The sequence below is a fragment of the Urocitellus parryii genome, chromosome 9 (assembly GCF_045843805.1).
Source record: "Urocitellus parryii isolate mUroPar1 chromosome 9, mUroPar1.hap1, whole genome shotgun sequence".
NCBI lineage: Eukaryota > Metazoa > Chordata > Mammalia > Rodentia > Sciuridae > Urocitellus > Urocitellus parryii.
In genome coordinates this window covers 88647765-88719853 of record NC_135539.1, presented here as the reverse complement: position 1 = coordinate 88719853, position 72089 = coordinate 88647765, and the positions used below count along the sequence as shown (strand labels likewise).

At 37.3% G+C, this 72089-nt stretch overlaps 1 protein-coding gene and 1 non-coding gene across 3 annotated transcripts; both read right to left on the bottom strand.

Annotated features, from left to right (window-relative positions):
* Positions 1-40898: 40898 nt before the first annotated feature.
* On the bottom strand, positions 40899-69685 carry Exo1 (exonuclease 1). Of its 2 annotated transcripts, none has more exons than XM_026390767.1 (14): positions 69525-69685; positions 66391-66510; positions 65806-65929; positions 63961-64098; positions 62719-62931; positions 59928-60115; positions 59167-59263; positions 54312-54537; positions 51047-51293; positions 48262-48456; positions 47775-48174; positions 44930-45031; positions 43634-43827; positions 40899-41034 (listed from the first exon to the last, which is right to left on the bottom strand). In XM_026390767.1, exons 1-14 carry the CDS (start codon positions 69683-69685, stop codon positions 40899-40901), a joined length of 2541 nt encoding a protein of 846 aa, XP_026246552.1. The 2 variants fall into 2 exon arrangements, with proteins under 2 accessions (XP_026246552.1, XP_026246553.1); XM_026390768.1 differs by having other exon boundaries at positions 51047-51290.
* LOC113184168 (small nucleolar RNA SNORA36 family) lies at positions 49838-49967 on the bottom strand. Its single transcript, XR_003300956.1, has one exon. It is a non-coding gene; the product is annotated as a small nucleolar RNA SNORA36 family (small nucleolar RNA).
* Positions 69686-72089: the final 2404 nt, after the last annotated feature.

Here is a 72089-nt window from a genome sequence, read left to right as displayed (position 1 = left end):
AGAGAGGGTTAAAGGAATTATCTACAATAGTACACAGGCAAAAACACAGGAAATACAGTAGCAAAGATGAGAGATAGGGGCTGGGGATGTGGCTCAAGCGGTAGCGCGCTCCCCTGGCGTGCGTGCAGCCCAGGTTGGATCCTCAGCACCACATACAAACAAAGATGTTGTGTCCGCCGATAAAATAAAAAAAAATAAATAAATATTAAAATTCTCTCTCTCTCCTCTCTCTCTCTCCCTCTCTCACTCTCTCTTTAAAAAAAAAAAGATGAGAGATGTAAATGATAAAATAGAATGGTCTAACATGCATGTAATCAAAGTCCCAGCTGTAAAGAAGAAAGAGGCCAGAAGAAAGATATGAAGAAATAATGGCCATAAGTTCTTCAGAGCTACTGAGAGATTCAAGAGGCTTAATCCATAGATTCAAGAGGCTTAATAAACCCCTACTTGAATAAATTTTTAAGAGCTAACTGGGTGTGGTGGTGTATGCCTGTCATTCCAAGAGTCTGGGAGGCAAAAGGCAGGAGGATTACAAATTCAAGGCCGGTCTCAGCAGTTTAGCAAGGCTCTAAGCAACTTAGTGAGAACTTGTCTCAAAAAAAAAAAGGTTTGGAGATGTGACTCAGTGGCTAAGTGCCTCTAAGTTCAATCCACAAAATAAAATAAAATAAAATAATAAATTGCTGTAATTTTCAAGAATGAGAGCATGTCAGTTGTGGTGACTCATGCCTGTGATCCCAGCAAGTAAATAGGCTGAGGCAGAAAGGTTGCAAGTTTGAGGACAGCCTCAGCAATTTAACCAGACCATATCTCAAAATAAAGGAGGGGTAGGGAGACAGAGAGAACAATAAAGCAAAATATATTTTCAGAACAAATTAAAACTAAAAGAATTCTAAAGTAAGTAATCATATATATATATATGATTCAATGATGGATACTTTTTTATTTTTACTTAAACTATTAGAATTGTTTTAAACAGCTTTTTTTCACAACTGTCACACACACACACACACACACACACACACACACATATATATATATATATATATATATGATTCAATGATGGATACTTTTTTATTTTTACTTAAACTATTAGAATTGTTTTAAACAGCTTTTTTTCACAACTGTCACACACACACACACACACACACACACACATATATATATATATATATATATATATATATATATATATATATATGATATCTGAACATTTTAATGTCTTCAGACAAAAAAAAAAGAATGACACATGGAATTTTAAATAAAAGGCTTAAACTAAAATACATGAAATGAAAAAATAATGAAGGTGATAAATGCAGTTAAAGTACTCTTAAATTTCTTGTATTATCCAAAGTGAGGGTAAATAAATAAGTTTAGACATTGATAATTAAGATGATGTGTTGTAATTTCTAGAATACCACAGAAGAACAGAAATGGAATACATAACTTTTAAATTAGAAAAGTGAGGAATAGGAATTTGACAAAATACAGAAACAAAAGAAGCTTTTTATTACAAATCATTTATACTAAGTGTAAATGGACTATAACTCAAGGATAACTTATTGAAATTTCCATTTTTATCAAATAGTAAGAAACATTAGGCTGAGAATTAACTATAAGATGTCATATGAATATCAACCTCCCTCATATCCATGTTGCTATATTAATATCTAATGAAATTGGCCTGAAGGCAAGCAGTATTAAAAGACGCAAAGGAAGATACACCATTTTGATAAAATAGTCCAAACCACTAGGAGATGGAGCAACATCAGTCTATGAACAAAAGCAAGGCAGAGTGTACAATAATGAACCCTTCCCCACACTCCTTATGAAAACTAATTGCCTTCTCAGTGTCCACCAGGAGCACATCTGTAGTTAAAGTTGGATTTATTAACTCCTTCTGAGAAACTGATGTGACTCCATTTTTGAGAAACCAGCTTCTACCTCAAGGCCTGTCCTAAGAAGGGGGCGTGACCCTTGTCCTGGGAAAAACCCACAGAGAGCTCCTAATTGCCTCGACCCCTTGCCAGCAAAGGAAACACGACACAGGATTCTTCCTTCAGCAGTTTATTCAGGCCTTTGTTTTGACATGTCTTTTAGCTTGTTTCTCCCTCTCCTCCCGTGTGCCCCAGCCTTAATAAAGCAGATAAAGCCCCAATGCACAACTGCCACCTGGACTTTTCTCATAGGGTGCCAAGTCACAGCGTGCCAACTCATTCTGATAAGGAGTTGTTTGTCACAGACTACAGCGGAAACCAGCGCCATCTTGTAATGGCGGCCACAGTACACAGAAACGGCTCACCACACCTAATCACATACCCACCCTGCTGAGTTGTTTGTCTGTAAATAACAGGAGAGGGGACTGGGGTTGTGGCTCAGTGGTAGAGCCCTTGCCTAGCATGTGCATGAGGCCCTGGGTTTGATCCTTAGCACCACATATAAATAGAGGTATTGTGTGCAACTACAACTAAAAATAAATATATATTAAAAAAAAAAAAAAAAAAAACCAGGAGAGATCTGAAGCACCAGGTGTCCCTGACTCAGTCAGGCTAGGTGAGGACCCATAGCAACCCCCTAGCAACCACCAATCAGCATGAGACAGGGAAAATACCTGGAAAGCCAGATGACCCCCCAGTAGTTTATCGTGGTGGATAACATGTTGGGAAACCATGTAGTTCAGCAGTACACCCCTCGTGGCCTAAACCAATCAGTTCAAATGAATCCCCCTATTGTACTAACCAATTACCCCTACCCAACTTGTTCCCGCCAGTGAAAGGGCTAATCAATGTTAAGAGTTGTTGTTTGATTTTCCTGCGGTATGGAATGATTTGCTGTGTGATGCTGTGATGCATAGAGTATCCCCCCAAAACCTATAAAATCTCACTGAACAAAGGACCGGGACTCAATCGCTGGGATTGAGCTGAGTTGGGAATGGTTGTGAGTCCAGGCTGGAGCTTGCAATAAAGACTCTTGTGCGATTGCATCGAATTAGGCTCCTGGAGGTCTACTGGGGTCCCACAAATCCGGAATTACACTTCCAGCACCTATGCCAATGGGGAACTGTGGGGTGGCCCAGTAAGAGGGGTTAGAAAAGACTGATAGGATCTGAAGAGGATTTAAACAATAGGGTTTTGCCCTGGATTGGCTGCTGTCAGGAAATAGGGAGTGATTCTATGATGGATAACTTTTTATTTTTACTTAAACTATTAGAACTATTTTAGTCAACTTTTTTCACAGCTGTGACCTATGGGTTACCTTATCATCATGATTCTTAGAATACCAAAAGAACAGATTGTAGCTAACTCTATAACTAGTCAAAAGCAGCAGCCACCCATTATCCAGGATAAGAAGATATTTGATCTTTTCTGTGGTTTTGGTGGTATTCTTGCTGTTGTGTGTCCTCAAACATGCTTACACAGTGGTCTTGATTTGTCTTGATGGTCTCTGGTCACAGTATCGTTTCTTTTTTCTTTTTTGGTATTCAGGATGGAACTCAGGGCGCTTTACCACTGACCTACATTCCCAGCTCTTTTTTTTTTTTTTTAAATTTGAAACAAGGTCTCACTAAATTGTGGAGCCTGGCCTTGAACTTGCAATCTTCCTGCCTCAGTCTCCTGAGTTGCTGGGATGACAGGCATATGCCACTTTGCCTGGTGGGTCTCAGAGAGGTCTTGACTGATGTCCATGTTCAATGGATCTGTTGATGTTCGACAGGAGAACACAGCCTGGCTGCAGGTCAGCCTCTGGCTCACTGGAGTTGTTTTTCTCACCCTCAGGCCAGAAGCTCTCAAGGACAGTGGTTTGCCTTTGAGGAAACAGACAGAGTTGTTGTCGGGAAAGCAATTTGAGTTATTTGTGGGTTTTCCATGGAACCACGGGACTTCAGCAGCAGGGTGTTTGTGACATGCCTGCTCTACTTGTTCCTGTTTTTGTCCCTCTAGTTAAGCCAGGTCTGCACCATCCCTTAGTAAAACTCCTTAGTTTTACTTCTTTGGTTTTGCTCAACCATGTACTTTTTGAGAGATAATTTTCCTTTTACCTTATTTTTTTTTATGAGGTTAGAAACAAGTTTGGTAAAATAGGTGGTTTGATTCTGGGGTCTCCAATGAGTGTGCAATTATTTAGTCTGAGGGCCAATTCCCAGCAAATGTCTTTATTCATACATTCCATGTTCCCCATCAGCATGAATCACTGACGTGACAGCCATTAAATGAAGGCAACAAGGTGCTTGGTGTGAGCGAAGTGTTTTAATATCCTTTGATGAAAGACATATGCAAGAACGAAATAAATTTAGTGTCTTTTCCCTTCTTTTTAAGCCAAAAGGTCTGTTCAGAATTTTGTGGCTGTAACTTAACAGCTGTGACTAATTTTATTCTGTTACCAGACATTCCCTCCTTTTCTCTGCCCTGATTTCCATTTCCCTCCTGGTAGTTTGAGTCCTCTCACTCCTGGTCCCTGCTCCCCATAGTTCACCTGGGCCACTCGCCACCTTTTGGGTGACCTCATGTGGTCCTTCAGTTGCCATGGCAACACAGGAGTTTGGAGGACTGGGCTTCCTTTCTGCTGTTTTGCTCCTTCCAAGGTCTTGACAACCCTTTCCTCTAAAGTGATTGATTCAGGAACCTTTGGGTTAGTCTTGCATCAAAGAGGCTCATTAACTTTTCCTTGCTATATCCCCCCTACTTCTATACTTACCCCGCCCCATTTTTATGCAAACTTTTCAGAGAATTCAGATACATTAATTAAGAGATTTATAATTGGGCTGAAGATGTATCTCAGTGATAGAGCACTTGCCTAGTGCAAAGCCCTGGTTTTATCCCAGAACCACCAAAAAAAAAAAAAAAAATGCTCAAAATTGTTAGGCCTCAAATGTTTATTGGCTAACAATCTATCACTGATCCATTACTAGACCTTCAAAGGCTAGATTGGCGCCACCTGGTGGTAGTGATTCACTCTGGTTTACTGTACAGAGAAAAGTCTGGGTTCCTGTCTGAATCTTTCCTACTAGTTGCAACTTCAAAAAGAATGCATCTGGAAAACTCTGAGGCCTCTGGGGGCCACCTGCATCTTATTCCTAAGACTGGATGCCTATTCTTTTCCCAATCTGCCATCCCTGTATGTTCTCCTACAGCATGACTGAGATAAGAATTTTTTTTTCTATTTTTTTTTTGCAGTGTAGGAGATGAACCCAGGGCCTCATACATAGTAGGCAACTCTACCACTGAGTTACACCAATGTCTTCTTCCATTTCTTGGATTCTTTTTTTTTTTTTTTTTTTTTGTTCCAGGGTTATAACCCAGGGCACTTAACTACTAAGCCACATTCCCAGTCTTTCTTTCTTTCTTTCTTTCTTTCTTTCTTTCTTTCTTTCTTTCTTTCTTTCTTTCTTTCTTTCTTTCTTTCTTTTTTTTTTAAGACAGGATCTTGCTAAATTGCTCAGGGGCTCCCTAAATTACTGAGGCTGGCTTTGAACTTGAAATCCTCCTGCCTCAGCCTCTCAAACTGCTTCGATTACAGGTATGCGCCACTGCACCTGGCTAATTTCTTGGATTTTTATGCTAGCATTTGGCTACCATCCCCATTTGTCCCTGAATTCCAAAAATAACTTAGGCCACACTGTGGCCTGTTTGGGAGGGAGTTACGTGCTTGGGAAGTGTGGAGAGGATGCCTCAAGAGGCAGCCTCAGTGCATAAGGCAATTGAGTTCCGTGGTTGATTGCAGTGTGTGTATTTGGGTGATGGTGGAGGTGAAGTGAAGGCTCAGTTTCTGGAGGAAGATGCTTCTTCCAAGACTAAATGGAATGAAGAGTTCTCCCTGAGTTCCTCACTCTTAAATCCAGCTGCTTATGCGGCAGGCCCACTTGGATATTACACAGACATTTTATTTTGTTTTGTTTCTTTACTTTTTTGGTGTTGGGGATGGAGCCCAGGGCCTCGTGCATGCTAAGCAAATGCTCTACCCCTGAGTTATACCCCCAGCCCTGAACTGACATTTTAAACATAGGAAATCCAAAAAAAGAAACTGTTCCCTTTGAAATTCAGTCTTCGCACCATCTGCCCCTGCAGGTCTTTCTGGCTAAGAAAATGGCAGCCAGCATCATCACACATCAGCAGGTGTGTGAGCCTGACAATAGGCTTCACCTTGGCTTTCTCTATTCTTCAAATTTATATCTAGTCCCCAGCCAGCCCTGACAGCTTCACCTCCAAATTGAACCCTGACTCACTCTCTCTCTCTCTCTCTCTCTCTCTCTCTCTCTCTCTCTCTCTCTCTCTCTCTCTCCCCTGCCACTTACCCAAGACACTCACCTCCCTATCTAGCTGGACTTCCTCCTTCCCCTCCTGCCTTCAGTTCTATTGCTGTGCAGTCACACAGTCACAGCAGTGCCTTTAAAGTACCAACTAGATCATTGCACCCCAAGGCTTGCAACTCTAATGGATTGTTGCATTTAGAACAAAATCTGAGCACCATAAAGGCCCTGCCTGACCTCTCCCATTTGTTTCTCACCCACTTTACCTTCCTTCCACGTGCTTTAACCTCCTGGACTTCATGTCATTTCTCTGAACAAGGGCAGCAAATTCAAATATCTGCAGAGTTTGGCAGGGAGGATAATGAGGGGACAGGGAATGTCTCCCTCCCGCAAACCATTGCCATATAAGACAGTGAAATGACAGGTTTTATCACATTTTATAACTCTTAAGGAAGATTTAAGAGAAGTAATTGCAATGTTTCAGTTGCTAAGACAAATTCAAAAATCCTATTCATCTTCCTTTAAAATGGCCTCGTAAAGCAGAACCAAATTGTAAAATGTTAATGTGATTACATTAGCTCTCATAAAAGCAGAAAAGGAAGAAGAAAATTCTGGGTAATTTTGGAGATAATGGGTCAGAGAAATCAAATCTAATCCAGGAAAAGTGGAAGTTAAGACCTGAATCAGTCAGATAATCCTGTCAACTCTTGGAGACCCTTTCAGCTACCCATAAAATCCTGCAAAACTTGTATATAATTCTCTGGTTTCCATGACTGTATTCTTTTTTCTCAGAGTGCATTATAATCCCATTGTGGAAGTGCTAGAACTGGAAAAAAATACGTGGGTTAGTATGGACGACTACTTTTTCCTCTTAGTTTCTTTAAAATACATATGGGCCTTTAAGGCAGAGACTTACAGCTCTGTTTTATAGGGAACAGGATATGTGCCGATATATATGTATTACAACCATATAATAAAGGAGGGGGTGGGAAATAGTCCTATACAGTTGCAATTTTGTATTTTATATGAAATCTAAGTTGACTGTGGAAAGTTGTATAGTTGGGTACCTTTGGCAACTGCTAAATAATAATAATAATAATAATAATAATAATAAATAGATGCAAAAGAAATAGCTAAAATAAAAAAATCAAAAAGTAAGTTAAAATGGAATTCTCACTGGTGTTAAGAAAGGATAAATGGGAGAATAAAAAAATCAACCATCTCTAAGAGGGCAGAAGCCTTTGAAGTACAAGAAAGGCAGGGTGAATTCCACCTGGTACACTATCAGCCCCTAGTGTTCTCAAGGTCCCTTGTGGTGCTTTGCAGGTGGTCCTTTATCTCATCACCCATCACTCATTGATGAACTTTTGCCTTTGGAGCTCAAAACTGGCCAATGTCAAAACCCCAACATAACATCACATATGAATTGTAGGCAAGCAATCATCAAGTGTGATCTGAACATTCTCTCCCTACATTTATACATGGAAAAACTCTTACCAAAACTTTACTTGCAAATTATGTAATTAGCACACTTGAGTGACACTCTGGAGAGATCCAGAGCACTTCCTTTACTCTCTGAAATCCTGTGAATAACACTGGAAATCCACTGACCTGTTGCATTCTCCTTTCCCTTTTGGGACCACTATCTGGCTTTCTACCCACCCCCTACCGTGACCACACCTAACACTTGGTTGTGTATCCCCAGATTTTTCCAAATGGATCTACAAAAAGACATGTACACATTTCTAGACTTGTTTATTATAGAAATGGGAATATTAATGAACTCCTACACAATCTTACCTCCACTTATTGTATGAGGCGTACATCCCAGTATGTACATGTAGATCTCACTTTTTTTGTACCTCCCTAGTATTCCAGGGTACAGGTGGTAACAAGAAAGGGCTCCTGTTCCTTTGTTAATGTTTTTGTTTGTTTCTCTGTCCTTCTTGCTATAGGGCTTCTTTTCACATTTGTTGTCCAGAGGACCCTCCATATGTGGGAGCATTTTCCTCCTTTGGGTCTCTGCTGCAGCACGGCTATAACATCCGTCTTTATCATCTTTTAATTTAATTCATTAATTCTAAATCCATCTCTACGTTATCATCCTTCACTCAAGAGCTGATTTTGTCTTTATATTACAGGAATGTACTGTGTAACAGCATTTGGGCCAGCAGTGGACCATGTACCCAACAGTTGTTCCATAGATTATAATGGAGCTGAAATGTTCCTGTTGCCATGTGACATCAGAGCCATTGTGATGTAATAGCTCAATGCATGACTCAGGTTTGTGACAATGCTGAGGTAAATAAACCCTGTGTGCTTATACCATTGTATACTGTATATGATATTTGAGAGTAATAATAAATAACTTATCAGTTTATGTATTTATTATACTTTTGTTTTACTTCCTTTTTTTGGTACTGAGGATTAAAGCCAGGGGTGTTTTACCACTAAGCTACATCCCCAGCCATTTTTTAAATTTTTATTTATTTATTTATTCGCTTAGTAGTTAAGTGAACCCTGGGCACTTAACTACTAAGCCACATCCCCATCCTTTTTTTTTTCACATTTTATTTTGAGACAAGGTCTCACTAAATTGCTTAGGGGCTTGCTAAATTCCTGAGGCTGGCTTTAAACTTGCAATCCTCCTGTCTCAGCCTCCAGAGTTACTGGGTTTATAGGTGTGTGCCATTGTGCCCAGCTACTTATTCTTTTGTTTTTGAAACAGGATCTTCCTGAATTCCTGAGGCTGGCCTCAAACTTGTAATCCTCCTGCCCCAGCTTCCTAAATTGCCTGGATCAGACTGAACTTTTTATAAATAGAAATAGTACAGCCTAAAATAATAATTAAAGGAATAACAAATACAAACCAGGTGTGGGGAGTCACACACATATAATCCCAGCAACTTGGGAGACTGAGGCAGGATCACAAATTCAAGGCCAGCCTAGGGAATTTAGGGTGTCCCTGTCTCAATATAAAAAATAAATAAATGAAGGACTGAGGATATATCTCAGTGGTAGTGAAAGGTTAATAAAATAGGTACTTGTCACTCTGTTTTTCTATATGCTTAACAAAACACTGATGAAATCTTGTTCCCAGGATGTGTTGTCCCCAACTGTGAACTGTTTGCTAATCTTGTTCCCAGAATGTGCTGTCCCAAACTACCAAACTGCAGGATACACTCCCTCACTCGGTTGCAGGCAAACTGCTCACTCGCCCTGACCTGTCAATGAACTTCCCTCCCTGCCCTCTCCAAGAAAAGTATATAAGCTCTGCTCAAGCTGTTCTCAGGGCTCCATCTCTCTTTGCTATAGAGAGCTCTGGGCCCCAGCATGCTGGTCTCCAAATAAACCCACCCTTCTGCTTTTGCATAAGATAGTCTCTTGTGGTCTCTTACTCCGACGTTTCGCCGGACCCTTACAGTAGAGGGACCCTAGGTTCAATACCCAGTACTAAAAAAAAAAAAAAAAAAAAAAAGAAGAAGAGTTTCAAGATAACAATAAAAGATCATTAGATAAGTGCCGGGCCAGGTATGCCTGCCCAGGTCACATGTTATGAAGCCAGACTTAGACTTTGAGCATTGGGACATGACCCACATTTCTGAAAGATAAATCAATACAGAGAGGTTAACTCCACCAAGGGCATCGAGATGTGTCTTTAAATTCACATCTGTCTGGTGATAAAGTGTGGGTGGGTTCTTTGCAAAACACTACACCATTTCTCACTGTGCTCAATTCATACTTCTGGAATTGATTTTAATTTGCACCGCAAGCAGGATTGAAAGGAGTGAGGTATACATAGGATACTTTCCCAGGAGATTGGAAAAGCAACAGAGTAACTCAACTGCCCAGAACTCTGGATACCAGACCTGACGTAACTTGGGCCCATCTTCTGTGAGAAAGACTTGGACCCTCCGACTCTGGGGGTTTTTTTTGGGGGGGGGAATTACTAAGAAACAGGCACCTTGTTTTTGTGGAAGAATGTAGGGCACACACTTAGAAACAACATTCCCAACTTAGAGGCCAGTCAGGGAGAGGAGGCAGGGACAGGCTTGAGAAAGGTGAAAGGTTAAGGAGCCCTATGACTGGGAAAAACCAGGTCAGTGTACCTGGAAACTCCCTCAGTTGGGCACTTGGCAACAGGCTATGAACACTTTTCCTTTCATTTCTTATAAGACAATATCAAGTCTTAATGATTAGGATTCTCCCCACGCCAATTCCTGCAAAGTATCTTTTATTTACTTATTGATTTTTCTTCCCATTTTTTATTAGTGCATTACAGTAATACACATTGATTCCTGCAAAATATCTTGTGATTGGCTCATATGAGTTCAACATTCAATGAGACAACGCTACTGGGGAAACTTAGTTTAGCTGTGACGAAACCACTGTCTTTGGTTATCCACATGTTGGGACTTAGGATACAGAAGGAAGGGATGACAAATGTAAGGAAGGGAACTCAGAGAAAAGCTGATTTCCCTCCATGATGTAGTTACCATAAAAACCCCCAGACTCCTACCCAGCATAGCCGTGTTCTCTTGCTGTGAGTTGCAAGCAATCTCTCAATCTATCATCTTGTCCAGTTAGGTGCCCAGCATGCTGCCCAAAGAAAAATAAAACCTCTGTCTCACCCTTGAAGAGGTCAGTGTTGCCATGGAGCTGGGATGCCTGCATACAGCAACCAGAGCAGGTTCTAGTCAAGTTGCAGCAGGGATCAAAGATGAATTCTTTAATACATAGCTTTGGAAACATGGTTGCTTAAGCATTTGGAAGCTGCAGCCTTTCCTCCCTTATAATACTAAAATAAATACTAGGTACATCAAAGATTTAAACGTAAAATAAACAAGATCATAACAGATTTAGCAAACAACAAAACTTTAGTGGATAACATTTTATAATCAAGTTGTGGAACTTTTTTAAAACAGGACATGAATCCCAGAAACACCATAGGAAAAAAAACTGAAAAACTTGATCTCATAAAAATTTTAAAACTTCTGTAAGAAAAGAAAAAGCTAATCATAAACAAGAAAATATAAATTTGCAGCACTCAGAGCAGGCAATTTTCTCTAATAAACAAAGACTCTTGCAAATCAATAGAAAATCAATGAATGTCCTCCCACCTGGAAAGAAGCAGAATTGACTAAAGACAAAAGTGAAAATTGTCAATAAACACTGGATCAGACTCTGGAAAACAAAAAGCATAGAGAATAAAATGGTATTAGACAAGTTTCCACCTTGTAAATATTTTTTTTAAAGAGAGAGAGAGAATTTTTTTAATATTTATTTTTTAGTTTTCGGCGGACACAACAGCTTTGTTTGTATGTGGTGCTGAGGATCGAACCTGGGCCGCACGCATGCCAGGAGAGCACGCTACCGCTTGAGCCACATCCCCAGCCCTTGTAAATATTTTTAAAGGTTTCTTTTTCCAGGGTAGATGATGAAGTGGAGGGATGACACTTTTAGAGTGAGCATAATCTAGAACAATTTGTAGAGAGGAAGTCAGTAATATTTATCATACTTTAATAAAATGTTCATACCCTTTACCCAGCAATTCCACTTTAGAAAATTATTCCACAGCAGTACCAACACAAATACATAAAGACAGAGGCACAAAGATGGCATTCATATTAAACATTGCTCTTGTGAGTTGAGGTCTACTACATGCCAGGTTCTATTTACATTCTTTATCATAATTGATATCTCTCACAACCACTAAATCAATGTACTGGTGTTAATGACCAGCATACAAGTGATTAAAAACAAGACTCAGGGGGGAAAAATGCTTAAGGTGATGAGAAAATCCAGATGAGTGCTTTCTTCAAAGCATGTGCTGGTGACCTGTCCCACACGTCATTGCAATTGTCCTTCAGTATACCTGGGATATTGGTGCCAGAACCATCTAAGGACAATAAAACGTGCACGTGTTAGTCAGCTTTGCATCACACTGGCCAAAATATGTGGTAAGAACAGCTTAGAGGAGAGAAAGTTTATTTGGGGCTCACGGTTTCTAAAGGTTCAGTCCATGATCAGCCAAATCCATTGCTTTGGACCCAAGGTGAGGCAGAACCTGGTGGCACAAGGGCAGGTCAGAGGGAAAATGCTCATCTCATGGCAGTCAGGAAGAAGAGAGAGAGAGAAAGGAAGGGGGCAGAGAAGACGCCTCCTTCCAGGGCGTGCCCCCAGTGACCCACATCCTCCTGCCTGCCATACCCCACTGTCTTCAGTTACACCTGGTTAGTCCTTCTAAACTAGAATGGACTGATTAGCTCTCAATTCAGTAATTTTTCCTCTGAATATTCCTACATTAAAACAGGAGCTTTTGGGGGAGACCTCATATACAAACCTTAACAGTACCGATGCTCAAGTCTCTTATATAAATGACTCAGCATTTGCTTATAGCCTATGTACATCCTCCCAGGTATGAAAAATATTTAAATTATTTATAATACCTAATGTAATATATCAATATGATGTAAATAATTATATACCATATTATTTAGGGAATACTGACAAGAAAAAAATGTCAGTACATATTCAGTACAGACAACTTGTTTTCAAATATGTTTAGTCTTTGGTTGAATAAGCAGAAGGAGCCTATAGATACAACTATTTTCTGTTTTCACTAGCAGAAACTTATAGACAGATCCAAGTTCATTAATAAGAGGTAGATGAAGTAAATTATGGTAATCTGGGCAAAGCAATGTTATTCAGCTGTGGAATAGAATGAGATCGATTTGTATCAATTGGAAGAACCAATAAGACGCATAAAGCAAAAAAAAAGTGAGATTTTTCAAAATATTAAAGTTACTTAAGAATAATAATAGTAACCTGATGAATGTGACTACCTCTGGATGTCTCATTTATTTCCCATTATTAGGAAATAAAACTTTCAAAAAAGTGGCAAGAGATAAAGTCATTCTTGGTCCTGTCTCCGTGGCTCTATTTTATTTTATTTTTTATCTTATATTTTTGGGATACCAGGATTGAACCTGGAGAGTTTAACCAATGAGCCACATCCCCAGTCCTTTTAATTTTTTTATTTTGAGACAGGGTTCACTAAGTCGCCCGGGCCCTCACTAAGTTATTAAGGTTTGCTTCAAACTTGCAATCCTCCTACTTCAGCCTCCTGAGTTGCTAGGATTACACTCATGAACCACTATGCCCAGCCCCAGGTCTCTAAACTAGCACCTTTCTCTACCTTCTCACTAGTCCCAGAGGAGGAAGTGTCTTTCTGTCTGTTCAGGAATAATCCCTTATCTTTTCTTCTTCTTTCCTGGATCAGGTGATTGAACCCAGGGTCACTTGCATGCTGAGCACACACTCTACCACTGAGCTACACCCCCAGCTTCCTTACTTTTCATCTAATTCAGACGCCCTCTTTGTCCTCTGGCTCCATCATTAGTCATGCCTATTTGATCCATACCCCACCTCTGCTGTTATTGAACCTTCCTGCTCCTACATTAACTCCTTTCGTTCAAAGTCAACAGTTTTCAGGCTCTTCACTACTTCAAAAACTTACCTTCTAGTTACATCCTTCCACTAGATTCTTAAAACTGACCTCTACTGTCACTGGCTACATATTCCCACTCCCTACCTGGAGCTCTGATTACTGCTGGGCTTCTTCTCCATCGTTTGGTGAAAATTCTTTGACAAGATTCACCTTGATCTTCCAATTGCCAGTGTCTTCTTCTCTTGAACTTTCATAGCTACCCCAGTGTTAGAGCAATTGTTTTGACAGACTCTTTCCTTTCCCAGACCTTCCGGAGCCTGGTCCTGTTGTCTAAGCTCCCCGAAGACTAACTAACTCTGGCAGGTACCCGCTCACTTCCCATCCTGAGGTCCTCAGTGGCCTTTTCTCCCAGTTCATCCTCTGTACTGCTTCTACTGTGCATTTTATTTTTTTATAATCCAATTTTGCAAGATCTTTTCCCATAGCCAAATCTCTTGCTTTGTTTTAATTTGCAATCAAAAACCTGCTTTGTAATAATGAAGAAGAAAACCTGGAAAACATAAGTTTCATAGTTTAGGAATTTTACAGGAAATGTGGCTATTATTTTTGGTGTGGCACAATAACTTCCTAAAATGTGTTTCAATCTAAACAGAAATATGTTGGGGGAAGGGGTGGCTGGGATTGTGGCTCAGTGGTAGAGAATTTGCCTAACATGTGTGAGGCACTGGGTTTGATTCTCAGCACTGCATATAAAAATGAATAAAATAAGGATAAGTCTAACTTAAAGCCCTTTTCCACCATCTTTATCACTCTCTGCTCTCTGTACTGCCACCACACAAGTGGAGTCCTACCCTAGCTAACCCACTCTTCTCTTTACAGTTCACACTGCCCCTTTATGCGCCATTTGTTCTCTCTACCAAGAATTCATTTCTAGACCCTTCAACATCTTCAGTTATCTCCTCACCTTGGAAGATTCTGCTCACGCATCATGTTCTACATGAAAACTCAACTGCCTCTCTACCCAACTCCAAGCCCAGGTCACACTGGCTGCTTTTTTCTTGGAGTCCCCCTCCCAGTCCCCTATCATCCTACCTAGAACACTACTGCAGTGAGCTGATGCCATGCTTGTTTTCTCCACCAAATACAGGAACCCAGCACAGATACTTAGGCTGTTTTCTGCTACCGTAGCCTATAGTAAGTGCTTAAAAAATGGATCTTTCGGCAAATGAATCAATGAGCATCATTCAGCCAGTAATCTAATAATAGCACCTTTTGTGTGCTTCCTTGCATATCAGCTAGCCTGCCTTCCCAATGCTGATCCACCTCCTCCTGGCTGTCAGCCCCTTTGTCTGTTGACTTCTAGTTAAGTCAGAAGCTCCAGAGGAGGATCAGAGACTGGCTGTGGGGCTGCCATCCTCCTTCTTCTGCCCAATATATAAACTACTGGATTTCCCCATTCCATTCCCCAACTCTCCCCAATACAGTAGTGACTCTCTTCCAGAATAAATTTAGGTCTGTGAGCCTTCACTCAGTTTGGCAGAGGACAAAGTTCACAGATTCTGTTAGTTAACCAAAGCCAGGAGGATGTACATTGTGGGCTTAGTCTATAAACAATAAGAGACTTCAGGCAAAAGTCCTCACACCCATCACACACAGTTCTGTAAGTGGTGTGTGTCCCTGGTGACTAGCTGGATCCAACTGTCCCACTCTGCCTGTGCCAGCATACATATTTTCTCAGGTGCCCATGCTATGATTCTCATCCAGTGTACACTCATGAAAATAAAAACCAGACTTGGCTGGATCTCTGAGTGTGACAAGGCCCTGGTCTGAGGTAAGAGTCCCAGAATCACTTCATTTGCAGGAGTTATCAGGTAAGACCTGGGTGTGCCTGGTCCCCATTGCCATCCTGCTGTAGGAAGACCGCCAAGGACTCCCAAGGCTGCTTGAGAGCTGGAAAGGCCATGGGACATTTTATTCAAGAAAACATCACATTTTACTTGAATTATATAGAATCCAAAGAAAATGCCTGTTAAAGATTTCATAGAAGATGCATGTTAAAGGTGAAGAGCAGAAAAGTGAGAGGTTTTCGTTGTAGGAAGATGAAGTTGACTTTATCTCCAAAGGCTGATTCTTCCTGGGCTAATCTCTCTCTGACCCTCTGCTCTTTCTAAAACTCAAATGACTTCTTCGGAATGTGCTTTTGGAGTGTGATGTGGGGAGATGAACATATAAGAGAGTTAAACCTGCAGTGTTCACAACAGAATGAGGCAGAGACTGCAAAGCTGCTTGGCAGCTCTAATGGGACTCAGCCTCTTGAGTCATTGCCATAAAGGAACATGGAAGTTCAAGATTGGTTACATCATTATAAATTTTAAAATTCATTGTAAAATGGTTGAATTTTGCTATAAAATATCCCACTGTATAACTCAATGGGATTTTGACTCTGGATTTTGTGGGCTCTGATCACAATGACTTATTTGTCTTTGTCCAGCAAAATTATCTTCGAGAATACAAATTTACTTTGATCTCAGAATGTTAACTGTGTTCATGTGTGCTTTTAGAACTCTTTCAAATAATACAGGTGATAGATAAGGGGTACCTCTGGTGTGTGTGAGCCCTAGCAAATATTTTGGGAGGACTCCTATATATGTAAACAATGTTATGAAAAAAAATTCAGAACATAGATAGGTAAGAACCAGTGCGCAAGGTTCATGGGGACTCAATGTAAGGCCCAGGAGTCAAGTCCTGAACTTACCCTTTGCCCTGTGTCCAATTCGAGATTTACCCCAAACCAGGCATTAGCAGCTTCTGGTGATCTAATGTTGCACAATTTCACAAAAGCAATGATGCACCAGGCAATGGGAATCCTTTGTTTGCAAGTTACTCTTTTGGAACCAGGGCCCAGGCCAGTGTAACCTCAAAGACACAAATCATGGAACTTCTGTGCCACCCCTTGAGGAGGAAGTTTGCAGAAGACTGAAGAATATCTTGAGATCTAGTCTGTATCTAAGACATCTTGCAACAATGGTACTGCTAGCTCTGGCTGGTTCCAGCTAACAGAAGGGTCTTAGTCTGCTTTTGCAGAATGGAGGATTAAACCTAGGTGTGTTCTACCACTGAGTTACATCTCCAGCCTTTTTCTTTTTCTATTTTGAGACAGGAACTAATTTGTTAAGGATGGTGCACACCAATCTCAAACCTGAGATCCTCCTGCCTCAGCCTCTCTAATTGCTGGGGTTACAGGTATGAGCCAATGCATCTGGTGGTCTTAGAAAGATTCCAGAAAGCCTGGGGCTTCCTGAAATGCAAAGCCAATCTGGGGCAGAGGCTTTACTTGCTGGATCTAAGGGGTCTATTGCATCTGAATCTTTTCCTTCCACTTAAAAATTGTATTTCTGATTATAAAAATTTATAGCAGTACATGAAAGAATATTTTTTAAATTACAAAATAATTTCTTGATTCTGTTTCAGATGTTGTACTGGAGGCTGTGGGCAAAACTGCATATGAGATAGACACAATGCCTTACCTCTAAGAAGCTTATGTTCAAGCAGTTTTGTAATATTATTATTACTTATATTTATTTATGTATTTATTTTGGTACTGGAAGTTGAACCCAGAGCGCTTTACCACTGGGCTGCATTTCAAATCCTGTTTACTGTTTATTTTGGGACAGGGTTTTGCTAAGTTACTGAGGGTGTCATTAAATTGCTGAGGCTGGCCTCGAACTTGCGATTTTTCTGCCTCAGCCTCCTGAGTTGATGGGATACATTTTTTTTCATTTTTTTTAAATTATAAATTTTACTTACATGGTTCAAATTTAAGAAGTACAAAAGAGTACATAATGCAAATATTCCCTGTTCCCACCCATTTTCTCATCTTACGACAAGCACATTTATATATATGCTAAAACACATAGAAAGCATGCATATTCATTCACCCCTCTTATTTAAAGCAAATAGCCTAGAAAATGCAATTTAATCCATATCCATCTGTTTTTCCATTTGAATTTTGGAGATTATTCCATGAGTTTCTGAGAGGGAGAGAGAGAGAGAGAGATCCTCTTTTTGCTTGTATTTGGTCAATTATTTAAAAAGTTCCTACTGACAGATGTTTTATTTTCAAACTTTTTCATACTGTACTGTATTAGTAAGTTTGCATGTATATTGTCTTTAAAATGTGTGAGCATGTCAAAAAATATGAAATGGTTTCACTGCCTCAAAGGATGTGAATTTATAATTTGGATAGGGTATTGCCAAATTGTTTAATGATGTTTGTATCAAATGATGCCTCAGTCAGCAATACATGAGAGTCCTGATGGTTGGTGGCACTGATGTATTCCCTTCCAGCCTTATTTTCCTTTAATAGTCTTAGGATCATGTGCTATCTGTTATTTTATTTTGTTCTTTTATATAACCATTTTATTCTCCAAGTAGAAAAAAAGTGATCATCTCTTTCCATAGATGTTGAAACCTGTATTAAAACCACCCCAGGTTATAAAAAGCTAAGCTGTGTTAAAGCTTCCTTTTATATTCCATTTTCATGCATTGGCACTACTGAGTCCAAATATTTAGTAACCAGGACTTCACCAGCTAACCAATCACATTCACACTCATAGCCTTCAGACCATGGCTCCAGCCCTGGCCATTTATCTCTGCATTAGACCAAAGGAAAGAGCAGATGTCAGCAGCAGGTCAACAGTGAGAGTGAGAGAGTGTCTGTGCTGTCCTGGACACATCATTTACTGTCATTAGAACGATCCAGGATGGAAACTTGGAAAGAAGGAAGATTTTGTGTGAACTACAGAGACAAGTACCTTACCTAACTTTGCTCAGATTTATACATACAGACTTCTACAGCCCCCGGAAAAGGATGCTGCCTTCATTTTTGTTTTGTCATCTAAATTAAAAATGTTCAGGAACATCATTGCTCCATAAATACTTTCCTGAATTCCTTATATTGCATATTTTAAAAAAATACATTAGTATAAATTACTAATTAGTACAAATTAGTACAAGCTGGGGACACCTGTTATGTGTGTATGTGTGTGTGTGTGTGTGTGTGTGTGTGTGTGTGTGTGTTGCTAGGGATTATACCCAGGGCTCCAAGCATGCTAGGCAAGTACCTTGCTATACCACCCACCCAAGAATATATGCTTTTAGAGCAGTGCCAGGTTCACGAGAAAATTGAGTGGAAGGTACAAAGTTTCCACATACCCTCTAACCTTACATAGAATCAGCCTGTGATCAGCATCTTCCTCCCGAATGGTACATTTGTTACAATTGATAAGATGACATTGACACTTCATTATCACGCTGTCCATAGATTACGTCAGGATTCACTCTTGGTGATGTACATTTGATGGGTTTGAGGAAATGTACCATTGCATGTATAGCACACAAACTATTTAATAACTTACTTTTTTCTCATTTAATGCATCAAAATCATATTACCATGTCATTAAATAGTATCCATCATCATTTTTAGTGGCTGAAATTTATTCCATTGGATGGTTAACACATAACTTATTTAAGCAATCCATCATTGTTTTGGAGGGCTTTTAAATTTTTTTTTTTTTTTTTTTTTAGTAACTGTGACAGTAGTGTATTACCTAGGAATAAAAGGTAATTTTTCACATCCCCCATAATAATCACATGTGAAAATAAGTTTAGGTTTCTTATTATTTTCAAGGGTCAGTTCTATGTACAATATGGAAAGCAAAGCTAAATTATCCATAAAATAATTTATATTATCTTTACAAATATGGGGTATTTATAAATTTCAAGAACTGATTGACACACAAAGCACTGAATGATTGACTCAAGAAGAGACAGGATTCTGGGAGAGATTGCTGTGCCTCACTGTGTCATGAAAGTCTTTTTTTTTCTTTTCATTGTGAAATTCCGTATGAACCGAGATTCTCAACTCTGCTGCTTGGAAGGATGGAGAGTCTGAACCTCATCCCCCAGAGATCCTGATTAAATGGTTATGGGCAAGGATCACACATCTACATGTTTGTAGTCATCATGAGGGCCCCTTATGTAGATGTACCTGCATAAGTCGTGAAGGATATGTAGATTCATTAAAAAAAAAGTTGGATATGTGAATAGCAGAATATAATGTGAAAACTCACATAAATGTTGGTCAGAGATGAAAAATATTCATGCCAAAATAGAGACTTTGGGAATTTTAGAAGTGGAAGAAACAAACACAGACTAATTTCTCAGCTCACATCTCTTCTCTAGGTGATATCTGATAAGTTTATGGAAACTTTTACCTACAATATCTATGACTTATACACTGACAATGAAGGATACTAGAAATGATTAACTCTGTATTAGAGTTGAGTAAACCCAAATGTTTTCTTGGCCTTTGACCAGCACTGAATTGTGCTGACACTTGATAGAAATTAGGGGGAAAAAAGTAGAAATATAATAAGGGGGACTTCCAGTTTTCTTGATTTTCTTTTCTTTTTTAAAATCCCTTTTGGGGAGACTGGGGTTGTGGCTCAGTGGTTAAGTGTTCGTCTAGCTTGTGCGAGGCCGTAAGTTTGATTCTCAATACCACTATATATATAAAAAATAAATAAAATAATGGTATTGTGTCCAACAACTAAAAAATAAATGGATATTTGTAAAAAGAAATCCTTTTTGGGACTTCCATTTCTGATGATAGCAGGTTTTATTATTTGAACCACATTCCTATTGAAGACAACTTCAAACAACAGAATGTGGAAAATGTCTTAAAAGTCTCTCACAAAGACAGTTCAAAATTTGAAAGTTGTGTTGGTCAGCTTTTAGTTATCATAAAAGAAAAAATAAACCCTGAGATGATCAACTTAATAAAAGAAAAGGTTTATTTTGGCTCATGATTTCAGAGGTTTCAGTCTGTGGTTGGTTGACCACGTTGCTTTGGGGCCTGTGGAGAAGCAGCATGTCATGGCAGGAGGGAGAAGTAGAGCAAAGCTCTCACATCGTGGCTGGGAAGGAAAAGAGAGGAAGAGGAAGGAGTTGAGGTCCCAACCTTTCCAGTAGGTCCCACCTCTTAAAGCTTCAACCACCTTCCAATAGTGCTATGAATTGGGACCATGGGCCTTTGGGAGATATTCCAAATTCAAACTACAGAAGAAGTCAAGAAATAAGAGGATACTGGCACACCACAGCCCACTCTTTCCCCAAGGTATTTGCAAATCTGTCCGGAGACAGGTGGGAAACTCAACTGAGGCTTAAGGGTGGGCTGGACCAGAAGGGCATCACCCCGCTTTTCCTGTTCTCTTTGAGTGGGAAGAGTTTGGAGTCTAGTGATGAAAGAGATGTTTCCTTGTAGTCATCATGAGGACCCCTTGAAAAGCTAATGCTGATCCTGGTGAGCACTTGCCCTTCAAATTCAGTGTCAGGTACAAGAGATGGTTAAAAATCTAAATGGTTAGATTTCTAGTGTTCAGGTGCTTGGCAGCTTCAAATGCAAAATCTCTCTGAATGAAGGCACTTTCATTCCAGGCCTCTGGAAAATCTCACAAGTACATTCTTAAAAGCAAAAAGTCACATGAAATCAAAGTCAAATTAGTACAAGCTGGGCACACCTGTAATTGCAGCTACTTGGGATGCTGAGGCAGAAGAATTGCAAGTTCGAGGCCAAATGGTATTTCAAGTTTTGACTCTTATATTCTGTGATAGAGAGGAGTGTCCAGGCATTCTAAAAGGGTCACTGTGTTCTCCTCATACAGAGATTGATTCAGGTCTTTTTGGACTGGGAAGATGTAGAAGATGTCCCCAGTGACCTGAAGCCTCCCCGAAAGAAATATCTTCCATCAGGTTAGAACTGTCAGGTCATTCTGTAGGCAGTATCCCAAACTTTGAGAAGAGGCCACAGAGACCCCATCCTATAGCCATTTATCACTTTGTCTTCCTCTTGAACTTCACCTGAGCTTCATAGGACAATGGAACAATGAATGTGTCCTGCATGTTATCAGTGTCCAGTTTCTCATTGACTTGTCCAGTTTTAGAGTGGGGCTAGCTAAAGCTCTTTTGCTCAAGGAAGCTCCCAGAGGACACAGAGCTCCTGATGCCTAGATTTTCATCTCTATCCCAAACCTGCTCCAGCTGCTAATGTTCTGTTAAGCTTCTTTTAGAACATTTAAACTCCAGAATACACATTTAATTTTTTTTTTCTGTCTTCCTTATGACCTTTCAAAGACACATTGGAAATAACATCCTTGGTAACTTGCAGACAGTGGGCTTTCTAAAAAGGAAATTGAAACTTCCAATGGCTTCCTTTCTTATGTGGAGTGAGCTTTCTAAAATGGAAACTGGACCACTGGTAGCACTCCCAGTCCCAGAAGCATAGCCATCCTGTTCAGTCTTCTCAGGATGGAGTTCGCTCTTCTCGATCAAAACCTTGGCGTCCTCTCCAGCCTCATCTCATAGTTCTTACTTGCTCCACTCACTTCTCAAATTCCAGCCACACCAAAATTTTAGTTCTTCCAATATTCCATCTTGTTTTCTTTGCCTGGAATGCTTTTCCTTGTCTTGGTCTGGCTAATTCTTCTCATTATATATTTGCTTAGATGTTACTTCCTTCAGGAATTATTCCTAGAATCCAAATCTGAGCTTGATGCTGTAGGTGCTACCAAGAACACTGCCTCCCCTTACCACATCTTCTTTGTAATATAAGCATATAATAATCATTATATGCCCATTTGTGAGCATATAATAAAAATGTATTAAATAAATAAAATAAAGTTTGAAATGTATATATTTACTATGAGACTATGTTATGACACTTTCTAAAACCTACTTGAATTGGTAGAGGAGAGAGAGAGAGAGAGAGAGAGAGAGAGAGAGAGAATATGACTATGTAGTTAGGCACTATATTGGAGTATACGAATAGGCACTATATTGGAGTATATGAAGATATTCCAAAGCAGAACCCATCTCAGTTTTGGTATTTGAGGATGTTGGGGTGGATCACAAAGGTAAGGGCTAAACCTCCGTGTACTTCATAAGAAAGAATATAATTAGTTCTTTCTAAACAGGCATACTCACCAAGAAAGCACAATCAGGGTGGTAATCACAGGGCATTCTCCCTAGAATCCATCAGGAGTCAGTGAAGTTGGGAGGCTGGCGCTTCAAGTTACTAAGGATGTTATTTGAAAATATGGGAAAAAAATCATGGGAAGGTCTTAAAGAATGTAGTGACAAAATTAGATGTGTATTCTGAAATTATGATGTTCTAGAAGAACCCACCCCTTGAATCTGGCCTTGACCAAAGAATGTGGCAGAAATTATACTGTGCAATTCCCAGGGTCAAAGTAATAGGAGAACTTGCATCCTTCACTTTTTTCCCCTTAGAATGAAGCCCTGAAACTACCGTGTAAGGAGCTAGTGTTGCCTACTGAGTGACGGCCATGTACAGGACTCCTGACTACACTTGGTGAAATCAAAACCCTCAAACGCCTTCCCATGTACCCTGCAAGAGACACTTAAAAGATATTTCCAGCTCATCACACAATTTGTATTAGTTGTAGTAGTTCCATTATTGTGACAAAACATCTGAGATAATCAAATTAATAGGAGGAAAGATTAATTTGGCTCCTGGTTTCAGAGGTTTCAGTCCACGGTCAGTTGGCTTCACTGCTTTTGGGCCTATGGTGAGGCAGACAGCATCATGGAGGGGAGAGTGTGGTAGAACAAAGCTACTCTCCTCATAGTGGCAGAGGAGCAAAGAAAGAGAGAAGGGGCCAGGGTCCCAATATCCCCTCAAGGGCATGCCTGCAATGACCTAACTTCCTTCTAGGACCCACTTTCCACCACCTCCTGGCAACCAAGCCTTCCACACATGGTCTTTGGGGAACATTTAAAATTAAAGCTATAACACCATTTCTTATGCAAAGCACAATTATGCCCTATAAAATTTCCAAGAACAGTTTAAACCCAAAGAAAGAACATGAGAGGGGAAACTGAACAAGAAATGATCTATGACTTCAGTGCCATTTCATAAGGCTGTCCATCCAAGCCATCTTTGCTACCTCGGAACCCCTCAAAAAGTTTCACTGAAGAGCCGTCTATTCTGCTAGTTTCTTGCATAGGTCAAATTACAGGTTTTTCTGGACATGGGCTTGTGAGGATTGAAGATATGTTCCCCAGGCTGCTCCCATTACGGGATCACTAAGGTCTGCTGACCCTAAGGAACCAAATGTCTCCTGGGAGGCGTAGGCTATGTACGCGAAGCAATCCTCATCCTTGTAGTCCCTGTAGATCTCTGCCATGGTCACATTCATGCTGACCAGGCTCTTGTTGTTCACCAGCAGGTAAAAGACTTCAGTGGCCCTCAGGACCATGCAGCTGAGGAGGGTGGTATTGGAGAGGAGGGTGGAGAGGAGGGAACAAGGATAAGGCTCTGGACCACAGCTTTACCTTTGTTTGGCCAATAAAAAATATATTTTCCCATTAGATGAGATGTCCCATGTTCCCAACCCTAAAGACTCAGTTTTTCAGACTTCATGGTGCAGTCAGATTTCCCAAAAAAGGAATTATTGAAAATACAAATTTCTAGATGTTACCTCTCAGTGTTTGAGTTAATGGATCCAAGGGAAGCAACCTGGTAATCTACATGATTGTGAAGCAATCATGAACATTGCTTTAGAAGCACCGGCAGCCTGGTTTCCACTTGTTTTTATTCAAAAGTCTCATTTAAATCTATTTGGCTACCTACACCAGTTACTGGGGAAGTAGTAATTTTTTTCATTTTTTTTTTCTGAGCTGGAGCTCAAACTAAGGGCCTCATATATACTAACCAAGTACTCTACATCCCCAGCCTAGAATTAACAATTTATATCTGACCACTAATTAACTTTCTATACAAAACCATAGCCCATATGTTCCCTACTGACAGTTAAACCAAGGCACAGAGTTAAAGGATCTGGTGGAAACAACCCAAGTATCCATGGACAAATGAATGGATCAACAGTATGTGGCATATCCATACAATGAAATATTATTCAGACTTAAAAAGGAAGGAAAATCTGATACATGCTAGACCATGGTTGAGCCTTGACGACATAATGCTGCATGAAATAAACTCCTGACCACACTCTGTGGGGAGGCAGATGAAAGCGAGCTATCCAGTGAAATTCACAGGCACAGAAACTAGAATAGAAGTTTCCAGGTGTTGAAAGAAAGGAGGAATGGGGAGTTGTCATTTAATGAGTACAGTTTCACTTTGGAAAGGTTAAAATGTTCTGGAGATGGATGGTGGTGATGGTTGCACAACAGTATAAATGCACTTAGTGCCACCCAACTGCACGCTTGAAACTGATTAATGTGCTAAATTTTATGTTAGTGCTATTTTATCATAATTAAAATAATAAAAATAAAAGATGTTAAAAGACCCAAGTGGCTCTTTGCAGTATCCCTGTGGCAATGATGTAGAAACAGACTATATGATTCCAAACACCTTCCTAAAGATTTAAAATGCTCGAGGATTCTCAGCTGGGTTCAAAGTACAAGCCTTCCTATCATTAACTAGAAAATGTACTCATAGCTCAAAAATGCTAAGCAAATATGTTTGTTTGCTATTAATTAAAAGTTAAGAATTCCCTACATGATGCAAAAGGAATGCATAATGTCCTATGGTCTAACACATTGCTTAAAGAGCTTGGGAGTCTAAAATCCTTCCCCATGGGTTACAATACCACTGCAGCAACTGCAATTGGCTGGACATTGTAGAGATTCTGGATCATTTTAATAGCATGGCAAATCAAATCCCTTAGTAACAGCTGATCCTCAACTGTAGCACCTTCCACCTGAACAACCAATACCCCTCAAGCTGTCAGTGTCAGGAGCATGTCCTGGTTCTCTGCTTAATTCCAATGCCAGCCTCCAGGGACTGGAGGGGTTAAGTTTACATGGTGGGTAGGAGAAGCAATCATTTTAGAATCATTAACTAACTCTAGATAATCCAAAGATCAAGCCCTGACCCTTGCTCTGTTTTTGTGTTTAAGCCAATGCTAGTTCCACATTGGAAAGTTGGGGCTGAAGATAGACTGCTTCATAATTGGCTCTTGTGTCCAGAAAATCCACCTCTGTTTGCTCTCCTCTTCTACCAGGATCTCCTTGTATCAAGGCTGTTGAGACCCCCCCAATACTGAAAACTGTATGTTGGATGCTATCTATGTGCACAGCCTAGCATGTCTGGTAGCATGTAAATATTTATATGGGTACTTAATATAAACATGTCTAAATATATTAATGTAGAAATGTATATTGCAAGGATGTCAGAATGGGAGGTGCATGAAATCTGGATGCATATGATATGGAAAAAAGGAGGAAATTGTGTCAAAATTCACTTTTTGGTGAAGCCACTGGAACCCTCACATTATCCTGGAGCCTGATAGAAATTGAAATGTAAGTGTAATTTTGGTTTCTTTTAGTTGGTCCTACTTCCCACTGGATTAACCTAACTTAGATGATCTGAAGAGAATGCAGAGTGTTCTAGAAGAGCTCATTAAAAAACCCTAATGAATGCTCTGAAGAAGCTGTCTGCATCCGCCAAAAACCTTCAAGAGGTTGCTTCCAGCTCAGGGAGACTTACCAGCCACCTGCACTTACTGAGTCCTATCAGTTATTTTTAGTTTCATAATATTTTTTATTGAGTCCAGCTGGCAGGTGACAGTCTTAATCCCTTAAGCTTTATTTGTAAATAGTCAGCAGCATTTGCTTAGCTTTGCGTGGCCTTGTCTTGAGTGGTTACAGGGACGGCCTGGTTCCTCTGCTTAGGGATTTCAGGAGGTCAACTGAGCATTTCCCTTTCCACCCTGCTATCAGGAGGTAAAAGAAATAGTAGGAGAAAAATGCTCTTACTGGACTTTAAAAATACCTGAAATTAGAGGGCTCTTTGGGATTGTTACCAAATATTCCTTTGGAAACTTCTTAGAGAAGTTCAATAAATTAAAATACCAGTCAAATGTTGAAATTAAATAGAAAACTGTTGTTAGGTCAATATTGGGAGCTCTCATGTTTTTTTAGGGGTGCTAGCAAGGTACTTCCCACCTTTTCAAAACAGGCTCTTTGAAGGGTTGGGGATGTAGCTCAGTGGTAGAGTATTTGCCTAGCCATTGGTGAGGCCCTGGGTTCAAACACCAGCATCAGGCCCAGCCCCCCACAGTTATTCATCTTTTTTAAAGGTGCATTTGAAGAGAAATGATAGAATGTAAATTATTCCTGTTATCCCTCTGCCAAACATGCACATGCATTACCACCTACTGAATGAGGCTGAGGAACTGGGTCATGGTCAGCTGCTATGGGACCAGTAATTTGGTTTTGTCCATCAAGGACAGGACTTGTTCTCTGCTCCTCGAATCACCTGTCAAGAGTTTCAGTCCTGGGGCTGGGATGTGGCTCAGCGGTAGAACACTCGCCTAGCACGTGCGGGGCCCTAGGTTCAATACTCAGCACCACAATAGGTTGCTTATAGCCTCACTACTTTGTGGAGCCTGGCTTCGAACATGGGATCCTCTTGCCTCAGCCGATTACAGTTGTGTACCACTGTGCCCAGCTATGTCTATCTTTTAAAATAATAATATAATAAAAAAAATCCCACACTGGACCTGACTCACTCCTCCACCTACTTCCAAATTGCCTACAGGGCACATGCATGGATTAGGGCTTTGCCCCTTTTCTGTAAGTCTCTTGGGAAATATTTCTAAAAACAAACAAACAAAAAATTGCCTGCAGGAGCCTAAAGGAGGACATTATGTAGGGCTGAGTGACATCAGGCTCTCCTCAGTTTCCCTTCTCCCCCCTCAAGCCTCCTGGGCAGCAAGAGGTCAGTTCTGAGGATGGAAATGAAATAGTTACCTGATCACTGGTCAAAGAAAGTCATTTTGTTCATGACCAGTCCAAGACATTTCTTTGCTAAAGATCTTCACTATCACAAAGTCCCAGGCCCTAGATAAGGAACTATGAATAGAAGTAGCCCCAGGTGAGAATATTTTTAATACCACAGTAATGAAGCAGATACAGGATTGAGTCACGTGAACCTGAACTATGTTGCTATTTTCCACAGTAAGAAATAGAAAGGTTGAGTAATTTGCCCAGATAAAAAGAAGTGAAACTGGGGTTAAAATCCAGGCATGTATTAAAATGGTCTTATGCTCTGAAGTTTTCCAAGAAATTTTGTTATATTTATATATGTACAGGAATGAGGGTAGAACAGTTATTATTAACACCAAGACTTTGCATTTAATAGATGATGAAACTGCAATCTATACAAAGTAATTCACCTGCCCAGGGTCCTATGGAAGGTTAGTCATTCACAGTTCTTATTCCAAGACCAGGGTGTTCCATCCTTTGATTCAGTACCTAGAAAATAATATTGTGATTGATGCTGACCACTCTCTTACCTCAGACCCAGGAGCACAGTGGCCCCTGATGGTTTTTTGGTGGGGCATGGGAGACTGGGTACCAGGGATTGAACTCAGGGGCACTCAAGCACTGAGCCACATCCCCACCTCTATTTTGTATTTTATTTAGAGACAGAGTCTCACTGAGTTACTTAGCGTCTCATTTTTTCTGAGGCTGACTTCAAACTCACAATCCTCCTGTCTCAGCCTCCCAGCCGCCAGGATTACAGGCATGCACCACCGCACCCAGCCTTGGCACCTCTTTATGATACAGACTCATCCAGTCCTGAGAATATCAGCACCATTAGTGTCTCCTGCATTGTTAATGGAGTTCTCTTGATTTCTGGGGCCTTCCCTGGTACTATTCCATGCCAAATCATTTGATGGTTTATTGAGGGATAGAAGGAAAAGTAGTAGGCCCTTGCCTTTGACTGATTTAAAATATCTTCCACTTAAAAAAAAAATTGCCTTTCTTTCTGCCTGAGAAGCTGGGACAATGGTTTCTGAGACCATTCTGGGAACTTGGGAAGAAAACTTGACCTCAGGAGGTCAAGTTTTATAGTGGGCCTCCATCTTCCCAGCCTTCACCATGGACAGTGTCTTACCTGGCTCTGACTGGGCCCAGTGGTGAGTCAGGGCAGTGACTATTTTAATAAAGCTCTACACCAGGTCGAGATAGCCTGTCTGGATGCTGAAGTCTAGGAAGAAGCCTGGTATATCGTCCACAAAGACAAGATTGCTTAGGGGACCCTTTTCTCTTTCTTTCTTTTTTCTCCTGGCTCCTTTCTCCGCCAAGTATCATTTAACCAATTCCTTGAGCCCTGGGGCTCTCCAAATGTTCTTTTAGTGGCCCAAGAAGAAAAAATTCTACATTTTAAATATTAACTTCACAACATTTTCCTTCCATGGTTATCTGTATCATCTCCTTCTCCTCCTCCTCCTCCTCCTCCTTCTCCTCCTCTTCCAGTTATCTGTGGTCTATTTTATTTGAGAAAAATAATAATAATGGTTTTTACCATGTAATAATTCAGTCAGGATAGGCTGTGCTACAATATCCAATACACCACACAATTCAACAGTGAAACATATTCTCACCCACACTGTGGTTCAATGCATGTTGGAAGGCTCTCTGATTTGGCTGTTTGTGACAAGAAATTCAGATCCACAAGTTGATTCCAACTTGCAATTTCATCATTTCTGAGTCATTTGTTTCTAGAATTTCAGAAGAGAAAATTGATGGAAATAATGTGCTCTTGACTGCCTCAGACTTCAAGTGCTTAAAGTGGCACCCGATGAGACCCACTCACCTTCCACTGATAAACAGGAATCATACCACCCTACCTACGATTGATTATTGGTGAGTACAGTTATTCTCCACTACAATGATTATTTTCCAGACACCACCTCCCCCCCTCACCAAAAAAAAGAGTCTGGGATCTGGGGTTGGAGCACTTGAGTTTGAACTCCAGTTCTCTCACCTACTAGCTGTATGACCTTGGGCTAATTGATACACTCCATGTCAGTTATCTCGTGGGTAAAATAATAATAATATCTACCTTGTAGGGCCATGAACATCAAATAAGTTAGTTACTGCATGTAAAAAAAAAAGACTTAAAACAGTGCCTGACACATGCTACTCAGTAATTATTATTTTTACCATGTTGAGCCTGAAAATCAGAGACGTTCCCCAGAGTCTATGAACAAGACAAGGTCGGACCAGACAACCTGGCCCATTCCCAGCCTCATCATCATCACTGTTATCTTTCACAGGAATAAAGAATAGGCATACTTTTTGTTTGATACTATGCTAATAACTACATACATTTTCTCAATTATTTCTTCTGAAAACTAGAATTAAAACTCGGAGAAGCAAAATATTATGCTCTGGACTGTACAGCTGGTGAGATTTGACCATGCACATTCCATTTTGAAAGAATGTGTTCTGCTGAATTTTAAATAAAGAACTTGCTAGTAGAAAACCTTATGGTCTGAAGGAAAATATTTCCAGAGACATCCCTCTAAACAGTCTCTTACCCCTGCAATTCTTAAATAATCAGACCCCCTGTTCCCTCCCCTGTGTGGGTCTTCAAAGTTCAGATCAAAATGGAGAATGCCCCTCTATCCCTCCAAATATGGAGACTGCTTCTTCCCAGTTTCATAAATGCCATCACACAGATGGTCTATTTAGACATTAGACCATGTGGGAGCGGAGGAGCACACACTGCCTCCAGTTCCTTTGGGATGTCAGGGGAAAAGATTCAAGGCCCTTTCCCAGTTTCCGCAATCCACTGTCATAATCTCTCATCTCTGTCATAAGTCAATTTTGGTAGTATTTGTGCCCTATCCTTCGGGATGACAAAAGATGTTCTGACACACAGGCATTCCCAAGATGCAGGAAAGTAGGAAGGAAAAACATGGGTCTGAAAAATAATTTGGAAACTGGGGTGGTTCCACAAAGGGAGTTTTAACCCCATTTTTCTAAGATCCTGAGCAAATTTTTTCTTTCTGAATCTCTTGCATTTATTATCATGTGCTCTGTTGTACATGATAACATTGGCCTATGGCCTCCTAATAAATCTCCTCTTTAAGTGTTCAAGGCTGGGAGGAGGATGCAGCACCTGTCAGCTTCAGGACCTGAAGGTCTAGTACCTTGGGTATTTTCCCAGTGTGACCCCAGCTATGTGGCATTATCCAGAGATGTTTATATCTTAGTTCAGGATGTTTAGGACCTATATTAGTTATCTCGTGGGTAAAATAATGATAATATCTACCTTGTAGGGCCGTGGGCATCAAATAAGTTAGTTATGCTGCATAACAAATCATCCCACAACTTAGTAACTTAAAACAATAATAAATTTACTATCTCACATAGCTCATGTGGGTCCAGGTAGCAGCTTAGCTGAGTGGTTCTGAGTAGAATTTCTTGTAAGGTTGCAGTGAATATATTATCTGGAACTGTAATCATCTAAATAATTGACTGGGGCTGGAGGATCTGCTTCCAAGATGGCTCACTCACATGGCCAGGAAGTCAGGGCTAGCTGTTGGTAGGAGACCTCCATTCTTTGCCTCTTGAACATCTTTATAAAGGCCGTTTCAAATGTCCTCATGACATGGCAGCTGGGTGCCTCTAGAGCAACTGATCCTAGAAAGAAAGAACAAGTTGGAAGACACAAAGTCTTTCATAACCTAGCCTCAGAAATCACACGGTAGTTACTATTATATCCCATGGTTTAGACAAATGAGCCCTAGTCAATGTAGAAAAGCACTATGTAAAGGGTTAAATACCAGTGGGAGGGATCATTGGGGACCATCTTGAAGTCTAACTACAATGGCAGTTATTTTCTCTGAACTTCTGTTTATTCTTCTGTAAAAATGAAAAGCACTATTTTGACTTCACAGCAATGCCTTTTTCATCATTCATTCAATCACTCTCAAAAAATATCAAAGATTTATTAAATACCTCTACTATAACAGGCACTGTGGTGGATGGTGAGGATTCAATGAAAAGCAAGAACCAGTACATTGTAGCTATTGTCTTTCTGTCCTCAGGGGCATTATAGCTTACTGAGTAGAAAGGCAATGATAAAATGAACATACAAGCAAAAGTAAGATTGAAGGGCTGGGGGAATAGTTCAGTAATAGAGCACTTGCCTAACATGCACAAAACCTTGGGTTCCATCCCCAGTGTGTGCACGCACATGCGTGCGTGCATACACACGTGCACACACACACACACACACAAAGATTAAAATTGCAACTATGTTCTAGCTATTAATTATTGGTCATACCCATCCCTACTGTTTTCTACTCACTTACATACAATAAAAGCTCAATGAAACTTCAAATTTTCAAAATTAAGACTGGCGATAGGAAGACAAATTAATCACTCAAAAACCTTTACTGACTCTCTCCATTCCAGAAGTGGAGTTGCACTCCATGGAAGACCTTTCAGTCTGATATATATCCTACCTGAATTTCTAACCCTTTTCTTACTCTCCATGAAGAAGTTCTCTGATTGGGCTCAGTCAGTCTCCTCAGTTGCTGCAAACATATTTTGTGCATCCCCTTTTCTAAGCTTAGAAAGCAGCCCTCCTCCTTGCCTTCTATCAATCTCAAATTCATGCATCCCATCAAGCTTGGTCAAGTTTCAAATACTAAAGGGTCCCTTTCAGGACTTCTCCTTTTCTTCAGGAACATTTGACACAAGTACAGCTAATTTTACATTAGGATTGTCAGACACAATTCGATTTAACTTTTCTTATATGCATGAGATAGGAGTGGCTCTGGCTCATTCCCAGAAAATATTTCCTTAACACTGTGGTGGGTGCAAAGGTAACATCGCAGCCCCCACCTCCCTGGATCATTTCTTGTTTCTGCTCTCTTCATTACCTGCACCATTTGTTGCTTTGGTTCTAATCTGGTCTAAATGTACCTGGTAAATTGCCTTAACAGGAAGGGCATCCTGGCATGATTTACATCATGGAGTGAATTAAACCTAAATGAGTCCAAGGAAAGCTGCCAAGTATTTCCTCTTCTTCTAGTCTCTCTTCTGTAAATTGACTTTATGTATTTTTTGGCCTGTAAAATTATTAAGACATTTTTACTTTTAAGTTTATTACTTTGGAATGTAATGAATTAGCTTTAAAATAGTAATTATTATGAAATCTTGTGAGACTTCACATTTTTTTCAGAATGCAGTATTGAAATACTCAATACAGCACTGAGTACTAAGAAAAATAAAAATAAATCTTATTTTATTTTAGCTTTTTTCATTTTTAATTAATTAATTAGATACCGAGGATTAAAACCAGGGCACTTAATCAACTAGGCCACATCCTCAATCCCTTCTATTTTATTTTTTATTTTGAGACAGGGTCTTGCTAAATTGTGTAGGGTCTTGCCAAGTTGCTGAGGCTGGCTTTGAACTTGCTATCCTCTTGCCTCATCCTCCCAAGTTGCTGGGATTACAGGTGTGTGCCCCTGTGCCCAGCTTATTTTAAAATAATTAAATAAATTATGACATGCATTTTAATTAGAGAAATTAAAACAAATTAATCTGTTTATTAAAAGAAAAATATTTAAATCATATATGTATTTTAAAAACTCATTGCAGAAGTGATGTTTCTAAAAAGTCACAGATAACAAAACTTCATGAAACATAAAATTCTAACCAACCTCATAATAGGGAATGGGATGAGGATTAAAGATATTGATCAAAAGAATGAAAATTGATTTATAATGTTGGAATTTTTATACATGGGAATGTGTTGTAACTTACCTAAATAAGTAAAAGAAATAAACCAGTATTGCTGGGCATGGTGACTCACACTTGTAATTCTATGACTCAGGAATCTGAGACAGAACGATTAGAAGTTCAAAGCTAGTCTAGACAATTTAGAGAGATCCAGTCTCAAATGAAAAATAAAAATTGCTGGGGATGTAGCTCAGTGGTAGAGCACCCCTGACAGCAAAAACTGAACTTAAAAAAAAAAAAGAAAAGAAAAGAAAAGAAAGAAAGAAAGAAAGAAAGAAAGAAAGAAGAAAGAAAGAAAGAAAGAAAGAAAGAAAGAAAGAAAGAAAGAAAGAAAGAAAGAAAGGAACCAATATTGTATAAAAAGGTGATTTCATAATAAACTTGAAGGTACTCAGAATTGCTCTTCAGACATTGAACAGTGTGAAGGAGCTGCCCTCTTGTGGAGATTTTGGAATAGTCTTTAAATGGTTATAAATCAAAGAACTTTTTGAACGTGGAGTGACAATTTCAGAGTTAGAGGTCAATACCTAACATTTGTCCTGTGAGTAAAAAGAAGGAAACAAATGCTCAGCTTGCAGTCCCTGAGAATAATCAGCAAGTCATAATTACAGACCATGTCTTCTGGTTCCTATGAAGAATCCTTTCACTTCCTTTTTAAATTTTTTATTGTAGTTGTAGATGGACAGAGTTCCTTTATTTTTGTATTTTTAAATTTATTTATTTATTTATTTTTAGGTGGTGCTGAGGATAAAACCAGTGCCTCATACGTGCTAGGCTAGCAGCTCTACCACTGAGCTACAGCCCCAGCCCATCCCCTTCATTTCTTCTGTCTCCCCAAACCATGAATCAGCAAGTGTTGAGCAAGCACAGAAATGTGTTTAGAAAGACTTGAGGTGCTATTCAATATACAGAACTTGGTAGCTAGTAGTCACTGAAAAGGAAAAATGTGAAATGCTGACAATGTCTGCAGGATCTTGTTGGAAATTTGAGAAACAAAGAAAGATAATGTTTCTATCATTGATTATAATGTTTAATTTAATCAGCATATTTAATGATGGTACCCTCAAGGCAATTAAGCAATATCTTAACATAAAATGTTGGGTATTGGTGGGAAATAGGTAATGGCTAACATATTAGTATTAGTTATTAAGTGCTAAGATATTAGTGCTAAGATATTATTAGATTAGGAAGTGACTAGGATTTGTTTCAGCCACAAGTAACTCATTTACCAGTTCCAAATATGTGATTAGGAGGTGCCAGCATGTCAACTATTTTGCCCTACAAAACAAAAGCCTTAAACAGTGGTGGCAAGAGCAGCAAACCATGTTGTGCCAGGGCACAGATGAAGCCCAATTGCAGCTGAGAAAAAGAAAAAGAAAATAAATAAATAAATAAATCTGTCCCTGGTAAGGGGCAGGGAATTGTTAAGCGTATTTCATTATAACTCTACCACTACAAAAGGAACAGAATCATTAAAAACCTACCACTGGGATCCAGAGACCTAGGAAGAAACAACAGAGAAATAATGCTCAAGGCAACAACAAAACCTAAACCCAATTAAACTCCTTACTAGACTTTCCAGTGCCTGCTCTACCTGCCTAGTAGTGGAAGAAGCATGCCTGCTTCCAGGGGTACATATTATTTATCTTAGTCACTGCTATCCTACATCAAAGTATGGAATTCAATCAAAACTCTATGACACAAAAAAGCAAGGACAAAGAAAACACTGTCAAGACACAAATTATAGAACCAGATTCAGAGATGATTCAGATGTTGGAAATATCAGGGAAGGAACTTAAAATAACCATGGTTAATATGTTAAAAGGTATGATGGAAAATATGAACACCATATAGAAGCAGATGGGGGAATGTCTGCAAGGGAGATGAAAATGATAGGGAACAGTCAAATAGAAATGCTAGAAATAGGGGCTGGGGATGTGGCTCGGTGGTAGAGCACCGTGAGGCCTTGGGTTCGATCCTCAGCACCACATAAAAATAAAGATATTGTGTCCAACTACAACTAAAAAAAAATATTTAAAAAAAAGAAATGCTAGAAATAAAGAACACAACAGAAATGAAAAATGCTTTTGACAACTTATCACTAGACTCATTATAAATAATGAATCACTAAACTTGAAGATGAGTCAATAGAAACACAAACTGAAAAACAGAAGAGCAGAAAGCAAACATAAAGGCATCTAAGAGCTGCAGGACAAATTTGAACAGTAACATTCGTGTAATTGGAATCCCAGAAAGTGAAAAGAGCTATGTGAGGGAACAGGCCTGGGAATCATACTGTTCAGTATTTTGTCATTTTCTCCACTCTTTTCAGGATAGTCCCTTACATTCATGTGGTTGTGTTTTATGGTTTTTTTTTTTTTTTTTTAAGATTAGAGACAATCTGCTACTAGTTATGAATGGAAAACTTCAAGTCTCTGTTGGGGGAAAAGGTTGAGGCTTCTGTGCATGAGGGACAGAAACTGTGGTTGTAATTGCTGCATTTTCTCTATTCTAGGGTAGATATTTTAATATTTTTGAAAACAGCATCTGTATTAAAGTAAGAGTACCTTTAATTTGGCTCTTAAATCTTTTTTTTTTTTTTACAATACCTTTATTTATTTATTTTTATGTGGTGCTGAGGATCGAACCCAGTGCCTCATATATGCAAGGCAAGTGCTCTGCCACTGAGCCACAATCCCAGCCCTGCTCTTAAATCTTTTTGAAATTACCTTATTGCCTTTGATGATGTCCTTTTGTTGTTGTTGTTGTTGTTTTAGGTGCTGGGGATCAAACTTGGAGCTACATGTATGGGTAGACAAGCACTCTACCACTGAGCCATGTCCCTAGTTCCAATGTCTGTCTGTCTTAATAGGATACCCCAGGCTTATCTTTTATATTTCTTGACAGAGACTATTTGCCCCAAGAAGTCTTTGTTTCTGTTGGCAAATATTCTAGAGATCATAGTAGTTAAGAACTTAAATTGGACATAGTGGTAGAAATTTATGAATATGTGTACATGCACAGAAAAATCAATATATATTCATAAATTTATATCAGTATGTTAATTCAAATTCATAACTACCAAAAATTTTTAAAAATTCACCTAGTCATCTCATATTGTTTTCTTTCCCCCATGCTAAGAACCCTGGTTCTCAAAAAAAAAAAAATAGGAGAAATTAAAATACAGGCATACCTTTTTTTTTTTTTTTTTTTGGTTCTGGGGATTGAAACCAGAGACAATTTACCACTAAGTCACATCCCCAGGCCTTTTTCAATTTTTCATTTTGAGATAGGGTCTCACTAAGTCTTGTTAAATTGCTGAGGCTGGCCTCTGACTTGGAATTCTCCTGCCTCGGCCTCCTAGGTTGCTGAGACTGCAGGTATGCATCACTACCACACCTTGTTATTTCAGGCTTATATCACTTTGCAATAAGCATTTTGTCCAGACTGAAGGTTTGTGGCAACCCTGCATCAAACAGATCTACCAGCACCATTTATCTAACAGTATATGTGTCTGCGCCACATTTTGGTAATTCTCACATTTCAAACTGTTTCATTTTGTTAAGTCTGCTGTGGTGATCTGCGATCAGTGATCTTTGATGTTATCGTTCTAATTGTCTTGGGACATCACAAACAATACCTGTATAAAATATCAAACTTTATCAGTGAATGTTGTGTGTATTCTGACTGCTTCACCAACCAGCTGCTGCCATGTCTCTCTACTGGGGCTTCCCTACTCAAGACACCACAATACCAAAATTAACCTACTAAAATGGCTTCTCAGTGTTCAAATGAAAGGAGAACTTGTAGTTTCTCACTTTAAATCAAAAGCTAGCGAGGTGAAGCAGCAAGTGATGGGGTAGAAGCTGCAACAACTTACCCAGAAGATAGAGCAAAGGTAAAAGATGAATATGACTAAACTAATCAATGGGTTTCAATGTAAATGAAAATGCCATCTAAAACTCTTGTAACTAGATTTAGATTGGGGGATTGGGTTTTCTGGAGATTGAACTCAGGGACACTTTATCACTGAGCCACATCCTAGCCCTTTGTATTTATTCATTTTAAAAATTATGAGACAGGGGCTTTTTAAGTTGTGGAGGCTAGCCTCAAACTTGTGATCCTCTTGACTCAGACTCCCAAGTTGCTGTGATTACAGGGATTTTCATAGCTAGAGAGAAGTCAATATTTAGCTTCAAAGCTTCAAAGGACAGGCTAACTCTTATTGAGAGCGTCTGAAGCTGGTAAATTGAAGTTGAATCCACTGTTCTTTTACTATTCTGAAAATCCCAGGGCCCTAAAAAATTATATTAAATCTACTCTGCCTGTGCTCTGTAAGTAGAATAACTAAAATTGATTTATAGCACATCTGTTTATAGCATGGTTTACTGAATAGTTTAAACTCACTGTTCAGAAAAACTATTCCTTTCAAAACACTCTTGCTCATTAACAATGCACCTTGATGACCCCAGAACTCAGGTGGAGATGTATAAGGTTAATGTTTTCAGGCCTGCCAACACAACATTCATCCTGCAGGCAGAGATCAAGGAATGATTTTGACTTTTAAGTCTTAATATTTAAGAAATATATTTTGTGGCAAGCATGGTGGCACATGTCTTTAATTCCAGCAGCTGGGGAGGCTGAGGCAGGAAGATTGCAAGTTCGAAGCCAGCCTCAGCAATATAGCAAGGTGCTAAGCCACTCATTGAGGCTCTGTCTCTAAATAATACAAAACAGGCTGGGGATGTGACTCAGTGGTCCAGTGCCCCTGAGTTCAAGCCATGGTACCAAAAAATATATATATATAAAATAACTGCTATAGGAAATAATTCTTCTGATGAATTCAGGCGAAGTAAATAGAAAATCCTCTGGAAAGGAGTCACCATACTAGATGCCACTAAAAACATTCTTGATTCACAAAAGGAGGCCAAAACATTTACATTAATGGCAGTTTGGAGGAAGTTGATTCCAACCCTCATAGGTGTCCTTGAGTGGTTCAGGACTTTAGTAGAGGAAGTAACTACAGATGTGATGGACATAGCAAGAGAACTAGAATTGGAAGTGGAGTTTTCAGATGTTACTGAATTGCTGCAATCTCAGGATAAAACTTGAATGAATGAGGAACTGCTTCCTATGAATAAGGGTGAATAAGTTTTTTGGGATGGAATCTATCCCTGGTGAAGATGCTGTGCACATTGTTAAAATGACAACAAAGAATTTAAAATATTACAAAAACTTAATTGATAAAGCAGAGGCAGGATTTGAGAGACTTAATTACAATTTTGAAAGAAGTTCTACTGTGTAGATAAAGTGCCATTAAATAGCACTGCATGCTACAGAGAAATCTTTCATGAAAGGAAGAGTCACTCAAGGCACCAAATCACGGGTATTTTAAGAAATTTCCACAGCCACCCCAACCTTCAGCAACCAACACCCTAATCAGTCTGTAGCCATCAACATGAGGCAAGCCCTTACGTGGCAAAAATTATAACTTGCTGAAGACTCAGATAAATATTAGATTCTTTTAGCAATATTTTTAGTTCATATATTCATTTTTTAGATATGCTCTTGCAAGATTATAGTAGCATAAACATAAATTTTATATACACTGGGAAGCCAACAATTTTATGACTTGTTTTGTTGCAATATTTGCTTTATCCAAGTGGTCTGGAAGGGAACTTTTCTACCTTTAAGCGTTCAAAACTAGGGTATCCTGTTTTGATTTTCTGGTTGGCTGCTATTCTCCTTGTATACTTAACTTTTCCATATTTTGCTCAGTTTGACTTCCGAGGTACCCTAGCCTGGAAGAGTCATGACAAACCTGGTGGAGGAGTCTCCATCTGTCATGGCTCACAGGGACTGGTTGGCTTCAGTCTTGACTGCAGGTATCTTGCATTAATTCACCATTGATTTAGACAGGGCCCCTTCCCATTTCAAATGCTGTCCTCACTTTGGCCTGCTGTGCACTTGGATGGTCATTCAGAATTTTCAGTTCATTATGTATCTTCTCCCCACACCTATTTCACCTGAATAAATGCCAATACCATCTAGTGCTACTGTAGCTTTTGGTGGCTTATCTTCACACACTTATACTTTGGGACGTAGTATGCCATGTCACCCAAATTTATTGTAAATGTTTATGAGCTTTTGATTTGCTTTCCAATCACTGTTAAATGAGAGTTTGGACATTGAAAACTATGGGACTGCTGCCATCTTCCCTTTTCCCATGCTATTTTTTCCCCCACATTAAAAAAATTGGTGCATTACAGGTGTATATACTGATTTTCCATGCTGTTTTTAAAGGTTTTCAAAACCCATCCTGTTTTCAGTCTTACTTTGAACCTTTGGCTTCATAGGAACCGCATGTCACTCCTTACGGAGCCCACCTAGAATTTTACCTCTTGTTGGCCTTTGGAACCAGAAAAAAAAAAAAAAAAAACAATCATTTCTTTGTAAATCATTTACCCCTACCCCCCAATCCAGTTTCCATACCTGATGTCTCTTCTTCCATTCTGTTAACCCTTGTGGATTTATAGTATATTATTCATTTTCTACCATTTAAGTTATCATTATGAATGAGATGTTTGTAGAAAATGTGATTCACATTTTAATTTGTTCTACAACAGGAAACATTCACAGGGAATTAAAATATTTTGCTCTTTGGATTAGGTCTTTTCCAGACTGGGTCTCTTTAATATTATTTTTTATTTAAAAATTAAAATACTCTGGATCCCTCTCTTTTATGCTCTATATCAAAAACACTTTAGTGATGTCTCTACTTCCTGTCATTGCAGATCTTCACTTGTGTAGGTGATTCTTTTTCTAGGCATCTGCCTATTTCTTTGCAGAATGTACCTTTCACAGATTTGCAGCTTTTGTATCTTATGTAGCATTTCAGGAACTAATTTTAAATAAGTGTTTTTGAGTCTACACTTAAAAAAAAGATATGTGAAAGAAAACAAGCTATTTTTAAGTTTAAGAATATTAACAATGTAAGTAGTTTCTTTTACATGAGGCTGAAAATAATTTTCTTCCACTGTCAACCCATAACTCAACCAAATTTCAGGGATAATAGAACATCCTTCCATCTGTGTAATGACCGTTAACCCTTCCAACTACCCCTCCCATCCCAGTAACTTTATTTACAATTCAATGCTGAGGATAGACAAGAAAGGCAACTGGAAATATTTAAAGGCTTAAGAAAGTGATTTCTTCTATAACAAAAAGATTATATAGAATTGTGGCTTTCCATTTACTATCTTATACTGGACATTACAAAAGTCTGTAGATTTTTAGAAACTACAGTGGATTTTCCCAGTTAACATAAAAGCTTCAAAAAAAAAAAAAACCTGTCAAAGACTAAATTACTCTTCTATTTAGCTTCTTACGAAAATATAAAAAGCTGAGCAATAGAAACAATTACGTAGTTAATATACAAAATGTATTGTATTTAAAAAGGGGCATTTAAGAACCAATCTTTCAGGCTGGTAACTCCCTCATCTTCAAATAGGGAGCTCAAATTGATCAGATTTTCCCAGTAGTCTGAATTTACTGAAATATTGCTCTCTGAACATGTGAACATTCAGCTTTGTTGTATATATCATCTTCTGTTTCTGGAGTTAGTTGGATATTATCTCTGACTGGAGACAGGGGCTTCTTACAAGAAGGAAGCTTTTCAGAATCTCTGCAAAATACAATAAAATAAATTAGGTATTTTTATGGTAATGATTATTAGACAATAAAATACTTGGAAAAAATAGAGGTTTATGGAAAGGATAAAACCCTTTACTCGATAATCTCTCACTCATTGTGGATCACATTCAGATTCTCCTCTAAGTATTTTCAATAAATTTTGAGTTTTTCTTCTTAAAGTCCCTTCCTGCCTTTCAATATAGGTTCGAGGCCATTACTAGATATATAGTAGCTAAGGCAGAAAGATTCCAATAGAGAAATTTTAATTCATTTCTCTGTAGGACTCTTCTCAAGTCTGGCTAAGAATCAGTATAGGTGAAGCATAACAAATGATTAAACCCAATTTTTTATCCCCTTTCTTGCTTTTAATGAAAGACAGCTATATGTCCTCATAAATTAATCTTTTATGAAGATTACATATTTCTATTTCCTGTTAACAAAATTAAACACCAGTAAGTCTTATTTTCTAAAGGCATGTAATACTATTGTACCCTTCATTTCTCTCCAACAGCAGTTCTCCAAATATGTTCCATGGGCCATGGAGATTCAAGACACTTTCCGGGAGTTTGTAAGATTGAAATTATTTTATAATAATTTTTAGACCTTATCTGTTTTTCCACTGTGCTGACATTTGCACTAATGCTAAAGCGGAATTGGGTAAAGTGGCCAGCAACTTGGCATGAGTCAAAGTAGTGATATGAAATTTCTTAAGTAATGCTAGTGCTCTTGTATTTTCCATTACTGTGCACTTGCAGTTAAAACAAACAAACAAACAAACAAACAAAAAAACCCAGAAAAAGTTTCAAGAATATACTTGATGAAGCAGTAAAAATCACTAATTTTTAAAAATCTCAATCCTTTGGTATACTTAATATTTTGTGACAAAATAGAAAGCATGTGTAAACCAATCACTGGTACCAAAAACCAACAAAAACACCCAACAATTTTTAGGTGTTTGGCAAAGGAACAAAGAGAGCATCATCATGAAGGAAATAAGTAACAATACTTATTGCCCAGATAAATTTCAAACTTTTAAGTAAAAATTAAAATTCTGAAAAACTTGTGTCCTCTGCTGGAAAGCTTCCAAATGTTTAAGACTGCTAATTGTGATTTTGTTCCTTATATCATAAAATGAAATTAGTCAGTATTTGTAAGAAAAGTACAATTCAATGAACCAGTATTTCCCAAACAATCAATGGGTAAAGATGCATTAAAAAAGTGGGTTATAATGTTCCAGACAACACAAATAATCAGTGGATATTGAACCCACAGTCTGTTGTAAGTAACCTTAAAAAAACTACTGTTTATTGAAATTTGATGGAATGGCAAAGAAAGAAGCTTACAATTATCTAATAAACACATTCCTGGGACTGGGGTTGTGGCTCAGTGGTGGAGTGCCCACCTAGCATGTGTGAGGTACTGGGTTCAATCCTCAGCCCACATAAAAGAATGAATAAAATAAAAATTTATCATGTCCATCTACAACAACAACAACAACAAAAATCTTTTAAAAAGTAAAATAAAATAAACACTTTCCAAATGCAAATATGTGTTGGGTTATATTTTTTCATATACTTTTCAACCAAAACATCTGCAAATGTAAAACAATGCCACTCTTGGGCTGGGTTGTGGCTCACTAGTAGTGCACTCCCCTAGCATGTGCGAGACACTGGGTTCAATCAACAGCACCACATAAAAATAAGTAAATAAAATACAGGTATTGTGTCTAACTACTAAAAAAAAAAAAAAAAAAAAAAAAATTACATATTTTTTTAAAAAAACAATGCCACTCTTTTTAAATTTTTTTGTTTGTTTTGAAAAATATAGCATTTTTTTTCATAAAAAATACGGCATGTTCACATGGCTTATTATTGTTATTTAAAAATTGAGTATTTTGTTAAATGTCTTTCCTCTTTTCTAGGATAGTTAAGTGCTCCTGTATAAAGGTTTCCTGAAAATAAAGTTTGAGAATTGTTGCTGAGTTTAATATTAGACTTTACATACATATACACAAAATAAGAAACAATTGTCTAATACTTGAAAAGTATTTCTACTCATACCAGTTCATCTGACTGTAACAATACTTCTATCAGGTAAAGTTTAATTCTATCATCCCCATGTTTGCTCCCCCGCTACACATATTTATTAAGCTTATTAACACATTTGCTTTATTGAGAAAGTATAAGAAAATAATTATAAATTAATGCTATGTTGTGGCTTTATTCTGAAGTCTAACAGAAGGAAGAATATGTAGCAATTTTAAAGATCATTTATTTTAAAATAATGCTTACCACATACATTAGAAGTCTGGCAAATTCATCAAGTAAACTCTGTGATTCTCCCCATTTTAGATATGATAATTTAGGGAATTATAACACAGCACTCTCACCCTCTCTTTAAAAGTTTCTTCTCATTAAAATTCTAAGAAATAATAGGTGAAACAGAGACTCCAGAAGCCACACTGAAAACTGATGGTGTGAGAAACAGAAATTGATTCACATGAAAGTAGAGAGAGTTGGGAGACAGGGATTGGAATTGTGGAAAACAACAATAGCTCATCTTATTTCAGAACAAGGAACAAGACAACTCACTTTTTAAATCCAAAATTTTTCCAGAGCTCGCTTATTTTTATCTGTAATCCTGGCTTGTTCTCAGCATTATGATGATTTCTCTTTTGGATGCTTGATGACTTCTTGCTTAGTCCACTGACTCTAGCAGGTACTAGAGGTTTGATCTTTGTTGTGGAAAGTGAGTCCACAGAACTGGATTTATACAGCCCAGGAACCTAAAGATTAAATGCTCATGTTATCATTACTCTATTAGGCAACTACCTTTAATTAATTTAAAAGTATTGTTTATTCATCAGTACCAAAAAATAATGCATAAACAAAGTATAAAAATGTGTTATTTACAGATGACTACTATAGAGATAATCATAATATTTTAATGGGTAATACCTGCACCTAGCATAAAATTTTAGAGTCATAAATGAACAGAGAGGAATGTGTCTCATTCATTTCTACTTTACCTCTAGAGAGGCAACTGCTGTTACCAGTTTTCTGTGCATCCACTAAATTATTTGCACACATGAGCATGCACACAAAACTGACAGAAGACTGCACAATAATTACTTTGCTTTCTTTGATTCCACTTAATGAATGATATATGTTAGAGATTTTTCTTTTTCACATGTAGAACTGACTTTTATTTTGAATAAGTTGCCTGTTCTTCCATTGCACAAATGTGGCATTATGTACTTAAATTTCTATCAACATTTTTATTTCCATCGAAGAGTTAATTTTCATTCTGTGGACAATATGGAGCCATTGATGTTTTGTTGTTGATTCTCAGTATAGTTAAGAGGTATATAAAATAGAAGGTATATAATCTGGCAAAGAGTGTATAAAGAATGGAAAAGTTACAAAAAAAAAAAAAAAAAAAAAAAACCTGGCTTATCCTGGGTCCACAGATTTTAGAAGCATTTTATAATACATGTCAAAGCATTAAAACATGCATGCATTGGGACCAATAATACCACTCCATGGAATTTATCCCTACAGATAATCAGGGTATGTACTCAACTATTTACCGAGAAGATCTTGGTTGTAATATTGTTTAACTATAGCAAAAAAATTTTAAGGGTAAATGACTACTATAATAGTACTTGGAAAAAGATCTCTACTACCTGTAAAAGAAGTTTCAACTTAACACCTTAAATACCTATCTTTAAGCACAGATACTATTCTAGGAAGTAAGAAAGTAAGAAAGTCGACTTTTTAAAATAAATCACAATTTAAGTATTTTAATTTATAAGTTTTGCTTATATTTTTCATTTTCTTGTTATAAGCATGTATAGTTTCTGAAATTAAAAATAAATAAAATTTTACCTTGTTCCTTAGAAGTGTGTCTTTCTTTGAGAAACGAGATAAACACTGCTTATAGTTCTGATTACCTTGATTATCAAGTGACTCCATATTACAATCAAATTCCTATATCCCCAGATCAGAAAGAAAATAAATTAGATTTTTACTAGTGGTATTTTCATGACAACTAACCAATACTCAACAGGAAGAAAAATAAGATGAGAAAATCAGTAATAATTTCACAGAAAAAGACTAAAAACATGGCATGGAATTAATAAAATAAAATAAATTTAATATGGAAAGGATGATAGTTGCCAGTTTCATTGAAGAAACTAGGCAATGTTTCACCTAGAGAAGTAAATTGTATAAAACATATATTTAAAATTTTGAAGGCTTTTCCTTTTCTGAAACATTTGAGTAGCTTGTCAAAATTCTGACTCAGATAAAACTAGAATCTTTTACTATAATACTATAGCTTTACCCATGCTAGACTAATGGTTTTCATAAATTATTAGCTATAAAAAGCTGAACCAATGTAGCTCCACATCTCTTCTTTAAATTGTAACATGTTCAACATTATAAAATAAAAAAGGATGAGTAAACACTCAAAAAGCTTTATTTCTTCATTTTTCAAGATTTAAAAAAAAATATTGGAACTCTATGCTGTATTATACTCAAACAACCACCACAATCATAGTGAATAAGACTCCACTGACTTGTACCTTACAGAAACTCTAATATTTCTTCCTCATAGCTAACAGTAGCGGTGACTCTGGGCCAAATAATTTCTTTTTTATTTTTGTGACTGGGGATTGAACCCAAGGGTACTTTACACTGAACTACATCCCCATTTTTTAAATTTTTATTTCTACTTATTGAGACAAGGTCTTGCTAAGTTGCTGAAGCTGGCCTCAAATTTGTGATCCTTCTCCCTTAGCCTCCCAAGCACTGGGATTATAGGCACGTGCCACTGTGCCCAGTTGGGCTAAACCATTTCTTACAATAAAGATCATGAGAAAGATCCTAAGATTACATTGAAATATCAGCCCGAAGACTCCCATTTCTCATAGTCATATGATCAAACTGACACATATTTTTTGTTTTTCCTGAGACAGGCTGTCACTATGTTGCCCATGATAGCCTTGAACTTGTGATCCTCTTTCCTCAGTCTCCCAAATAGCTGAGGTTATACACATATGCTATAATTAACAATCTATCCTAAGAGGAATTTATTATATCTGGCAGCAGAAGAGACAACTCAATGAATTATTCTTGGTTTGTTTACTTTTGGAGGATAAAGGTTCATATTTCTATAACAGGTCAATATAAAAAATGGTTAGCTCAGACAAGTGTGCAGAGTTCTCTGTCTGTGAGCTGATAAAGATGGCTACTCAGTAAGACACGGGTAAAACTTTACAAAGTGAAACAAAGATGCACACCAAAAAAGAAATAAAATGCCCCAAAGGTGCTCAGCAGACTGGCAAGTATCCTCCCTGACAGTAACATTTTATTAAAAAACATTCAAGTGATAGCAACTGTGGTGGTACTCAAAACACACCAAGAGGAAAAGTAGTATGCGTGAAAGATGAGAAAGATGGCATTAAAATGGAGATACACATTAAAAGAAACAGTCTTCTAGACTAGTAAGGACAGTACTCAATATGAAAAAAGTAAGAGAAAAGAATATTGAAGTCTCATAGACAGTCAAGGGTTTGGCTTAAAAAATGCTACAGATGAATGACTGATGATTCAATTATATAAATTTTTGATTTCAGCTTTCTTCAAATGAAAACAATTTATTTCCACATTTTAACTTGGTATTTTCCTTCAACTAGAACCCAAACTCAAGTTTCCTTTGAGAACTTAAATATTTTCTTTTTAAAGAACATAAGCTGTACTGATTTATTAGATGTCATTTGACACTCAGGATTATCAGACATCTAATTGTCAAATATTACTGTGTTTGTAATTGTTCTTACAATGTGGTAATTATTTGGGTAAAAATAAAACAGAATGTTATGTTGGTAAATTTGAGATAATGCCACCAGGTCATTTTAAACTATGTCACTTGGATTTTATGAGCAGTACTTATTAGGAGTTTTGATTTTAATCAAATCAAAGTCAGAAATAAAAAAATCAAAATCAGAATAAAAGATATTTTATACAGAAGAAAAAGGTGGTTAGGATGCTTAATAAAATCACTGATATTACTATTTTATTTTATTATAAAGTTTAGGAAATAAAAATAAATGAAAGTATATATTTTCTGAAGTACTAAAACTTAACATAGACAACTTCACATTAATAGGGTCATTTCTTTATAAGGTCTCAAATGTTATTTGAATTTAAGCTTATATTAATTTAAGTATCAAATTTATAATAAATTTTTATTCTACAGATTATTCTGCTTAGGTGGTTTTTGTTTGTTTGTTTTTTGGGGATTGAACTCGGGGGCACTCAACCACTGAGCCACATCCCCAGCCCTATTTTGTATTTTAGAGACACAGTCTCACTGAGTTGCTGAGGCTGGCTTTGAACTCATGATCCTCCTGTCTCAGACTCCTGAGGGGCTGGAATTACAGGTGTGAGCCACTGTGCCTGGGGCCTCTGCCTAGGTATTAACCATGCCAAAACTTGAACACACAGTGTGTAGAAGTATAGAGTTGGTTTAAATGTACAGGAGTTGGAAAAAAGAAAGATACAGAGAGAAGTTCTTCAAATCAATGAAATGTTAACTTTGTAGACAGAATGAAAAATTAACATAACCAATAATTAAATAATGTAGGCACATTTTCCTCAATTGTATGATTAACACCTTTTTCTTTCTTACACATATATTTATAAACAGGGGTCTCATGATATGACTTACCTCTGAATCAGAATCTTTACTGGAAGGCTGAGAAAGTTTTGAAGTATTTATACTGTGTGATGATAACTCTTCACTTTCCTGAGACTGTGAAGACCGCTCCATGTCATGTAAGGGTGGAGACTCACCACCAGACTCATCACTCTTTGACTGAGATGTCTGGGACACTGTATTGTTCTCAGGCATAGCAGCGAAGGAATCACTCATTCTACACAACTGCTGCAACGCTGTGCCTGGGGTGGGGCTTGGAGTTCTGGAAAAACCCCCGAGACTTCCAGACCAACTAAAACAACTTCTTAGAGTTCCCAGAGTTGGTGGTGAAACAGTCTTTGTGAATTTGCTGGTTCCAAGAGACTGAGACTCTTCATCAGCAAATACAGTCACAACCTTTGGAACCTGATCACTTGAATTATGTGCTATGTTTGCTGGTGGTGAAACAGTCTTTGTGAATTTGCTGGTTCCAAGAGACTGAGACTCTTCATCAGCAAACACAGTCACATCCTTTGGAACCTGATCATTTGAATTATGTGCTATGTTTGTATCGACCAGCTTCCTGCCTTCTAGGTCTCGACAATCTGACTCACTGAGATTGGTCACTTTATCTGTGACAGAAGCTTCATCTAGAGGCTGGCTGTTCTCTTTCTTTGATATGCAATCCACAGAATCCAGAGGACTGCAAAAAAACCTAACAAAAAAAAAAAAAAAAAAAAAAAAAAAAAAAAAACCAGGAAGAATAGATTATTAAGTATTTTAGAGTTTTCTCACAAAGATAACAAGATTCAAAATTTTATAAGTAAAGGCAATATAGAGCTGGAATTTCAATCAAAGCTTAATTTTTATTATGCCAACATTCACATTTAGAATTTATTTATACAATGAATTTTTAAACAGGCCTTCCTAAAAACAATTCTCTCTATATATGTATTTGAAATTTCTAGACCTAATATTTAATCTAGACCTAATCATTACATAAGTGTTCTCTCCCCTAACCTATCTATTTATTGCACTGCTGGGAAAGGAACTGAGGGCCTAGCCTAGGCTAGGCAAGGTGACACCACTGAGCTGACTCCTCAGCCCTGCTTTAACTCTTTTAACTCCCAAAGAGAAAGTGAGCTGTTTGAGAGTAGGTATTGTCCATGTGTTTGCATCTTCATTGTACCTAAGAGAATAGCTAACACACGGTTGGCAGTCATACACATGAATAACACAAAGGACAATTTTCAACTCTTACCTCATATTTTATAGGAAAGAAAATAAATTAGCCATCTACCTATCTTTTACTCCTAGCATCAAATCACCTGGGAACTTGAAGTAGTATTCTAATCTACCAGCTTGTTTTATACCCTATCAACTTCTGCTATTTTAAATATAAAAACTTTCAAATTAATCACTAAATCTGTTATTACTAAAGCAATATTAGTTGTTCAGTGAAGCAGCTTTAAAAAATGCTTCAAAAAACTCCAATAAGGGCTAGAGACATAGTTTAGCGGTAGAATGCTTAACAAAGACCACACACACACACACACACAAAAAAAAGACTGTTTAAAAATAAAATAAAAAGTGGTTTGGAATGCAACTCAGTGCATGTGAGATCCTGGGTTCAATCCCCAATACTGCAGAATGAAAAAGGTGGTGGGGTGAGAAAGAAAGAAGAGAGAGAATGAAAGAGAGAAATAAAGAAAGGAGGGAAAGAAGAAGAAGGGAGGAAGGAAAGAGAAAGAGAAAAAAAGAGGGAGAGGAAGAAGGAAAGAGAGGGAAAGAGGAGGAGAAAGAACCTTTTAAAAAAGAGAATCTACCTCCTTTAGTAAGCATTGGTTGAAATCTAAGATAATGAACTAAATATAAGATAATGAGCTAAATAAACTTTTATTTTTTTTTTTAATAAATTTCCCAGTCTATGGTATTCAGTTACAGCAACAGAATATGGACTAATACAGTACAACCATCTAAAGCCACAGGTCCTGTCTTAGGCAATTTACTTAAAATAACTCATTAATTAATTAGTTAATTGTCTCAACAACACTGGGGTTGTTACAACTGTGTTAAAAATTTTTTAAAATTTTTATTTTTGTAGGCTGGGAGGTAAATGAATAGAATAACACTTTCTATCCAATAGTCTCTCCTGGCCTATTTCAATGTACCAAAGTTTAATTAACAGAACAGGAAGTTGCCTGAACTGAACTCAACACTTTGGAAAGCTCTATTTCTTACAAAAGTAAAACACCCAGAAGTAAACTTGCCCAAATCAAACATCTCATGAACATGACAAGACTCAAATCTAAGAGGTCTGATGCAGGGGTTTAAATTCCTAACCCCCAAATTGTAATACTTTTCAAAATCTCATCATCCTTTACAGGGACTATGGGAACAGCCCAGCTGATCTTTGTGTTCCACATTTGGTCCTCTCAAACTTGTTTTCTCTGGGTGTTCACAGTAGTCTATCTAAAATGAGAATCAAATCACAACCCTCTCCTGATAAGAAACCCTCTAAATGTTTCCCATCACCTCTAAAGAAGACTAAAGGTTTTAGCTTGACATACAAGCCTTTCATGAGCTGGCACCCACCTACTACTGCTGCCTCTTCACCTCCCTCTTCCAAGCTTTCTTTCTGGTAGTAATAACAGCAACTATCCACAGTAAGTTAGTTGTGTCATGCCCCATGCTGCTTCCCATCCCGAAACCTCTGCTCAAGCTGTTTGGCTCTACTGGGAAGGTGTTTGGCTGCAGTCTTTGTCAGCTTCACCCTACCAGGAACATCCAACATTGATGCTTTCTAAACACTGCCCCTTTGATGCTCTCAGAACACTTTATATGTGTTTTAATGACCACACTGCCACAATAAATGAAAAAATTTGTTTATGTACTTATTTTTCCACCTGGACCACAAATGTCTCAAAAACAAAAAGTATGTCTATCTCATTTTTGGAATCACAACACACAGCATGGTATTGGATTCACAGTTAATATTCAACTATACAGTTATCTATATCTTAATATACTTCCAAAAAGACTCACAAAATTGCATAAAGCCCTCCGAAAAAAATCAAAGTACCATTTATACTGAATACATATCACTTTCACACTATCAAAGTCCCAAAATCCTAAGGTGAAGCCTCATGTGTTGGGAGATGTCTGTTCATGATAAAAATGGTAGACATACTAAGGCAGGTCCTACGCCTCCCTGGCTCTAAAGCCAATTTTAACTCAAGACAAAATAAATATGAACCCATTACATAATATATCAGATAAAAAACATTCTGAAAATGTATCTTTACCTGCTTCTGGTCCCTGGAACCACAACTGCCCCACTTTCTTTGTTTTTTCTCTGTAAAAATGTTGCAAATTTATTTCTTGTCTGAGGTGGTGTGCTTAAGGTTTTTGTTTGAATAGTTCCATCTTTCAGGGCAGGCACAAACATTTCAGAAGATTTCAATGATTCATTATTTTCACAGCTATTTTTCTTGATCTTCTTTGTAAATGAGAGGGAATACTGATTCAATAGATCATCTTCTGACAGCTCTTCTAAATAAAAACAAAAGAATCTGTAAGTCCTAGAGATTTGGCTTTGACTTCATGGTCTGTATCCACTGTCCTAACAGTGAAGTCTTACTTTTTATCCATACCATTCATGTTTTATAGTTTTTTAAAGTATATGTGGCTCACACATTGTCAAAAGTGATTTTTGCTTTAAACATCTGATTGTTATTACCTAGATAAGAGGCCCAAGAAGACTCCTGTCTATCAAGTGCATTCTGTGGTACTGTAATAAGTTGCAAGACTGAATGATTCTAATACATTTAATAAGTCTGAATAAGCTTAATAGATTAAAGCCTGAGAATTAGGATATAGAAATAGCACTAAGGTACTACTGAAATTTCAAAAGTTATAGATCAGTAAACTTTATCTTGATCCCTGGCTAAGTTTGCTCATTATGTGGGGGATTATGAGTCCTTCAGAAAAAGAAAAATCAAGTATTCTAGGATACCTAGCAAGGCTTCTTCAAGAAGAAACAGCAGTTTAGTCTGTTGACTAAACTCATTTTCTTGTTATGATGAGTCTGGTAGTCTAGTTGTTTAGGGGAATTCCAGAAAGGTGTGCATATCTTGAATTCAGCAAGATACCTCAGTATCTCTCATACTATCTTAGGGGACAATGTAGAGCAGTACCTGTTATGTATTAGTTATGTGGATCTGCAGCAAGTTCTACAGCCAAAGAGACTACTGTCAATGCTTAGTCTGAAAAGAAGCTGGTCTCATACACTCTAGATTCCTGTACTTTTTCCAATTCTAGTAGACATTAAAAACTAACATGAATTGAAATTACCACAACAAGGGTAATGTAACCCACACTTGAGTTTAAAATATAACTGTACTTGGTTCAATAGCAACTCAAGGAACTCAATTATAAACTTGGTAAATGCCAGGAAAATGTCAAGAATGCTAATAAAAACTAATGCAATCTCAGTTTGCATATGAAAGCACAGTCCCTGGATGAAAGACTGAAGGAATGCTACAACTATAAGTAGACCAAATCTCAAGAATTGTACTCACTGTAGCAGTTATACAATTATTAAAAAACTATATTTCATCTAAAACACAATCTTGATAAAGAACTTTTAGCTTAGGAAATTTATAAAAGTCATAACTGTTATCAATAGTATCTGTAGGACTGTCATAAAAATAGGGATTAAACTTATTCCAGTATTTGTGGGTATGTGTGCCTGTGCACACCTAGGAGACAAAATCCATCGATAAATGGTAGTTATAAAGAAGCAGACTTAGTGCAACATAAAGAATTCACTGATAATGAGCCATTTACAGAAAATAAATAGCCTATCTGTATTGAAGTGGAAAAAAAAGGGGGAAAAAAGTATGGTTTATTTGCTGTTTCACACGTATTTTTATGCTATATAACATATATCATAATTCCCATTTCATATGAATAAAAAAAGGTTCAGAAATATCATGAAAAAGACTTAGCTTCATAAGAAATCAAAATGTTTTGGCCAAATGCATATAATCTATACTGAGCTTAAAAATAAGTATGTCCTAAAATTTTGCAAAGGTCATTGTTTTGTTTTTGTTGTTAGTCTTCCATTCATCAATGTAGCTGAGAGAAGGAAGTAAGAGAGAAAAAAGAGATTATAATTATTTTTCCCACTTTTGTGGTGAAAAAAACGTCCGTGTTTCTCAATACCTAGTACTCTACTTTTAGTGCTTCCCTCCTGCCATCCTGATACTGGGGATTGAACCCTGGGGCCTGGTATATGCTAGGCAAACCTCTACCACTGAGATACATCCCCAGTCCTTCTTATTTGAAACAGGATCTTGCTAAATTGCCTTGAACTCAAGATCCTTTTGCCTCAGCCTCCAGAGTAGCTGGAGTTAGGCATGCCCTACCATGCCTGGCTCCCTCTTACTACTTCTGTTCAACATCTTACTGGAGGTTCTAATATTCCAGAAAATATTGGGGCTGGGGTTGTGGCTCAGCAGTAGAGTGCTCGCCTCGAATGTGCAAGGTCCTGGGTTTGATCCTCAGCACCACATAAAAATAAATAAAAGTCACTGTGTACAACTACAAAAAATAAAAAGTAAAAAAAAAAAATTTTAAAAAGGCACCTAAACTGCAAAAGGAAAAGTAAGACTGTCTTTATTCATAAGTGACATGACCATCTATGTAGAAATCCTAGAGTCTATAAGAAATACTAGAACTAATAGGCAATTTTAGCAAAGTTGGAAAACAGCAGATTAACATAAAAATCAACTATATTTCTATATACTAGCAATTAACTGGAAATTGAAATAAAAATACAATTAAAGCATTATTATTATTAATCATTTAATTAAGGATAATTAAAGATTATCCTTATAATCTGAAATATAAGGATAAATTTGACAATAGATGTGTAAGATGTCTATATTATAAATTAGTGAGTATTAAAGGCTTAAATGGATTAGAAAACTCAATATTGTTAAGACACTAACTCTCTCCGTACAGATAGATCAATCCAATTAAATTCCCACAGCTTTTTTTTGTTTCTTAAAAAATTTAACAAACTAGCTCTAAAATAAACATGGAAATATGAAGAACACAAAATAACAATAACACGAGCAACTTTTCAACAGAAGGACAAACTTAGAAGACTTATACTACCCGATTTCAAAATGTACTACAACTATAGTGGTAAATAATATATTTGATCCTAAGTTGAGATTAATAGCACATAATAATAGAGTTCAAAAAGACACACTCTTATAGGATCAACTGATTTGGAGTAACTGTGGCAAGGCAATTAATTGAAGAAACGATAACTTTTTAACAAATGATACTGGAACTTGACTACCACATGCAAGGTAAGGAATACCTTACATAATATATTAAAAAAAAAATTAGATCAAAATGGATCACAGGCTTAAATATAAGAGCCAAAACTATAAAACTTCTAGAAAAAAAATAAGATTTTAGCAATCTTAGGTTTGACAAAAATTTCTTAAATATGACCAATACTCACTAGTATTCTATGAAAAACTAAATACATACCATTTCTTGGTCTTTTCACCATGGATGATTTCCTTGAAAGATTTAATCCTTTAGTACTAATCACTTGTTTAATGCCCACAGTTCTTGGATTTTCCTTCAATTGTGTAGCACCTGAAACATTATCCAACTCAAGTCTAGGGCAATAATTCCTATGCCAGATGCTGTTAACAGTAGAAGACTTTTGACAAGTTTTGTTGTTCCAACTATGACTTCTTGATAGGTCAGACTACAAAAGAAAAAGGTTACTTGAAGAAGAAAGATAATCAATTCTTTTCCCTCTTTAACGATATAGATTAGAATTAAATAAATTATCCTTAAAAAGATCAGCTTTGAAGTATCTGTCCCTTAACAACATTTTATACTTTTAGCTAGCCCTATATTTTCTATAAATGTGTCTTGTGTTCCCAGGTCTGTGTTTCTTCTAATGAGACTTAAGCCATTCTATTGACTCATTTGTAAGAAATAAAAAACAAAATTTCCTAAGATGAATAGTGTAAGAAATGAGATTGCAATTGACAAAGTGTGGTTAGGAAAAAAGTCACCTTTAAATTGGAATACTATTTCAATACACAATATTAATTAGTTAAATAATTAACTGGCAATATGTCTACAAATAATCATACATGTAACCTTTAAAATGCACCTGATCATAAAATCATGTACTTTTATGTAATCAAGTATCCTACCTTAAGAACATGGCTGAGTTCAACCCAAACATGTGAAGGTTACATAACATTAGTTTCTATTAGATCCACACCAGATGCCATCTTTAGTGGACAATGGTGAGAAATAAAAAGTTACTGTGGTCTACAATGAGAGTTTTTGAGAAAGGGCGTGGCTTGATGCCAGTTGGTATTGGCAATCACTTTTAATGCCAATATGAATTCTTCCCAATTATGACACATTTTCAAAGACAATGATCTGCTAAAAGGATGTCAATGATAGTCTTATTTAAAAATGGACAGGTAAAGTGTGTGTGTGGGGGGGTGGGGAGTAGGAGATACAACAAAAAAATGTCAACTGGGAGGCATGAATCCCAGGTGATAAATTCCCACATAAACTAAAATCTAAATTTTGCACTTAAATAAAAAGGAAAATAAGTATAAATCAACCAAGATGACATTAATCAGGATATTGAGAATTAACAAGGAATATAACTTAATTAAGGGAATGAGTATTAAAAATTATTTTAGCAGTATTGTTCCAGGAATTATATACCACTGATGGTTTTATTGAAAAAGTAGAAATAGGTGAGCAGAAAATCAGACAGGGAAGAATAAATTCACATGAAAAAAATTAGTTCGGTGTATAATGAATTTCTCTATGAAAAAGGGAAGGATTAGACAGGGATTTGGGCTTATGAAGGATGGTTGTTTTAATAAACCATAACCTTGCTGTTCAGAACTAGACATATTTAATACAACTACATTTGACTTTCTGAAATGAAAAACTTAAGAATAATTTCTGGTGAAATTATAGTATCACTAATTCACATGCTGAGCAGAGTGAACACTTTCAGACCCTTTCTTCCAATAATCACTTCACAAAATAGTAAGGACAAGAAATACAAGCACAAACTCTAGCTACAATAACATTTTGAGGTACTTTTGTCCATACTCTATTTTCTGTAGTAAAGACAATTCCATACTACATCAGATACTTCCACACTACAGAAGATAAAAGATAAATGTGTCAAAAGACTTAGCAGAAGAAATACCAAACCTAAGTATCAACAGAAGAGAATACCAATGAAAAGCCAATTTCACCTGCAAAACCCTGAAGAAAAGCTCAGGAATTTAAGGCACAAGGGACTCTGAAGGCCAAAGATGGGGGAAGGTTGAAAAGGGGTTGTTATTTGCTGGATCCCCATCACCAACCTGACCGTACAGTCAGCTAACACTACCGACTTCATAACCACATGATTGGACTTTTGAAACATAGAAACAAATATAAAAGAGTAGGCATTTAGAAGATGAAGATATTCTTTTTTTCTAGAAACAACATGAAATGAGAAGCTAAATAATAAATGGTTAGGAATCACTCAGCTTGCCCCAATTCACTCTCAGTATCCTGTTCTCAAAATGCAGGGTCAGGTTTATATACTTTAAGTAGACACTAGAGGATTCCCTTTTGGAAAAATGTAACTGTGCAGAGAAAACATTCTCTGACACCAAAGAATTTACAAAGCAAAGCCAGCTTGTTACAAATGAGAGTAAAGTCTAAGACTATAAGCTTTTCCTCCACACACTAGTTTCCAACGAGCTTTTCAATCTCTCTCAAACATGATTAGAAAAAAGAAAGTCTCTACCATAAAAAAGACCAAAATAAACAGAAAAATACCTTCATAGCAAACAGAGATGATGCAAACAGCCAAAGAAAATGTCCTAGAAATTATATATTTAATATTCCTGGAGAGTGATTCTAGGTTATATTCTTAATACAAATCTTTTTTTAAAAAGTACAATTATAGGAATACTTAGATGTGGTAGAAATTTAAAAATTCAATAGAATTTTCAGCAATGATAGAAATGATAGCCACTACACATGAAAGATAGCCAATGTAACTGAAAAATTAAAATAGGAAGTGATTGTTTTTCTTTTCTTTCTTTCTTTTGCTTTTTTTTTTTTTTTTTTTTTTTTTGGTGCTGCTGGAGATCAAATTCAGGGCCTTACCTATGCTAGGCAAGTGCTTTACCACTGAGATATATTCTTAGCCAAACTTTTAATTTTAATTAATGTGAACTTCCACATGTAGTTAGTGCCTACCATGCTGGACAGCAGATTAGAAAACAAAATAAAGAAATAACAATCAGAGTATGAAGTTTACATAATTTGAGTTGATGAACATACAGCTCTTTTTGGATCATTATGATGAGGACTATGGTGCTCTCTTTCTCTCCTTTTTTAGTACTAGAGATTAATTCCAAAGGTACTTTAACACTGAGCTACATCCTTAGTCCTTTTTATTTTGTATTTTGAGACACAGAGTCTTGCTAAGTTCCTGAGGCTGATCCTCCTAAGGATTTGCCCCTGCCTCTACCTCCTGAGTTGCTGGGTATAAGTGTGCGCCACCTCACCTGGCATGATTAGTTTTAAATGCTCAACTTGTCACCAGTTTGTTAGTGAGCATTTTCTTCAGGTTCACTGCTTTCTCCTTTGCAAGGAGCTCTGATTCCTTTACAAGGTTAACTTTAAGTCATTCTTGGTCTGTCCATAATGAACAACACAAAAATTCCCTTACCATTTTATCTTCTACTACACATGCTGTTTTCTTTGGCCTGAAATCACTCACCCTTGAAACCCCTTGCTAATCCATGCAGACCAAGGACACACATTGTTTTCTCTGTGAGCAGACAGTGGAATGCCTGGTTTAGAATCACAGTTCTCCTATTTATTTAATGTGTGACTTGGGCAAGTTACCTAATTTTTCTCTAATTGTCTACAAAGTGTGTACTGACTTCAGAGGCTTGTTGAAATATAAATCAGTTACTATGTTGAAGGTGCTTAAAATACCATTTGAAATATAATACGTGGTCAAAAACTGTTATTATTATCAGGAAGCATTCTCTTCTCATGTGGGGTTAGGTCTATGCCTTTTGTTTTCACAGATCCTAGAAAACATTTATTATAGCACTCTCCACATTTCTCTCTATATAATCACATTCCTTTTTCTAGAAATGAGCACGTTATGGGCAAGGAGGGTATTTTACTTTTCTTTATATTCCAGAACCCTAGCTAACTTAACTATGTCATCACAGTACTTAATAAATGCTTAGTAAAGGACTGAATTAGTAAGTAAGGGGAAAAAGACCTATGCTAGACTGGAAGCTAGGAGAAAACAGAAAATATCACCAAAAAAAAAAAAAAAAAAAAAAGCTAAAAGAAGCAATCAAAAGAATGCTAAACTTTATTTCTAAGTTTTCTGGTTTGAGAAAATAAGAGATCACATAAAAGACATTCGCTCATTCCAACAAAGAAATGTGGTAAATACAATACAGCAATGAAGATCACAAAACTACACCTTTATAAAGACTATAGTCTATTGGGGAAAAAGAGTAAATAAACAATAAAAGAGATGTATTGTTATGTGTAAATAAATATGCAAAAACAAAAACACAAGAAATGTTATTAAGAGAAACTGATAAACCATGCAGAATTCAGTTTTGACTATGGGATACATTTTAAGTTAGTGGAAACTATTTATGTAGGGACCAAATCACAAAGGGAATTATGAGGCTGGTACATAGGCAAGCAATGGGGGTAAAGGTACAAACACATGTGAGCTCTCTGCATAAATGGCATAACTAAAAGAACTTACATGGAATAAATACGAACAGAAAGGAGAACAGAATATGAACAGGAATATGAAGAGTAACAAGACTGCATCTAAAGGGATAAATACAATGAAAAAAACAGTAAAGGATTCAAAGACAACAGGGGTATTCAATGACTTCACTCAATTACGAATGACTGAAAAAAATAGTTTATATTCTCAAAAGCAACGTGACTAGATTTGGGTTTTCAACAATGCCAAATGCCACAGAGGGTGAATAGGGTGAGATGACAAAAATGGCACCAAATGTGATCATATGAGTACTAAAGTCTACATTTGGTAATACACAATGTGGTTACTTACTAACTTAAGAAAAACAAAACAACAACAACAACAAACCTTGCCAATAAACCTAGGTTCTTTATAACTTTTCTAGGATCAAGTTGATTCAATAAATACTCTGCATAGTGTCTTGATACAAAAATGCTTCAGAGATGTTTACTAAACAAAGATAAATCTTTAATCATGGTTTTTGAGATATAACTAAAATGTGCTTTTATGTAGCAGCCATTAAAATCTTACCATAGCAGTGTCTGGATTGTAGTTGTCGATCTGTTCAAAAGTATTTATATCTTTATTTCCAAGTGCTATTTGAAGAGCTACAGAGTCATCAACATACCTAGGTTGATAAAATTAAGGAAATATGACTACATTAACAACTAATCAAATGAAACTGAACTATGATAGGAAAATGTTTTTGATTGTCATTGAAAATATTGAAGATTCATGATTTAAATGGATCCTTCTTATATACCAGCATTACTGCAATCACAGGCATAGTGTGCTGGTCTCAATCCGTCTCAGTAGGAGTAGAACATCTTCAATAGCAAAGGCCTGGGTCAGCACTTGCCCCCTTTTTAGGGAGATATGGGGGAAAATTCAGGGAATCACCTAAAGACTCAGGGATCCGCATCAGCCTGAGTGCCAGTGGCTGTAGGAGGACATCCTCTCCTGGTGCACTCATATGTCCAGATAAATTGTTTGCAATGAGGGGTTCTCACTGTGGAATGAGTGCCATAAGTGACTGACCCAGTGCCTAGCCCTGTCAAGTCAATCTAAACAATCAATATACTATGGCAGGTGAGCATCAGATTTATAAAGAAAAGTTTTTACCAGCATAGTAATAAACAAAATACTGATATTTTCATTATTAAAAAAAGCAAAAAACAATACACAATTTTCTTCTTTTTTTTTTACTGAATGTCTCACTAAAAAAAATTATCATTGTCATAATAATGAAAAAAGAAATGCAAAATTCTATCATTGTGATTCAGAAAGGATACTGTCCAGCATAACTTAGTGTTTCAGGATCAATGTCATCTTCGTAGGCATTCAGAGGGACAAGTTTCCTTTTGATGGGATCAAAAACTAGTTGATAAAGGAAAGTATTGTTGGCTCGAATAAATCCTTTGATGTAATCCTCTGGCACTGTTATATTCATCTTGAGATAATGTCCAATTTTCTTGATAACCTAACAATGGAAACAAAATTATTTTATCTGTGACTAAAGAACAGACAGCATGTAATCCCCAAGACTGACTGATTTACATCAGAGAAGCATGAGCGGAGACCAAAAAACCAATTGCTTTCATCTACATTAAAAAACCAACGGCAAACACAACCACGTCTTATCACTTAAAATTTGGTCTCATAACTAACATTTTCTTTGGTTTTTCTATTGTTAACCTGAATGACTGAAGATTCAGTTATATATCATGTTTATGTTTCCAAGTTGAAACAAAAACATGAATTGTAATTTATCTTCAAAGCCCCTTTCTTTTAGAAAACAAAATACAAACAATACATGAAACTTTAGAATAAAAACCACTCAAGAGGGCTGGAGCAGTGGTTTAGTGGTAGAGTACTTGCCTAGCGTGTGTGAGGCACTGGGTTTGATTCTCAGCACAGCATATAAATAAATAAAATAAAGGTCCATTGTCAACTTAAAAGTATTTATAAAACACTAAAATATTCTTAGATCTTTTTTTAAGATCGTATTTTAAAAACTAAGGTGACATTTAACTTCTATTGGTCATGGATGCTTTAGGATGGGAGGGATCTTAAATATTATAGTCATACACTGCACAATGATGTTTCTTTTTTAAAAAAAATATTTTTAATTTATTTTTTAGTTGTAGATGGACACAATACCTTTATTTTATTTAGTTATTTTTATGTGGTGCAGAGGATCGAACCCAGGGCCTCGCCCGCACTAGGCGAGCACTCTACCGCTGAGTCACAACCCCAGCCCAAATATTTTTAATTGTAGATGTTCACAATATCTTTATGTTGTTTATGCATTTTATTTTTTTAATGTGGTGCTGGAGATTGAATTCAGTGCCTTACACGTGCTAGGCAAGCACTGTACCACTGAGTCCAACCCCAGCCCCCCAATGATGTTTCAATAAGAGACCACATATATGTTATCCCACAAGATTATATCATCTAGTGACATCAAAGACATCTTAGTTTGTGTAATACTCCATCATGTTTGCATAATGACAAAATTGATTAAGACATTTCTTAGAATGTATCCCTGTTGTTAAGAGGTGCACATCAAGCTCAGAGATAAAGAAAAGACCCAGAAAACCAAAGATCCTAGAGTCACAGGCTAGCTGAGGTATGTTTCTCTATTCCCAGTTAGGCCATTATCTTCCAACCCAAAGATCTTTCCATTGTGCTATATCACCCTTTGCCCTGAGGACTCATGCTTATACTCTTGAAAATAGAACATGAGATTTCTAAGGGAGGGAGAAGGGGAATTGCACGGAAGATAGAAGGAGACTCTCATCATTATACAGAATACATGTATGATGAAGTTAGGAAAAAGAAAAAAAAAAAAAGAAGTGTGTCACATTAGATTGGGTAGAAAGAAGTGATGGGAGGGAAGGGGAGGGGAAGGGGGAGGGAAAGGAAGGACAGAATAAAATACTTTATTATTGCTGTATGTATGTACGTGATTGCATGACCAATGTGATTCTGCAACCTGTACACTCAGAAAAATGAAAAATTATACCCCATCTGATTCAAATGTATGCTACGTCAAGATCGTTGTACTGTCATGTGTAACTAATTAAAACAAAATAAATAAATAAATCATATGCATTCCCCCCCTCGCAAAATGAGATTTCTCCTCTTTAAGGGTTTTAGAAAACTATACAAGTGAGCCTCCTTTAATGTAGGGTTATTTGTTTATTCATTTTATTTTTGAGGTACTGGGGATGCTAGGCAAGTTCTCCCTGAATTACACCATCTAGCCCAAATACCAGTTTATTTTTTAAGATAAAGGTATCAGAGAATCTATATAGTGGTGATGTCCACTGTTTTAATTTCTCAGAAGATACCTTCCACCTGATATCAAATGAGATTAAATATAAAGATGTAGATGAGAATTCAGCTTTTTTAAGCCATGTTACAGAGATTTGATAAATGTACAATTCCTCTCTCTTAACTTTTGTCTTAAAAAATGATTATTTTTCATAAAGACATGTGATTTATGTTAACCTTTAATGAGTTTATTATTGAGTTTAAGTTTCAAAACCACTACTACAAGACAATAGAACAGAGGTCAAAAAATTATGAGTCTTGCACTGGGGTTATGGCTTAGTGGTAGAGCACCTGCCTGCCATGTGTGAGGCACTGGGTTCAATCCTCAGCATCACAAAATAAATAAATAAATCTATTGTGTCCATCTACAACTACCAGAAAAAATAAAAAAAAATGTGAGTCTAGCATTAATCTCATATTTTTAAATTTTTTATTTTTTTGGTAGTTGTAGATGGACACAATAGCTTTATTTATTTATTTTGTGATGCTGAGGATCCTACCCCAGATGTTAGCATGTAGTCTTCATGCTAAAAATTACTAATTTTTGAATTGCTAAAAGCATGGGTCTTCCAATGTTAATTAATTGCTAAAAGCAAAGTTTTAATGTTTTATTCAGTTGTTTCTTTCAATAACATTTACAGGACACTGACAGAACAGAATACTTAAAATTCATATACGGAATAGTTCATTCTATTATTTTAAAAATGCTTCAGAAATTGAATAGGGAACTTGGTGAATCACTCTTACCTTTACAATATCAGGGTTGTTGGCCAGTCTTAGTACTTTGCATGCCTTTGCTAAACCAATTCCACGCAATGATGAGAGATAGTCACAGCCTGAAAGAATGCACATGTAACGGAACTTCTCTTCTGTGAATACATCCCCAAGCTGTTTGCACATGCCTAGCCGAGCCTGATCAATTTCTAGTCCATTTCCAAACTGGTCCATTTTTAAAATCACCTTCAAATGAAAGTGAAATGTTAATACCTAGAAGGGCCATTTTGATTTATTAGTATCTAATTTACTGCAATAATTCTAAGAAATCTTTCTTATCCCTCCCTTTAACACTGAAAAATAGAAGCTGGGTAGAACGAGACAGGTATATAGCCAGGACTTGATTATCTCAACTCTGGCAAAAATAAAACCCTCTCTCCACCTCTTTATCACAGATCATAATGATGACCAAATAGCAATGCCTTTAAAAAAAAAAAAAAAAATTTTCTCCTTCTTTTATATTTTAAAGTAATCAACCTTTTCTTATTAAAAGTAATACATGTTGGGGCTTTGGGGCTGCCGTTGTAGCTCAGTGGTAGAGTGCTTGCCTAGCATGTGTGAGGCACTGGGTTCTATAAATAAATAAAATAAAATACAATATTAAAAAAATAAAGTAATACATGTTTATTTAGAAAAGAGATACATAGAAATTGCCCATAATTTCTTATTTACCAGTTACCAAACATTAGCATTGTGATATGGATCCTTCTAGTCATCCACAAATAATATATCATGATGAAGTTTTCCATTAAACAGTTTTATGCATAGTTACAAATAACTGTATAACATGTCATTAGTAGATAAGTTACTTAATTTACCTAACCAATTGAAAAAAAATACAGCTTGTTCTATTAAAAAGCAAAACTGGTAAGTTTACATTCTACTAAGGACTTAATAGGCTGGGGATATAGTTCAATGGCAGAGTGCTTGCCTAGTATATGCAAGGACCTGGATTCCATTCCCAGCACTGAAAGAATAAACAAAAAACTTGGACAAAAGAACACCTGTTTCCAATTTTAAGTACGTACTCTGAAAAAGTGTCCTGACTATCTGAACTCTTAAATCATCTTAAATAACTATGAATATTATATAAACAGATGTGAACTGCAAATTTTAGATAAACCAATTATTCCTGGAGAGAAAAAAACTTCAGCTTCTTAATTTATACTATTCCTATAACATAGAAAAGTAACATGTAGCATTGCAGTTAAGTACCTTCTTACAGCCAAAGGCTAGGAGATCAGAGTCTTCTGTTATTATAGCTTGTACAATACCAGCTTTGTTAAGATAGGCCAACTGTGCATCAGCTTCATATGGAGCCACGAGGCAATCCACCCCCTGAGAGCGAGCAGCCTGTATGAAAGAGAACTCAGTGAATCTCCAACAAGGCATATAGAAAGCACTAAATGACTTCCACTTCAAACCCATTTTACTACTAGCTTCAATATGCCCATGCTAATATTATTTTCAAAAACCATTTCATTGAAATATTTCACTACTTTTAGCTCTAGCATATTTTATACTAAGCACCCAGTCACTAAGAAATTTGTGAAAAAACAATTTACAAATTTGTAGAAAAGAAATATTTGGGGGGGGGGGGGAGTGCCTGCAAACTACAAAATTATTTCAAATTATAAAAAGCTTTCATCTTAAAAATGTTATATGTATGTTCTAAAAGTATTTATGTTTGGGGATTTGCAAATTTTTTCTCCAAAAATAATAGGTTGCTCTGTCAGGCTACAAAAGTTTGCCTAATAATATACTGATAAAACTCTAAACATTAATCATTATATTTAAAACAAATTAATGAGGGGGAGAATACTTTTTAAATGACATTGCCAGGAAAAACAGTCCCCCATCACAAACAGCTGGAACACAACCTTTCTTGTTCCAAATCAAAGGTACAGCTCCCAAGGCCCAAGGAGAGGCTTTGGGAAGTTAAGAAAGGTAGAAAGATGCATCAACATCCTGGTACTATTAATTTCAGCAACTCTGCAAATTTTTTTTTTCTCCTTTTTTTTTTCTTGTCTATTAGGAGTCCTGCTCTTACCCTTTGGTACTATTATGTGTATTCAATCAGGCCCTTCTCTACTAAGCACAAAAGAAGTCCTCTCTTCTTTGCCCTCCCATTAATGAATAACTTATAACTAGCATGTGCTTCCTCTATACTTCACATCTTTTCCTGCAGCCCATCTTTACTTTCCACTTGAACCCATGAAGACAAAATAAATGGCCACAAGACTTTAGTGCTTATTTTACTTCAGAAACTGGATAGTAGACCTATATCCTAAAAAATGTTGATACCACCTTTACCAAGTAGTTTGAACAGCAGTAACTTAGAGAGGTCCTAAGGACTCAGGGAGAGACTGTCTCTAAAGAAAAATCCCCAGTACAGGAAAAAAAAAAAAAAAAAGGGAAAGGTTTGGGGGCCTGAGGGCTGGGACTGAGCAGCTGACACAAACATTCAGGAAATAAGGAAATAAGCTTCTAAGCAGATTAAGGATAATAGGAGTTGGCATAGTGCCCGAGGCACTGAGACAGGTTTGAGTGTAGTCATTGAAAGTAGAACAGTGATTAATAGGAACAGAGCTGGGTGTGGAAAGGGGAGTGGGCCTGGACATGATCAATGCATGCTGTATGCATGCATGAAAATATCATAGTGAATCCTATAAATTTGTACAATTATGATGTGCTAATTTAAAAAAAGTGCAAGTTATAATAAGTGCTGAAGAGTTTATGAGTCGGGTGAAAATGAAACCCCCAGGAATTCGTCCCTTCCATTCCTACCAAACAACACGCCAAGATGTTTATATACCCAAGTCAACTTACCTCAAGAGGAAAGGCCTTACTCATTCCTTAGGATTTCTCTCTTAGAAACAGCTGGACTCCTCTCCTCTGATAATACCATTCATCTTTTCCTCTAACCTCTTTACTTGATGTTAGGACTAGAGTAATTTTTCTCCTGTGATTTTCTTGCCCTTCCATTAATGAGCAACTTAGAAGTAGCTTAGATGAGCTTTAGCCATTTGTTCTTTTAGCTTTATTTTTCTATTCACTTACCTTAATTACTTTGTGGGCCATGGCATGTGTAATATTGATGCAACGGGTAAAACATTCTCGGGCTTCTGAGACTTTCCCCTCGCGGAGAAGCTGCTTTCCCTTAAGAAGATTTGCTTGTCGTCTTCTGCAAGGTAATAATATATTTTTAATATTAAAAAAATATATATTTAAGAGGCTTCCTTGAAAAACTGTAATAAGAGTATAATTCAGGAAATTTTGCTACAATTAAAAAAGTTTGACTTATTTGAAAATGCATAACCAGATGCTCAAGAATATTAACCCAGATCCTTTGGGCTTCTAAGCAAAAACAAGTGATTTAAAATATAGACACATGTGCATGAACACACATACAATTATTGTCAAACCCTTTCACAGTGATGTTTTATATCAAATGAAAACACAGTAACTGAGATATTTATTTAAAAACTAAGAATGATCTAATACAGAACATTTTAGGAAATCTGTTCATGTGCTAGATTATAAAACAAGCTTCAACAAGTTAAGATTTAAAAAAATATGGTATACAGCCTACAACATCTAACTTTAGCACAGTTAAGTTAGATATTAAGTATAGAATCAACTTACTCTCTTCTAGACCTCTCTACTTCCTTTTTAGAAGGTAAAGTACACCCATCAAATACAAGAATAGGTGTGACTCCATGAGATAGCAGCATATTTACAAATTTCATACAAAATCCTACATACCTATGGGGAAAAAGAAAAACACATTTAAATGCTTGCAACTCTTAAAGTAATACTTTTATTCTATTTAAGACCAAATTAGACAATTTTGATTTTACCTTATTTTTTAAAACAAGTGTTTTTATATGAAATGGAAACTTGAACTCATACTTGGGTTCAAATCTTGCCTTAGACATTAAAGCCTTAGTTTCCCTCATCTTTAGATTGAAGGGCTTTTACCTTTCTGATTCAGACATTTTGTTGATTCAATCTCACACTTTTTCTCTCATTTAAAAACATTTTTTTGAATCATTTAAAATCTAAAAAAGTTCTAAGAACAATATAAGAACACTTGATTTTTCCAACAACAGCATACCACACCCAAGAAATCTAGCAGTGATACAAAAATACTATCTAATATATAGTCTACATTAAAATTTATTCAACAGTTCCAATAAGGCTTCTTCATACCAGTGATGTCCTGGTAAATGTTTAACAACCAGTTCTGGGGAGTTGGGGTGTCTGCTTCCCCTAAAGTGAATATTCACAACAGTGGGAAAGCTACCAATATAGTCAGTCAATGCTGAGTTGGGAAGAGATTATGTATAGCTTGTATGTGTTGGATCCAGCATACCATTGCTATTAGTTTTCTAAACCCAGGCCCAGGATCCAATCAAGGATCATGTATTGTATTCAGCTTTTTATTCTGACAACGGGCAATTAACAACAAACTTCTACCCTTCATAAAGAAAAAGACATTTTAGCTCAAATATAGTAGAAAAACATATAGCCTTTGAAGTTGAATCTTACTGAAAGACTCATTACATTATCCTTATTTTCAATTTGTTGTAGGTAGCAAAAATTAGGAGAAATCAAATACAAAACGATAATTAACTTTAAAAGAACACTTTTTTTTGTTTTTTGTTACCAAAGGTTGAATTCAGTGTCTCTCAACCACTGAGACACATTCCGAGCCTTATTTTTTGTATTTTTATTTACAGACAGGGTCTCCCTGAGTTGCTTTAGGGCCTCACTGTTGCTGAGGCTGGCACTGAACTTGCGATCCTCCTGCTTCAGCCTCCCCAGCTGCTGGGATTATACGCATGAGCCACTGCATCTGGTCACTTTTTTTTTCTTTTTACTAAACAGAATACAAGCCATCCTGTTTTAAATATTTCACACACATCTTTCCAAGTTAGTGCACACTTATCTACCTCAACCTTTATCATCATAATGATAAAGGTTTATTTCAGGCTTATCCCAATTTTCTGAAGTGGTAATCTTTTTGGCTAATACTTCTCTCCATTCAAAGGTGGAAAAGAAAGATCAATTATACCAAATGTAACATTTTTTTTTTTCCTGGTACTGGAGACAGAACCCAGGAGAGCTCTATCACTAAGCTACAACTCTATCCCTTTTTATTTTGAGATTGGGTCTCATTAAGTTGTGGAGGCCAGCTTTGAACTTGCAATCCTCCTGCCTTATCTTCCCAACTTGATGAGATTACAGGTATGTTCCACTGTGCCCAGTTCTAAATGTGACTTCTTAGTTGCTAGGGGAAAATTAAAACACACAGTGTGTACTGTGTTGAAAATCCAAAAACTTTTTACTTCAATTAATATTCACCAAGCACCAACCACAGGGCAGGTCCTGTGGATTTCATCTCTCATCTTTATTAATAAAAGATATTGCCTGTATTTTCAACACCTCTTCTAATTAGTAATCAAAACTTACAAAAAACTAGATATAAAGCTTTTTTTCCCCATGAAGAAAGATTCAAAGAAACATTGAAAGTAGTAATAAAAAACTTGCAGACATTCACTATTGTAATAGTTTAAATTCAGGGTAAAAATAGAATTGCTTTCAAAAAATTATCTTGGGGCCAAGTACAGTGATTCATTCCTGTAATCCCAGAAACTCAGGAGGCTGAGGCAGAGCATTCCAAGTTTAAGACCAGCCTTAGCAACTCAGCGAAGGCCTAAGCAAGTTAGTGAGACCCTATCTTAAAATAAAAAATAAAAAGGGGTAGGATGTAGCTCAGTGATAAAGCAGCCGTTGGATTCAATCCCTAGTATTAAAAAAAAAAAAAAAAAGTTATCTTGGAGCTGAGGGTGCATGGTCAATGGTTAGAGTACATGTCTAGCATGCATAATGCCCTTATGTTTAATCCCCAGCTTGAAAAAGGTCATTTTAGCAATTAGAGTGGTAGAAGTACCTTGGCTTATTCAGATCCCTCAGACACTGTTGTTAGGGGTTACTGTCGGTTGCATTAACCTGACAGGCCTGAAAGTCCCAAACACTCATCATTCAACAATGATTATCTCCCCCACCTTTCTTCAATGGAAACTAACAGGATTAACATAATTTATCTACTATACATTATGCTTAATTAATTAGTATTAAGATCCATGAGTTTTTCCTCCAGGAGATAAATTATATACTTAAAAGAAAGGAAAAAAAAAAAAAAAAGAGCCCTCATAATATTGGCCCAATCCCTGTGGAAAATCTCTATCCAAAAATTATACTTGCTTGATTTTCTAATATTTCTATTTAAAAAATAGAGGGCATTAGTACATTGAACCTGCCTCAAATGAGATCACAGAACTGGGACTGTATGTGTACATTCCCCACAATTTTTGGCCATAAGTGAAATAAAAAGGAAGTCAGAATATTCTGTCCCTTTGCCTTGTTTTGCTGCCAGAGATTAGCAATGTGTTGTCTGTACTCTAAGAGTACAGAGTGAACATCATGGATTTTCAAAACATTGTTAAAAAGTTTGTCTTAGGTAAAGAATAAAGGAGACAATCTCATATCTGTCAATTGGTGTCCTGATACTCTCTGGCTTATTACAAAGAACTAAAACTAGGTCTATGTCACAGAAAGAAGTCATCCATGGTTTTGTAATATTTTCAAACACATACTCTTGTTTCTTAATAACTACTAACACTGAATAAAAATCCATCCCTAGAAGGAATGGGCGTAAGCTCTTTAAGTCTGATTCCAAATTCTCAAAGAATTAATATAAGGTCCAAACTTACCTATCAGTAGGTTCCCCTTTGGCTAGCTTTTCAGCACAAGCAATAGCTCCTTTGTGAAGCCAACAATAGGTATCCACAGCCACTACCTGTCCTTTATATTTCCTCACATTGATGGGTTCAGAAGCTTCTTTGATAAATTGTAGCAGTCCTTGTATTCCCATAGTGCCAAATTAACTACATGATATGAAAGGAAAAAGAGCAATATTTAAAGCAAAATGCTTACCAAAAATCTTCTGAAAAATGAAGAATAGGAGCTTGCAATCGAACACAGAATTTGTTATTATTTAGCTAATAAATGGCCTGTTCCCTGTCAAATTCCATAGGTTAGAATTTACCTTAATCAACAATATTACCTCTAATGCCACTTGATAGTTGCTTAATATTTATTCTTTCCAAAGTGCTTTTATATTAAGAATCATAACTTGTGTTCCAAGATACTAACAGTCCTAAGCACACAGATATACTCAAAAATGGATAAACCTCTGCTTTTATCAAAAAAGGCATTGTTAAAAGTCTACAAAATATGCATGCTGTGGTTTTATATTGCCTCCACAGAAGGCATTAAAAGGCCAACATGCAAAGTCACATAAGAGTAGAAACAGTTTGTAGGAAGGAAGGGATTTCAAAAAATAAAATACATAAATAATCAAACAGAAATACAGAAAGAGATCTGTACTTTTTTAGGACTAAAATTCACTACCACCAAACATTCTGATAATAAGCAGTGGTGATGCCTAGGGACAAGTCATTAGACTATTAAAAAAGTTACTCCCCAAAGAAATCTAAAACTATGCTTGCTGTACAAATATAACTCTAATGACAAATGATTTAACTTCCCATTCCCTCTCATGAGTTTATAGAACACTAAGACCTACATGGAAATTCCAGAGCTGCCACTCTCCTTTCCAAAGCAACTACTCCCTCTCATTCCACCTCCACAGGATAAAGACAAGATAGCAATGGGCACCAAGCATTTGCTTGATATTTCTTAAGACAAGTGTCTACTATGAAACATCAAGTTTGGAAGGCAGAAAAGAAAGTACAGAATCAGAAGTCATCCTTACCCTCTTGTCACCCTGTTAGAGCTGATTCTCTAGTTCAGCAGTTTTCAAATTTCAGATGTAGGCAATTTTCAACTCCACTCCAGTGACTGACTCACTACTTTTGGAGTGTGATGGGATAGCCTGAATTTGAACCCAGGTGATCTGGATGCAGGCGGTCAAGTCAGTTTCTGACCATTAGTCTCCTACCTCTCAGAAATGTCTCTAACACGAGTTGTTGCTCATGCTGAGGAAATTGGAGATGACATACATTTCGTGAAACAGGTAAGTTTCTTCTAAGCAAGGTAAATACCCTCCAGTAAACATTTCCTCTTTGACATAGTAAGACTGCGTGCCATATGGCGCGTATCAACTCATAGAGATCACCGGTGGCACACGAGAAACAGCAGAAACGACTTCACTACTTCATCCTTTTCTCTCCGGGATGTGCAGTCGTGGCCACAAGCCCATTCCAGATGCCGCGTTTCCTTTGGCCTGTAATTAAGGGAAAAAATTACTTGTCACAATTAGAAATGGGAACAATGCAGGTAAACCTGGACTGCCGGCTCCTGCTGAGGACGTGAGATGTGGTACAACCCTGGCGCCTGTTCCCCGGGACCCGCCTGCAGGGAGCGCGGGCTCTCTCTGCATCAACCAAAAGCAACCCTCCGCTGGCCTCCCTGGGTCTAAGGGTTTTGCAACACAGGAGGAAAGACCGCTCCAGACGCTTGCCACAACTCACCTCCAGCCCCAAATCTTGAATCCCGAGCAGGGAATCGGCGTGACGTGTAGATCGAGCCCCGCGGGGACCATCAGCCTCCGCACAGCCAGCTCCCCTAACTTTCGGAGAAAGGCTCTCCACGCTCGCCTGTGGGCAATAGAGCCAGATGGCTTCTCCGAAGCCCGCCTGCTTTGCCCCTCGCTTACTTGGGCCAGGGACGCAGAAGACCGGCAGCCCGGCTCCGGTCGCACGTTGAGAGCCGGCCCTTTCAATTTGCGCGGGATCGCTGCAGCCCCACCCAGCGGACGTGACCTCAGCGCACATCCTGCGACGTGGCTCCGCCTCCCGCGGCCTCACGTTTATCCGGGTCCTGAGACGGGAGCTCTGCAGGCCTCTGTGGGGCTGGCAACTCCTCGGCCAGGGCCGCTGCTGCCTTATCTGACCTTGTGTCCCTTTTTAGAGGCACGAGCTAAGCTAACGCTGCAGGCTGACGGAGAACGGCGCCTTGGAAATTGGAAGTTTCGCCCTCGCTGGGGCTGCTGGGAGTTGTAGTTCTCCCGCCGTCTGCAGAGTCAGTTTCCAGAGGATGAAACCCTGGGAGCCTTGCCTGTTTATGTTGAGGTTCTTAAAACAAGGAAAAAGAACCCAGTTGAAATTAGTCTTTTGGTTTCACACGCTTGCTCACCCCGTTCCTTAATTCTTTCTTGAACTTCTGTACTAATTGAAATTAACTTCAGCTTATGCCCGATTCCGTATTGCAGTAGTATTATTGATTAAAGTCTGTTTTTACCACTTTACCTAGAG

Bases quoted from the DNA above. Each gene is read 5' to 3' on its own strand.
- Exo1 (XM_026390767.1), bottom strand. From the start codon at position 69,685: ATGGGAATACAAGGACTGCTACAATTTATCAAAGAAGCTTCTGAACCC. The intron at 64,099-65,805 runs GTAAGTGAATAG...TCTTTCATACAG, and splicing joins TGGCCCACAAAGTAATTAAG to GCTGCTCGCTCTCAGGGGGT. The intron at 62,932-63,960 runs GTACTTAACTGC...TTTCATTTGAAG, and splicing joins TAGCCTTTGGCTGTAAGAAG to GTGATTTTAAAAATGGACCA.